This window comes from Diplotaxodon limnothrissa, linkage group LG3 (assembly GCF_057381915.1).
Source record: "Diplotaxodon limnothrissa isolate DT_005_m linkage group LG3, D_limnothrissa_male_GT1.1, whole genome shotgun sequence".
Classification (NCBI taxonomy): Eukaryota; Metazoa; Chordata; class Actinopteri; order Cichliformes; family Cichlidae; genus Diplotaxodon; species Diplotaxodon limnothrissa.
Window position 1 is genome coordinate 53,637,217 of NC_140598.1, and position 71,508 is coordinate 53,708,724.

The 71,508-nt window shown below is 40.4% G+C and overlaps 5 protein-coding genes across 6 annotated transcripts; all 5 read left to right on the top strand.

The window, feature by feature from the left end:
- The first annotated feature begins 6,692 nt into the window (after positions 1 to 6,692).
- Positions 6,693 to 7,469, top strand: LOC146636562 (cornifelin homolog B-like). Its single transcript, XM_085350350.1, has 3 exons — positions 6,693 to 6,804; positions 6,963 to 7,108; positions 7,329 to 7,469. Exons 1-3 carry the CDS (start codon positions 6,693 to 6,695, stop codon positions 7,467 to 7,469), a joined length of 399 nt encoding a protein of 132 aa, XP_085206476.1.
- A 7,246-nt stretch (positions 7,470 to 14,715) lies between these two features.
- Positions 14,716 to 23,589, top strand: LOC146636563 (cornifelin homolog B-like). Its single transcript, XM_085350895.1, has 4 exons — positions 14,716 to 14,764; positions 20,432 to 20,539; positions 21,045 to 21,190; positions 22,736 to 23,589. Exons 2-4 carry the CDS (start codon positions 20,434 to 20,436, stop codon positions 22,871 to 22,873), a joined length of 390 nt encoding a protein of 129 aa, XP_085207021.1. The 5' UTR covers positions 14,716 to 14,764; positions 20,432 to 20,433; the 3' UTR covers positions 22,874 to 23,589.
- A 3,694-nt stretch (positions 23,590 to 27,283) lies between these two features.
- On the top strand, positions 27,284 to 30,486 carry LOC146636564 (placenta-specific gene 8 protein-like). Its single transcript, XM_085350896.1, has 3 exons — positions 27,284 to 27,395; positions 27,588 to 27,733; positions 30,346 to 30,486. Exons 1-3 carry the CDS (start codon positions 27,284 to 27,286, stop codon positions 30,484 to 30,486), a joined length of 399 nt encoding a protein of 132 aa, XP_085207022.1.
- Positions 30,487 to 49,357: 18,871 nt separating this feature from the next.
- Positions 49,358 to 50,428, top strand: LOC146636565 (placenta-specific gene 8 protein-like). The gene is made up of 3 exons (XM_085350898.1): positions 49,358 to 49,472; positions 49,665 to 49,810; positions 50,288 to 50,428. Exons 1-3 carry the CDS (start codon positions 49,358 to 49,360, stop codon positions 50,426 to 50,428), a joined length of 402 nt encoding a protein of 133 aa, XP_085207024.1.
- Positions 50,429 to 54,651: 4,223 nt separating this feature from the next.
- LOC146636566 (placenta-specific gene 8 protein-like) lies at positions 54,652 to 57,369 on the top strand. Of its 2 annotated transcripts, XM_085350899.1 has the most exons (5): positions 54,652 to 54,734; positions 54,846 to 54,880; positions 56,193 to 56,300; positions 56,382 to 56,527; positions 56,856 to 57,369. In XM_085350899.1, the coding sequence occupies exons 3-5, from the start codon at positions 56,195 to 56,197 to the stop codon at positions 56,994 to 56,996; spliced, it is 393 nt and encodes a 130-aa protein (XP_085207025.1). In that variant the 5' UTR covers positions 54,652 to 54,734; positions 54,846 to 54,880; positions 56,193 to 56,194; the 3' UTR covers positions 56,997 to 57,369. The 2 variants fall into 2 exon arrangements, with proteins under 2 accessions (XP_085207025.1, XP_085207026.1); XM_085350900.1 differs by lacking the exon at positions 54,846 to 54,880.
- The last annotated feature ends 14,139 nt before the right edge of the window (positions 57,370 to 71,508 follow it).

Sequence of the window (71,508 nt, forward strand, 5' to 3'; positions counted from 1 at the left end):
CAGGTTTTTCTCGACACTTCCGGTTACAGATAAGCCTCCCAACCTCCTGAACCATGGTCGCCCCGATAATAAGTCACTTTTCACCACTGCTTCTATCCGGAGATGTATGAGAAAATATTTTAATAACATTAAACTTTTCGTGGTAGTCCTCACAAAAACATGCTGAGACTTGAGGAAAGAAAAACATACTAAGTCTTGGGGAAAACAAACATGCTAAGACTTGGGGAAAATGTGTACCAAAGTTGGCTAAGCAACAATGGTACTTGTTGACCTTAAAAAAAGAATTGATGCCATTTCGGGGCGACTGTGGCTCAGGTTGTTGGGAAGCGTATCTGTAACCGGAAGGTTGCCGGTTCAATCCCTGGGCTCTCTGTCCTGGTCATTGTGTCCTTGGGCAAGACACTTTACCCTACCTCCTGCTGGTGTTGGCCAGAAGGACCGATGGCAGCCTCGCTTCTGTCAGTCTGTCCCAGGGCAGCTGTGGCTACAACCGTAGCTTGCCTCCACCAGTGCGTGTGAATAAATAGTGGCATTGTAAAGCGCTTTGGGTGCCTTGAAAAGCGCTGTATAAATCCAATCCATTATTATTATTATTATTATTTCCTAAACACAACTCAGAACTGTTCACACTTAATGAAACTGATGTAAGCCAGTTCAGAGTGCACAGCAAGCGAGGGCGAGTAGACAACAGTCACCTCTGACAATTTTCTCATACGACAGGTTCGCTTGTTGCCTGCTGTGTTTGGGTGGGCAGCTAAAAATATTAAGTGGGTCTTGGGTGAGATAGTGATCTCTGACAAAATTAAGCATAATAAAAAAAAAAATGGTCTAGACTAAAATGAAGACCAGTCATTTGTTACAGCTTCATGATGACTTCTGGAAGGATGAAGACAGCAAACACTGCAGGATTTAAAATCTGCAGCTGTTTTTGTACTTTTGCTTTTTTCGACAGGTCAGTTTTTCGACAGGTCAGTTACAGAGTGCATCTGATTAATAACACCTGGCTGCTGCTCACCCTCATGGTTCCTGTTGAAGCAGCAAGGGTGCACTTAGGTTTTCACAGGAATGTACACCTCGTCTTAGCACACCGCTCAGAGCACCAGTCAGATTTTCATAAGAGAAAGAGTAATGTAATAATGTGCATGTAATAATAATAATAATGTGCATGTAATAATAATAATAATGTGCATGTAATGTGCATGAAACTTGATGAGGTCCATTTTAAGCCTTGCCCTTCAGGAAGTTGACTTCTTTCCTGTTACGGCGAGTGGGATGAGCTGTGTGGAGAAAAATCACGGAAGATCCAATTGCAGGCACTCATGGAGGTGCGAAGGAGGTTTATTGTAAAAATAAAATACAAGTAGAAAACAGCAAACGGGACTGAAGATAATCTAAACTGAGAACAACTAAACATGAACAAGAACACGAATATGAGGGCGGGTGAGCAGAGGCAGATGACGGACAGCAGGGAGAACACACGGATGAAGCACGGTGGATACACAGACGGACCAGCGACTACAACATAAGAAGACACAACTTAAACACACACAGAAGAACACGGGGAGATTACAAACAGGTGGGGAACACAGCTGGAAGTAATAGGGCTAACGAGACAGGGGGAGAAGTAAAACTGAACACGCTGACATCACACATGAACATGAACCTTCAAAGTAAAACAGGAAACAAGACACACTTTACTAAGACACAGACTAGAAAGGGAGAGACAGACTAGACACTGAACTAAACCTGCAATAATAACAAAATACAACCAGAACATCAATCATAATACATATACCAGAATAACTGAAACATAGATTTATCATAATAATCAATAAAGCACCAGAGAAACAGAAAACAATCCATCATTCAAAAATAAACCAAAACATAAGAAACTCAAAATGCTGGGTCAAAATGACCCAGAACCGTGACATTTCTCCTTGTTTATTCTGTGACTTTGTATCTTCTCTGTCGTTAAATTAAAAAGTGTGTGACCCTTTGCAGGACTGAAAGAGTGCAGAGCCTTGTTCCCTCACAACACCCCTCCCCTCACAAGTTTTCGTTTTAAGTAGCACTTCCTCTGATTTTTATCAAAGCTCAAAGAACCAGAGAACAGGTAAGAAAAACATCTTGAAGCAGTCAGCATTCTTTCTGAATTTGTGATGCTGTTTGGTGTCATTTTTCTCAGCTGGTGACATGTAGAACTTCTGTTAATGAAACTCAAAACATAAAGATGCTGTGAGCTTACATGTGCAACAACAGCATTTTATTCCCTCAGCGAAACAGGAACAAAGTAGACATTAAAAGAAACAATCTTTACTGTGACCACAGGAAGGTTATAAGCATTTAGGATATAACTAATGTATTTTAATGACTTCAATTTTATGCAAATCCCTAAATTTTGTATTAGGATATTTAAAAGCAGAAGTATGTAATGAAAGACATGCAAACAAAAAAGCTTTAAAATTCAAAAAGCTTCTTGACCAAAGAGCAATAACACTGAAATTACCTTTACATGCCAGCATCTTAGTTATTCCACGAGCTAGTGAAAGTTTGTGTTTTTTGTGGTTAATTAAGTAATTTAAATTAGGAAGTCAGAAAATAATAACATGTCAAATTTAAGGCTCGATACAAATACAAAGCTACTCCTGTTCTTGCTGATGTTTGGGCCGATGCTAATATTAACTCAAAGTTAGCTAAACTCTCAAACTGTGAACAATGTGCTGTATAACAAAGGAACTGGACCGAAGGCCACCTTCACCTTTCAAACACGATCACACGGAGCTTTGTCTGCTTTGCAAGCACACCTGCAGGTGTGCTATTGGCTGTATACCGTCAATTTAAAATCAACAGTGAACCTCAAATCTGTGTCTTTGGACTCTGAGAGGAAAGCTGAGCAGGCACAGTGAGCCCATTAAGACTAAAAAGGCCAAGTTCTGCATCACATAGTGTTTTGGAGTTACTACATAGACAAAGGATGTTTTATTATGGAGGAAATATGAGTAAAGTCCTCTTTGTCTGCTTTTCCACTCATCTTTAGTCCAGAGGCGGAGCCAGACATTTGAAACACCCGGGGCTTAGCCCAAAAGGGTAGTGTGCATGTGGGATTTTTTTTTTTTTTTTTTTGGGGGGGGGGGGGGGGGGGGGGGGGGTAGAAATGACTGAAAGATTAATAGGCTCTGTTTTGAGTTTTGTTCAAAAAAGAATGACTTCATATAGGAAATAAAATATATCACATATGCAGGACACCTTAAACTAGTTTTTTAATTAAGCAGCAAGGCAGAACAAAGTCGGGGCTGTATCAAGACACGAGGACTAAACCCCAATTCAACCAGACCCAGAACTGATCTAGAATTAAAACAGGACTACAACAGTTCAAAATCAGGACTACTGAGGACTTAACCAAAACAGAACCACAATCAAAACTAGATGATAGTAGCACTAAAATCACCATAGACCTGCACTACACTTGTTTTTTTAATTCTACCAAAGTACAATATTTCGATTGAGAAAAGTTTATATAATTATTTAGCCTTGTTGTGCAAACAAGCCTGCAAAACTTAATAAATATAGAATTTGAAAAATAACAAACCTAAAAAGAAACACTAGGTACGAGATACATGAGTACCTATGATACGGTGAAACCAGATATTTACATACTCTTCAGATAAAAACACTTTTTTAAATTGTAACATCAAATCAGACTAAATGTTAATTATTTTTAGATTGATAAATATAAAAAACATTTGTTTTTTTTATAATTCAAGTATTTATTAGATTTTGCATTTTATAACAGCAAATACGGAGATGCAACAACCAAAAGCAAGAAGCAAACAAACAAAAACAAACAAAATAAATAACTGTAGCGCGCGGCGGATACACTAAAGCGGTCGCGCCAGAATGCCACGCTAAAAAGAAAGATTCTTTAAAATACAAGGGGGAGCAAGCGAGTCAGATACCACGGGCACAGAGAGGAAGCAGGTCTGATCAGAAACAGTTTATTACTAGGCCAGGGAGCACAAATAAAAACACCCTTAAAATGTATGTAATAAAATGTTTGCCCTCTACTAAAAACAATTCTAAAACCCGTAAAACTACCATTTTCTACATTCACTAAAAACCCCCCTGCTATAATTAGGCCACATGTTCATTATGGGTCCATCAGCAGGCCAGGAATTCCTCCTTTAGAGCAGAGTCCACGCCAGCCCCGTCTTCAGCAGACAAGAAAGAGCCACCCATCTTCTTGTCCTTCCGCTGGCCCATCGCTTCCCAGCCCGGCTTGCGTTCTGCACCCGAATCCATGATGTGACCACCGCCACAGCTCCCCTTGCGTCGGTGTCCTGCAACATAACAAATAGGGGCCAGAACAATGGTCCCAGAAGCGGCCCTGGCTCATGGCCATGGTGACCCTCTCCCAATCCAGCTGCACCCAGTAAACAACAGTAGAGACCCTACTCACAAATGCAGGCAGAGGTAAACCTCTGCCCTGCTGCCAATCACACGCGTTGTCTCTTACTGTTGCCGTTCCATGAGGTCAGGACTTGGTCGCCGCATCACACTTGCCATCTCGCATTAACCTTCCAGTCTGGGGCCTCTCTCTTTCAGTGCCCAGCTAGCCTGTTTTTAAAAGGTCTTTACACAGCTGATAGGCCACCTCTGGACACACCCCTGCCTCAGCAGGTGGTCCCTATCAGCTAATTTGTCCCATGTGCAGCCAGTCCACAGTGGATAAAAACCATGTCACATAAAACACTAAAAACCATGCAATAGAAACAGAATAAAACCATGCAAATAAAACACTCATAAATAAACACTAAAAATCAGAATAAAAACAATATACAAGATAAATACAAATTTCCACTGTGTGACATAACTAAAAAAAAAAAAACCCCACAACAAAACAAAACAAGTGAAGTTTTAACATATGTTGTATTAAGCTCAAATGTCCAAAAACATATTTGTTAACTTTAAGAGTAAAGAGAGAAACTATCTGTATTTCTTAATTGTAAATGGCACCAAATTGTATTCAAACTTGAGCCACACTTATGGAGCTCCACGATTCTTTTCCTAGTGTTTTGGTTGACATCTCTTGGTTTTCCCATGTCACAGAAACAGGCTCTGTGTTTTGCCTTATATGCATCCACAGGTGTGCCACCAATTTACTCACATGGACTCTACTAACCTATCAGAAGCTTCTTCAGCTCAGAATGGAATCGTCTGGAGTTTCTTATTAATTAACAATAAACTTAGTGTACATGTACTCCTTAATATGATGAAAGTGATAATAAATAGACAGCTCTGTCTCTCTTTATTCTGACATTTAACTAATTCAAAAGATATTTCAATATTTATTTATCCAAAACAAAACAAGTTTACTCTAAATTGATGTTGTACAGTAAAAAAATGTTCTTGTGTTTTCCATAAAGTGTATGTAAATATCTGGTTTAAACTGTGAATATACTGCTGTGTATTGAAATTCCTCTTGTTTTGCATAGAAATATACTGAACAACATACAAAGCATAATATATAAAATATTACCAGAGTTTTTTCTTTGAAAGAAGCTCCTTATGTCCATTCTTGTATATCAGTGCATTACTGAAACCGATTTATTTAGCCGTGGAGGGTAACAACTGAAAATATGAAATAAACACACATGTAAGCTAAGACTCTCTAAAGAAACATTATTGTTGTTGTTCGGCTTTTCATTTCGCCGTTTGCTGATTCACTGTTTGATATCAATCTTTCGTGATGCACCGTCATATTTACATTATTTTTACAGTAAGAATGATTTGCTTTGGTACCTGGTCGAACTTCAGTTCTCCTCTGTCTGCCTGGCTGCGTTTCTCTAACAGCGCAGCAGCTGCCCCGCTTAGTGTCTGAGCTCGGATCATACCAATATTAGGGGGGATTTACGCACAGTCGTAAATTCCCACAGTGTGCACTATGTGCTTCGAATATTGTGTGTAGTTTTTGTTTTATACAGTGTCAGCCAGACATCTAACTATGAAAAAATTACACTCCAAAAGACCCCGGGCTTCTGACAAAACAACCCGGGCTTAAGCCCAGTAAGCCACCCCCCGGCTCCGCCACTGCTTTAGTCTATCTCTTGTACCTGACCATTTTCAAAGGAATGCTTTTTGTTTGTAAGCCACTTCACACTGACCTATGAATCATTTAAGCATAAAAAATACACCTAACCCAAAGGATGAACCAGTGTTATGTCTACACAGCCTAATAAAACATGTCAGATCCAAACCCAAGTATGCAGAGATACCTCTGGCCCTTCAGTTGATCCATCTACGGTTCACTGAAGCCTCATCAGAAATGGTCTGAGTGGAAGTGAGGCTGTTAAGAAGCTGTTCTTAAGGAAACAAAACAGACAGAAAAGACTGAGATCTTTCAAGTTACACAAGAATTGCACTGAAAATCAGTGGAAACAGGTGTGATGGAGAAATTACTCCAAAATAGTGGATCTTATGTTGAGGTCTGGACTCTGAACAGTATTTGGTGATATCCATAGGTTCTAGACTTTAGAAATGGCCGTCTAAAGCGTGCAAAGATCCTTGTAGAGGGTTGCTTGCACCAGGAAACACTGTGCTGTGCACGTTACAGAAACAGCGCTGTAGACAGTAATGTTTTACACCAGTCTATTGACTTTTTCAGATTCTAGCTTTGGCATTTCTATCTTCCAGCCATGGCTGCTGTCTACCAGCAACCCATCCAGGTAGTGACGGTCGCTACCACTAATAAAAACTCCGGACGATGGAGCACCAACCTCTGTAATTGCTGCTCTGATATGCACACCTGTAAGTGAAGCCAGCAAATTTTACAAACAGCAGTGATTTCTGCATCAACTCTGTGCTATTTTGAAAACACAAGATGCAGGTCATGAAAGGAGACGTTAATGAAAACTGTTACAAACTCAAGGATATCTTACATCTCTGTGAGTTTTTCTTCCCTCAAGGTTGCTATGGTCTTTGGTGTTTCCCCTGCATGCAGTGTGAGACAGTCAGTAGACATGGATGGTGCTGCGTCTTGCCTCTCCTGGACGGTTGCTGTGTGGTGTCCTACTTATTCCGCAAGTCCATCAGGGAGCGCTACAACATCCCTGTAAGGCTGGATGACCAGTAAAATTGAAAGTGAAACCTATTTTTATTGGAAATAAGAATTAAAGTTAAACTTAAGAAGCCCAAAGTGAGATAATATCGCAGCCCTGTTTTTAATGTTGTATACAACAACATTTTAAACCGTTGCAACCACGACAGCTTCAGAGAGACTACATTAACTCCTGCTGCGTGATCCTCTCTCCTTCTTCTCTCCTCATTTGCAGGGTTCATCCTGTGCCGACTGCTGTCAAATATTTTGGTGTTACGAGTGTGCTTGGTGCCAGATGCATCGTGAGCTGAAAATCAGGGCCAGGCAGGCACCTGCCATCTTGACGGTGGTCACCACGCAGGTCATCCATGGATAGAATATCAACCTCGTGTGTCAAGTGCATGTCACTTTTTCTTAATTAAACTTATTTGTCATAATATTGCAATTAAAAAACATTTAGTTGTTTGTACAGCTTGAAATGAAAGCAAAGAAATGTAGCCCCTTTGTATCTGCTTTTTCATAGCATTGCAGAGGTCATTGCGAGTGCTAGCATGGTGTAGGTGATACGTGACAGCCACATTAGTTGCTTTACTTTTAGAACATTTTTATTACGAAGATGTTTGAACTTTTCATAAATGCTTTGTTAGTGCATTAAAATTGAGGATATATCATGACATAGCGTATAATATCATCACTTTCTTCCAATCGTTCCCCAACTGGGTTTAAGCTATGCTAAAATAAAGCATTCATAGACACCTGTCTAATGCATTCTTTCACCTTTTTTACACAAATGTATGAAAACATGTCTTCAAACCTTTCACCCTTTTCTCAAACCCTAAATACAAAAGCCAAAATGACCTGCATCAAAACTGTTTGTCTGTGGCCAAAACCACACAGTAGTTTTAGATCATGGTCGCCTTAGCAACGTTTAGCTCATTTATAATTAAACAGACTCTGTCTGTGCTGCAATAATTTTTACAGTCACCCACGTATTGCCTTCCTTCTCTTTCTTATGGTTCTTGGTGTGTTCTTGTTCAGCATATTGTCTGCTGTTACTGTAGTTTCTTGATGTATGTGTGGATGTTTGTATCCAGCATCTGTTTCTGGATCGCCTGTTTAAATATGCTGCATCAGATATGTTTGTCTCAACCCTTTTCATTTAGAAGTATAACAACATAAAAACATATATACTAGTGGCATTAAAAGATAAACAAATAACTGAAGACCTTCTTTGGGCAGCCCAACAGTGCCCTCTACAGTAACGTTGATGTTAGCACAGCCTCACCTTCTTTCTTTCGCCATTATTTTGTTTCTAACATTCAGTAGCTTGGGGTAAAATGAATGGTTAATATATCTCCCCATGAGGTGATAGATAGATAAATATTTCCTGCAGTATTTTATGGGTTAAAGTGTTTATAGTCATATCAACAGGCTGACAATCTTTGTACGAGCTGTTTCATTAAACCAGTTTTTATTTGTGTTTCTCCATCAAATCAAAGGCTTTGTAGAACTAGCCAGCTGCAATTCTTCATTTTTAATAGATTTATGTTGAGCATTTCACAACAGCTTTCTGAGTATGGAGGCCTACAAGTGTCAAAATGAATAAACCACATCAATCAAATTAATTAATTAAAATGGGAACTAAATAAATTAATAACGTATCAGATGTTTTCAATGAAATGAACTGATATTTAATTAATTACTTAATAGTGTGTTTATTTTATTCATTTTAGTATTCGTGCCTTGGTTAACACATTCATTCTTAAGTTTTTCAGTTTCATGTAGTCCAAGCTGAAGTTTCAGCAGAAACCGATCCTTCATTTAATTGAAGAGATTTTATATGAACACAGGTCAAACTCAAGAAAAATTACACCAAGAGCAATCAAGTTTTATTAAGCACAGAGATTTTATTAGTCAGATTAAAACCTTCCCTGAGATAACAACCACCACCTGATATGTCAATGAAACCTTTAAAAAAAATCTAATTTTAAAGCTCAAGTGTTTAAAACTGTATGAAAGAAAACTAACATGGAACATGGAACCACACTTGATGGTCGGAGCTAATGACTACACTGTAGTAATGAGCTGTGCAGGGCTCTGAAAATGAAAGCAGATAGGACGCTATGCTACTTGATTCTCTTTGGCAAACTGAACTAATCCCTTCTTACGTGCAAAAAACTAAACAAACCCCAAAACCACAACAGGTCCTGAACATCAAAAGTGGTTGTATCTTATCCACGGACCACCTGAGTGGTGACCACTGATGAGTTAGCAGGCTGCTGGTTTTCCCTGATGTTCAGCTCACGATACATCTGGCACCAGGCGCATGGGTGACAGAAAATCACATTGCTGGCATCATCAACGAACGAGCCCTGCAGGATGGAGAAAAAGGAAGAAGAGAGTGAGGGAGAGGATGAAGCAATGAAGCAGAAGGAGTTACTGTAATTTAATTTAATGAAGCTGTCATGCAGGCATGTGCGGTGTGGAGTCCTGCCTGGGCCCCTCAACAATAATATTTAACTATTAATCACAATTTTGCTAAATAAAAGGATCTGGCTTGCATCAGTCACATCACTACCATTTAACCAATGATTGCCCTTGAAGGTAGAACGCGCTGGTTATGAGCCGGGAATCAACTCACAAAGAAAACGTGGATTGCTTTTGCCTCCTGAGCGTTGTGGAGTTGTAGGAGAAACACAACTTAATTGGGAGATGCAGACGCAGATTGATGCAAAGGAAACTAGGTGTACAGCTCACACTATAGTCTATAGCATATTAGCTTATTATGTAGTGGTCAGTTGTTCTTCTGTGGCAACTGATGAATTGAAATAAATGAGCATTTCTACAGGGCTTATATTTCAATAAAAACTAACTAATATACATATCCACATAATTATGGATTATTATAATTACAATATTATGAAACCCCCCACTGTATTTTCAAAAATACATTAAGAAACAGATGATATTAGATTTATATTTCAAATATGACAAAATGCTGAATTTACAGCAGCAAAATTATTGTATCTCTACAGTTTAAACATTTAATAAGCTTTCTGCCTGCACAGAGTGGACAGTTAAACAATCACTGAATCATCATAAATACATTATTTTATTTTTATTACTTTAATATCAGAGCACTAGGAATAAATAATAGGAGAAGGATTCTGGAAGAAAACTTGTGGCCATATTGGACTGGAGAAGGTATAAAATGTCACTGTATGTGTGTGTGTCTACGTGTGCATGTTTTATGTGTATAGATTTTTTAAAATTATTATTCATGTTATAACATTGTCCAGACATGCCCTGTAAGGATATGAGGAGAAAACAGTGTCAAAAGGAGCTGTGTGAGGCTGCTAAAGGCAGTGGATCCTTCACCAGCTGGATTAAAAAGAGTAGGTAACAATAACACACGTACCAGTTGTTGCATTGCTGGTACAAACACAGCTGCAATGATTTGGTTCAATAACATTTTTCTATTATTACTTTATTACGGATTAGGTGCAAAAGTTATTCAGTTTGGATAATTAAATAATAGTTTAAAGCAATAGCAAATTGTGCCTTGTTCTCAGATGGACAGCGAGTGGAGCTCGATAGCTCAGATGAGGAGATGGAAGGAGGGAGAGAGGCAAAGAGTGATTCACAGACAAAGCCTAGTTTATTTTCATCTGTTGTCTTATGATTCCATTGCTGTCACCAATCTTTGCATTTTATTTTTATCTGATAACACTTGTTATCAGCAGCAGAAGCAGCAGCCACCCCTCAACAGCAACAGTGTACACCATCAAGTAAAAGGTAGGCCATGTTTGCTTTGCATTGTCCCCACCTGGATAACCAAATATCTGAGAGTTTTTTAAAACAAGCAGCCACAGGTGCAGATTTCTTCCGTATGCAGACAAATAAGAGAGTTCAAATTTGGATAACTTTCCATTTCCTCTTTTTCTAATTTGGATGCAAGCTAGTCCCTAAAAAATGTCATCCCACTCAGTTTACTGATGCCACTGAATGATAAGGTGACTTAACCTAACTTATCTTCAGCTCGGCCTTCTGTTTTTCTGTCAGTAGTTTTGCAACCCATCCACCACAGCAGGCCTAACCATCATCTTGTAAATCTTCATTTTCACTCTTGCAGAAATCCTTCTGTCAACACTCATCTCCACCCACCCCACCCTGGCTGCACTCTTGTTTTCACCTGTGTCTGTTGCTTTGGATGGTTGAGTACTTAAAGAGGACATGAAAGAATACAAATATAAAGTATAATACCCTACTACCCTACATTCATCATCCTTCATCGTCTCTTGATTCAGTAACTTGAATATGCAAATGTGCACATTTTACTAATTAAACCCTACAGAAATCCCTATAAATTAAGGCAGCGGTCTCCAACCTTTGTTGCGCAATGGACCAGTTTATGTCCGACAATATTTTTACGGCCTTTAAGGTGTCACAGATAAATACAACAAAATAAAACCAGCACCGGTACCAAAAAAGAACATTTATTTATAACACACGGGAAAAGACTCAGGGAAACAGAGTTAACGATAAAAATGATAAAAACCATGAAAACCATAAATTTCACACCTGAGCATCAACTCTCGCGGCTCGGTACCAAACGACTCACGGACCGGTACTGGTCCATGGTCCGAGGGTTGGGGACGGCTGCATTAAGGGATGCAGTTTTGCTAATGTGAAGTTTTAACATCGAACTGTTTCTCCACCCCAAAAACAGGCATTTCTGGATCCACAAAGCAAAACAAACAATAGTGAAAACTTTAAAATGGTTCACAAACTAAGGCTAGACGTCCCAGTGGGGTCATCAATCTGTTACACACTGTTTAACATACGCCCCTCCATCCCTAACCCAGACTTACAACAATGTTGTAGCGCTTTCTGATGGACTGACGGAGTAAGCAGGACACCACACAGCAAATGTCCAGGAGTGGCATTGCGCAACACCATCCATTTTTACTGGCTGTCTGACACTGCATGCAGGGGAAACACCAAAGGCTGTAGCAACCTAGAAAAATACACAGAGACATTTGTGTTTCATTACTAGTTATTACATTGCACTCTGCTACCTTATTGCAAAAACAGTCAGAGAAACTGCTGTTTGTAGGATTTGAATGATTAACTTACAGGAGCTCATATCAGAGCAACAGTCACAGATGCCGGTGCTCCAATTCATTGCACTCATCCCTGGAAGAAACAAGGCAGAAACAGACACAGAGTGAAGGGTTAATGCCGTCATAAAGATTATCACTTCTAGAATATGAGAAAGGTACAGACTGGTTAAAACTATTGCTCTCAACATGCTGCTTGTGTTACAGCTGGAACTGGTCCACGTAAATCACTACAAAAACCTGGAAGCAGATGTAGAAATGATCTGCGTGCAATACAGACAAAAAAGTTTGCCAACAAGTGGCAAGGAATTTACACACAGATGTACGTACACACATGTACATGGCAAACATTATTGTTCATATATATCTTTTAATGTAATTGTCTGGTAATAGTCTGTGTGCTTTAATGGATGTTGTGTGGCTGTGTCTTCAAACCCTTTTTGAATAACTTAAAAAAAAACAAGCAAATGAAATGATTAAAAACAAAGTTTTGCAATAACCTGAAAAATGTGTTGTTGTACTATAACTGCAGGTGCAGTATCTGCTGTTCAGCTGCACTCTTATATCTAACAGGCAGGTTAATGCACGTTGCTAGACCGAACCATGTGCTGCAGCCCTGCTTTCAGTGACATCGTGGAGATACATGTTCAGTAATAAGAAAATATTCCACAGCCTGCTCACACCTTTTCTTGTCATTCCTGTGACGTGTCCATGGTGCAGCTGTATAGTTGAAGTTTTCAGTACTAGTTTCAGTACTTCAGCGTCTGGCTAGACAGCTACACAATAGGACGCAGCATGAACCTTCTTAAACTGGAAACTCACTCTACTTTAATATCACCCGACTCCCAAAAGGTCTCTGTGTAGTGTGTCACAAAATGTGTCTGTGAGCTAAATGAACAGCTGCTGTATAAATAAAACCCACTAATGTGGCACACAGAAAAATAAAGGTGTAACAAAGAGAGGACAGGAGAAGAAGATAAATCATTATTTTCAAAGAGAAACTTTATAGACTGAAGAGGTCAGTTTTACATCTTCATTTTAGGGTTTCTTTATCAGATATTGGATTGGAGTGACTTCAGAAGCTATTTGAACTTGTTTGCATATCTTTCAGTACAACCTGTCATCAGTCTCATTCTTTTAAATATCTTGCGATAAAATTGAAGGATGGTTATAACAACATTTGTTACTTAATGTTCATCCTCTCTTTTACTGACCCATGAGTAATTATGATAAGTAGACTCCAGAATTTTCTTTCTAATTCTGTGAAGATATGAAAACCTTTAAAAATCCCCCTTGTTTTACTCAGCATCACTTGAGTACACTGGTTCATCAGCTCACTTGAAAATGACTGAGAAAAACGATACAACAGTGCAGTAAGCTTCAGAAACATTGTTGAATGTTTCAAGCTGTTCATTTTTATAGAAAGTCTTTCTTACCTGGTTTCTGGTTTGGTGAACTTTGAAGAAAAATGAGATGAAGGGTAGAAAACCCAACATTTAACTAATACACACACACATAGACACACCCCACCTGTTCACACAGGGAAACACAGAATTCACGATACACAGTCATTCAGCTAGTGTAAATGTAAAATAACTAGTTTGCATGTGGTAACACAGAAACATTGTAGCAAAAGTATTTGAAATATGGATGAAAAAGATAAATTTGTCCCCAGGTAAATGTCCCCAGGCAAAAAACACCACAGTGACTAGATACTTGGTCAGACCGTCTCTTACAGAGGAAGGAAAAACCCAGTGACTGTTGTTGTTGTTTTAAAAAAACAAACAAAATATTTGACTGACACTATTTTGGTCATTAAATGGTCGTGAACAGCCACTGAACCATCTATCAGCACATTAGCAAACTAAAGCTTTAAAAGAAATAGCATGGTGCAGTAGTACAGTAATTGCATCCAGAATACAGCGCAGTAAAAGTAGAAAGCAACATAACATGGACAAACTTAAATAGTACATTACAACAAAGTAAAGTGCTTGAGGAAATGTACTCAGATCCATGCTGCTCCTGTCTATGCGCTCATCTAATGGCGTTAGGGACCGTGAGACTAATAGTACTCATGCACAGTGCTGTGTGGTTAGTACCATTAACTCAAAGCAAGAAGGTCATGGTTTCAATTACTCTGGCCCTTTGGGGCCTTTCTGAGTGCAGTTTACATCTTTCCTCATGACTGTGGAGGGGGTTCTCTGTGTACTGTATCACAGTCTATCACAGGGCTCTCTGTGTTAGCCTGTCCATGGGCTGTACCCTGCCTCTGGTGCTATAGCAGCTGAGATACACTCCAGTCATGGCTGCAAAATAGATAAGTGGAAGAAAATGAATGGACAGTCCAATGGCTTCAGTCAGGGGACAATAGGAGGATAATCATATTTCATGGCAGGAGCTAGTACCCTCACCCCCCCATCTCCACGTCCTGCTTCTGGCCCCACCCCTAGAAGCTAGTGTATCCACACCCCCCTCTCTCATTTCCAGTTTAATGCTGGGATTTCTCAACTTCATCTAATTTTTTTTCAACGCTCAGAGAATCAGAGAAACGGTAAGACTAACTTTTCATATTGATGAACAGCTTAGTATTTCTGTGTAGTGATTAACATGTAAAGCTTGTGGGGGGACAAGACATTCAATGTTTTTTTTTCCAGCCTGGTTTAACCATAGTTTGCCATATAGTCTATCTATTCTGTCAAATCTAGTAATTTGTCTTGCTTGACACTAATTATTGATGTTTGGTTTTTGGGGATTCCTGTCCAAGCTGGGTCAGAAGCTAGTGTACACATAATGCTAGTTCCAAGTCTGGGTTGAGGGAAGGGTCATCTGATGTAAACTCTGTTCTTGTAGGAAATAAGGGAGCGACCAGAAATGCCTTTCTTATCTTAATCAAGGACACCAAACAGAATTCTGCCCCCGCCTTTATTTGTTAATGCGTATCTCTCACGCATGTTTTGATTGTTTGAATAAATCATCAATGTACGAAACAGTCCTTAGTGGTCATAAGCTTGGCCACTAATGAACTGTTCACATTTAACCTTTGGTAGAACCTCAAAATCCCATCCTTTCGTGAACCTCGGGACCAAAAAATGGTCCCGCCCCAAAAGTGCTCTAAAAATGTTATATATCAATATTTTTTTCTACTTTAAATTAGTCAATCTTTTAAAACTACTTCTGCTTAAAATATCCATGTCAAGTTTTAATTATATTTTCATTGTTTTAACCCTTTAAATCCCAGTTTTATTACATGAGCGCCCTGTTTTTTTAGCCCCAAAAAACAAAAAAACTAAATATTTTCCAAAAAAAACATTTGAAGTAATATTTGTTTGTTATTATAATTAGGCCTTTAGATGGACTAAAGATTGGCACCAAGAGTCATTTCGATCGCCTTTTATTTTTTTTCCAGGAGCGCATTTCATAAAATGCACACTATCGACCACGCCCAAAAAGTGCTATAAAAAATTTATATATTAATATTTTATTCCACTTTAAATTAGCCAATCTTTTAGACCTACTTCTCCTTGAAATATTCATGTCAAGTTTTAATTACATTTCGCGGATTTTAACCCTTTATATCCCGGTTTCGTCACATGAGCGCACTGCTTTTTTTGCCCCAAAAACATAAAACATAAAATATTTTCCAAAAAAAACATTTGAAGTAATATTTTATTGTTATTATAATTAGGCCTTTAGATGGACAAAAGATTGGCACGAACATTAATTTCGATCCGGTTTTAATTTTTTTTGCAGAAGCCAAAAATGTCCCCAGGCGGCGCTGTTGCTCCTGCTCCCCCGGGGAGGAGTGCCTCTTCCGCGGGTGTGTTTCGCGCAGCGCCGGAGCATATGGTGTCTGCAGCACACACTTCCGCTACCACGTGAAAACAAATACGTCATTTCCTGTTGATTAAAAAAAATTAATGCACCCTCAAACGAACCTAAGGTCAGAAAATGGTCCGGAACGAGCAGCGGGCCAAGCTGCTGCTGTACGCGGGAAATTAGTGTGCCTTTTCCGGGTATCTGTCTCGAGCAGGCCGCTGGAGAACATGTGTATGTTCCAGCAGGCGTCACATGTGGAGCAAGGGCGCCACCCGGTGGACAAATAAAAAAATTACAACTCTAAGGCCTGTAGTCCAAAACGAAACCTAAGCTGGAAACCTGACGATCCCTTTGACCGTAATTTTTCTGGCGTGAAAAATAGCGTTTATAATGGGTTTCAATGGGGCACAAATCGGCCACGAGGTTCGATAGTGGATGTATGCCTTTTATTCAGCCATTTAAGCTCATTTAAAAAACTCAGACTGAAATTTTAAAATAAAATGGGAAAAAAATACATGTTTGAAAATTTGGCTATACTCCATTAAACACAGTGGAAATGGCGTGGAATTAAAAAACGGAAAGGCCACGAAATGGTCCCAGGTTCTACTTAATATGCAAATAAATGTGAAATGCACATAAATCTGGACAGTCTGAAATCTCCTCTCATTTCAACCCTCATTTCTGGTCACACTGTGATTTTTAGTTCACATATTCTTGCCATTTACCTCACAGACAGGCCTCCACAAGAGTGGAGGACATACTGTAGGACTGATAGTAGCCTGTTAGCCTACCTCCTGCCCCATACTGCTTTTAACCTGTCAGGTGTTGAAGCTCAATTTGCCATTGTAATATAGAGATGAGCAGGTATGACATCACTGCCTACCGACCAATGAATTCTCCAGAAAATGGTGTCACCTTTCCTGAAAAATCCCATGGACCTCTGTTGGGAGCCTGGGATGGTGTAAAGTTTCTCACTTGCGTCAGTTGGATAGCAAGTTGATAACCAGCTTTGTGCGACAAAGCTCACCTGATCCTAATCGCCTGTTTCAGGGTAAAGGAATGCAGATCAGAGGCGGAGCCAGACATTTGAAACACCCGGGGCTTAGCCCAAAAGGGTAGTGTGCATGTGGGATTTTTTTTTTTTTTTTGGGGGGGGGGGGTAGAAATGACTGAAAGATTAATAGGCTCTGTTTTGAGTTTTGTTCAAAAAAGAATGACTTCATATAGGAAATAAAATATATCACATATGCAGGACACCTTAAACTAGTTTTTTAATTAAGCAGCGAGGCAGAACAAAGTCGGGGCTGTATCAAGACACGAGGACTAAACCCCAATTCAACCAGACCCAGAACTGATCTAGAATTAAAACAGGACTACAACAGTTCAAAATCAGGACTACTGAGGACTTAACCAAAACAGAACCACAATCAAAACTAGATGATAGTAGCACTAAAATCACCATAGACCTGCACTACACTTGTTTTTTTAATTCTACCAAAGTACAATATTTCGATTGAGAAAAGTTTATATAATTATTTAGCCTTGTTGTGCAAACAAGCCTGCAAAACTTAATAAATATAGAATTTGAAAAATAACAAACCTAAAAAGAAACACTAGGTATGAGATACATGAGTACCTATGATACGGTGAAACCAGATATTTACATACTCTTCAGATAAAAACACTTTTTTAATTGTAACATCAAATCAGACTAAATGTTAATTATTTTTAGATTGATAAATATAAAAAACATATTTGTTTTTTTTATAATTCAAGTATTTATTAGATTTTGCATTTTATAACAGCAAATACGGAGATGCAACAACCAAAAGCAAGAAGCAAACAAACAAAAACAAACAAAATAAATAACTGTAGCGCGCGGCGGACACTAAAGCGGTCGCGCCAGAATGCCACGCTAAAAAGAAAGATTCTTTAAAATACAAGGGGGAGCAAGCGAGTCAGATACCACGGGCACAGAGAGGAAGCAGGTCTGATCAGAAACAGTTTATTACTAGGCCAGGGAGCACAAATAAAAACACCCTTAAAATGTATGTAATAAAATGTTTGCCCTCTACTAAAAACAATTCTAAAACCCGTAAAACTACCATTTTCTACATTCACTAAAAACCCCCCTGCTATAATTAGGCCACATGTTCATTATGGGTCCATCAGCAGGCCAGGAATTCCTCCTTTAGAGCAGAGTCCACGCCAGCCCCGTCTTCAGCAGACAAGAAAGAGCCACCCATCTTCTTGTCCTTCCGCTGGCCCATCGCTTCCCAGCCCGGCTTGCGTTCTGCACCCGAATCCATGATGTGACCACCGCCACAGCTCCCCTTGCGTCGGTGTCCTGCAACATAACAAATAGGGGCCAGAACAATGGTCCCAGAAGCGGCCCTGGCTCATGGCCATGGTGACCCTCTCCCAATCCAGCTGCACCCAGTAAACAACAGTAGAGACCCTACTCACAAATGCAGGCAGAGGTAAACCTCTGCCCTGCTGCCAATCACACGCGTTGTCTCTTACTGTTGCCGTTCCATGAGGTCAGGACTTGGTCGCCGCATCACACTTGCCATCTCGCATTAACCTTCCAGTCTGGGGCCTCTCTCTTTCAGTGCCCAGCTAGCCTGTTTTTAAAAGGTCTTTACACAGCTGATAGGCCACCTCTGGACACACCCCTGCCTCAGCAGGTGGTCCCTATCAGCTAATTTGTCCCATGTGCAGCCAGTCCACAGTGGATAAAAACCATGTCACATAAAACACTAAAAACCATGCAATAGAAACAGAATAAAACCATGCAAATAAAACACTCATAAATAAACACTAAAAATCAGAATAAAAACAATATACAAGATAAATACAAATTTCCACTGTGTGACATAACTAAAAAAAAAAAACCCACAACAAAACAAAACAAGTGAAGTTTTAACATATGTTGTATTAAGCTCAAATGTCCAAAAACATATTTGTTAACTTTAAGAGTAAAGAGAGAAACTATCTGTATTTCTTAATTGTAAATGGCACCAAATTGTATTCAAACTTGAGCCACACTTATGGAGCTCCACAATTCTTTTCCTAGTGTTTTGGTTGACATCTCTTGGTTTTCCCATGTCACAGAAACAGGCTCTGTGTTTTGCCTTATATGCATTCACAGGTGTGCCACCAATTTACTCACATGGACTCTACTAACCTATCAGAAGCTTCTTCAGCTCAGAATGGAATCGTCTGGAGTTTCTTATTAATTAACAATAAACTTAGTGTATATGTACTCCTCTCTGTCTCTCTTTATTCTGACATTTAACTAATTCAAAAGATATTTCAATATTTATTTATCCAAAACAAAACAAGTTTACTCTAAATTGATGTTGTACAGTAAAAAAATGTTCTTGTGTTTTCCATAAAGTGTATGTAAATATCTGGTTTAAACTGTGAATATACTGCTGTGTATTGAAATTCCTCTTGTTTTGCATAGAAATATACTGAACAACATACAAAGCATAATATATAAAATATTACCAGAGTTTTTTCTTTGAAAGAAGCCCCTTATGTCCATTCTTGTATATCAGTGCATTACTGAAACCGATTTATTTAGCCGTGGAGGGTAACAACTGAAAATATGAAATAAACACACATGTAAGCTAAGACTCTCTAAAGAAACATTATTGTTGTTGTTCGGCTTTTCATTTCGCCGTTTGCTGATTCACTGTTTGATATCAATCTTTCGTGATGCACCGTCATATTTACATTATTTTTACAGTAAGAATGATTTGCTTTGGTACCTGGTCGAACTTCAGTTCTCCTCTGTCTGCCTGGCTGCGTTTCTCTAACAGCGCAGCAGCTGCCCCGCTTAGTGTCTGAGCTCGGATCATACCAATATTAGGGGGGATTTACGCACAGTCGTAAATTCCTACAGTGTGCACTATGTGCTTCGAATATTGTGTGTAGTTTTTGTTTTATACAGTGTCAGCCAGACATCTAACTATGAAAAAATTACACTCCAAAAGACCCCGGGCTTCTGACAAAACAACCCGGGCTTAAGCCCAGTAAGCCACCCCCCGGCTCCGCCACTGATGCAGATAACAGAAAGATACTCTGGATATGCCGAACTGTACTTCATAGTACAGGGCTCCGCTGGTTTCAGATGATGTCCACCATGATGGTACACAAAGTGCACAGGCATGATTTGAGGATGGTTGGTGGCATGGGGTCCAGAGGACAGAAGAGTGCACTGCACGCAAATTCTTTGCACATCTCACTCCAGCTATTTGTAGCGATTTAAATGAATCAGGAAACATCCTGTTATATATGTAACAAACCAGCCTGTTACCTTTCTCAAATTCTACCCTTGGATTTCTCCATGCGTAGCAGCAATAACTTCTGTCACACTTCACGCTGTCTCCTCCAGGCATGGCTGGCCACCAGCAGACCAACCAGGTGGTGACAATCACCACCAATCAGAACCCTGGGCAGTGGAGCACCGACCTCTGTGAATGCTGTGTTGATATGAACAGCTGTAAGTGAACACTCAGCAGTCATTTCTGCATCAACCATCTCCTCAGATTGTCCAATCAGTTGCATTATGGAGCTTTTGATTATATTATGCTCTTCTCCAGAAATCTGAGATTCTCTAATTGGCACAGGAACTTAAATGCAGCACTCTGTTGGAGTGCTTAGCACTGTTGCATGTTCTCCTGCCTGGTTTCCTGTTGTTACTCTGGCTTCCTCCCAGAAATCCACTGGCAAGTTATTATTTGAACCAACGGCAGCTGAATATTCCAGGGTAACGAATGACCCTTGCAATGAAATGACCAAACCAAACATCACCAGATCATAAGAAGAAGAACAGAGGCACATGCTCAGGAAACAAGAAGACAGAAGTGACAATGAGCAGAAGGGGAAGTGTTTAAAAACCCAGAAAACTACCTGAAACCTAGTGAAATGAGGATTACATACTGGCAAGATTATTCCCTATTCCCTTCTTTTTTTCCCCATTTTCTCTTTTTCTGTTTTGTTTCAAGGTTGCTGCAGCTTCTGGTGTTTCCCCTGCATGCAGTGTCAGACAGCCAGTAAACATGGATGGTGCTGGGCAATGCCACTCCTGGATGTTTGCGGGGAGGTTTCCTGCTTACTCCGTCAGTCCATCAGAGAGCGCCACAACATCCCTGTAAGGCTGGGTTAGAGATGAAGGGCAGCGGGCGTGTTGCTAGGATTTTGAAACATTTGAGGGCATATGTTTTATAGTGAAATTAATATAAAATGTCAAACATTGTGCAGTACCTAATGGCTGAATTCTCATAACTTTTTCTTTTATTGTGCCATATCACCTCTTCCTCACCTTTCATCGTCTTTTGGTGTCTCATCTGTCGGCTGCCCTCCATCCAGCTCTCTCATTTTTGATGTGATTATTAGATCTTTAATACGTGTTATTTCTCAACTTACTCAACCGACTATTCAACAAACATCACACTGGATAAAAAGCAAATGATTAACTATAGACTGGCTTCACAGTCACATGACTTCCTGTTGATTTATGTTTTCTGTTTCTGGAACCAGGGTTAATGACTCACCCTGTGGCTGTGGCCACTGTGACATCACTATGATGTCACTCATTGGTTTGAGGAAAGCTTTAACTTTAGGTTCCTCACCATGTTGGCTATTTGGAGTCCGAAATGACAGTATGTTGATGATAGGGTAGAGTAGAGATAAAAGCTAACATTAACAAACTATAGTTGTGGGCAGTGTTGGTCAAGTTACTTGAAAAAAAAAAATCCCATTACTTTACTGATTACTTATTTTCAAAAGTAATTAATTACTTAGTTACTTAGTTACTTTTTAAAAACACGATTTACAACCTGAATAGGTGATAAAGCGATAGATCTTTCAGCCCAATTCTACTTTTTCTGCATAATCCATCATACAAAATGTAATCAAATGGAAAAGTCTCTTTTTTTAAACTTGTTTTATCAGTTTTAATCTTTACAAGTAACGCGTAACGCGTTACTGCCCATCTCTGGTTGTGGGTAACACATTCAGCTAACAAGCACTAGCTCAATCCTGGAAGGAGACAAAAGTCCCATTAGAGTTGCATCAGGAAGGGCATCTGGCATAAACTAATTTTTATTCATAAACACAGAGAGAGAGAGAGAAGCATAGAGAAGTGCCTGCTGACCAAATTAGAGGAAGAGGAAATGGAAAGCTATTCTAATCTCTAACTCTCATAGATGTTTTGCCACTCAGTATTTTTTACTGTTCATGTTACTCTCACTGCTTTTATTAGCCCTGTTTGCCAATATTTAACAGTTGACAGTAAGTGAATATAGAGGATCTTTGAGCAGGTAGAAAAAGACCAATGCAGAGCTCATTGAAATTACTGCAAATCAGACTCCATCTGTTATTTTCCTCTGTCTCACTGAAGGAAAGGAAACCTCTCTAAATCCTGCTTGTGTGTGGTCCTTCACTGACATCCTGACAGTTAACAGCAAGGAAACTGGCTACAGACAGATAAAGTTTTGAGGAAATAGAGAGGTTGTTTTGAGTTGCATAAAGATTTGAAAAAAATCGCTCCTCCCTGTTTCTCTTTCTAGTCGTGTTAGTTTCAGTTCAGTTCAGTACAAAGCAGCGTGAACAGGGACATTTAAACAGGTACAATCACGACAGCTACAAATTCAATCCCGATAACTCTTGCTGCTTCCTCTCCTCCATCCTGTAGGGCTCGTTCATCGATGACTGCTGCAAGGTATGTTGGTGTTACTCGTGCGTCTGGTGCCAGATGCATCGCGAGCTGAAGATCAGAGAAAGCCAGCAGCCCGCCACCTCGACTGTGATCACCACACAAGCCATGCTGTAAACAGTTTTGCTCTGGATCAAAGGCATGTGTCCCATTCAAAGCCACATGTTTCAATCCACTTCTGTTTTATCTGCATGTAACAGTCATCTCAAAGCATTTTGACCTCAGTTGAATTTTGAGAGCTGTAAACTAACCTTTAATGTAAATTAACCTGTAGTGTGTTATTAGCCTAGCTCACTGTCATTCATTGTTTGCAGAGCTAATTTCATGTAACAAGTAATAAGAATGGTTATGCAGGGATCCAAATAACAGTGCTAGCTCACTGTATTTTTGTGAGAAGCTTATTTTGAAGTGACGAGTTTGACCTAATCTCACCAGACATCACCACATTTATCACTTTACATCTCATCCTGGGAATCTCCGAAACACACCCAGGGACCTGTATAACCTCACCTCGATGACCTGAAAACCACTACTGTGACCAAAACAAGGGGAACCTTTTCCTGTGTTTAATAGTTTAATAGATGTGAGTTATATCCTTCATTTATAATGGTTCACATTTAAAAAACATACAGCCCAACACTGCCCTCTGCATCAGTACAGATGTTAGCACAGCCTCCACATTTATGCAACTCTTGTTATGTTCACTGTCCAGGCTGCATTAAACCTGTTATTTTACTTTTAATTATGGAGACAGTGGAAACAATCTATAAATCCTTGTAGTATGTAAACCTTTATGCGCATATGTTGAACTGAGAGTTAGTGTTTAAACTGACCCTTTTTCTTATACTAAGACAGGATTTGGTGTATAAGAAAAAGAAACATCTTATTTAAACACCCAGCACCCAAATATTAGTATTCATTTAATGGCTCTCTTGTACTCTTTAAAATAAATAAAAAGTCTTTTGGCAAACGTGAGTCTGTCCCTTTACACTTTTACAAGAACAGATTTTTCACCCTCTGTAAACATGATGACACAAATGCAACTGAAAAATGCCAAATTAAAGGTTTATTCATTCACATGCTTAAACTTATGGAAACTGTGCTTAGTTATAGCTGAATGTATAGCAATCAAATAAATTTCATTTGACCAGATACTAAATTCAACTTTTTACACCAGCCAATAATTTTGAAGGAACTTCATTGGCAGTGAAATGAGGGAAGAGTTTATAAGCAACGTGAGACACCCACTTACACAAACTCCTTACTCCTCTCACCTCTGTGTTGGAAACCGCTCATCAATTAACAATGCTAGTACACACCATGACCACCTTTCATAGCTAATCGTATTATGCTTTTCGATCTACTGAGCCGACAGGCCGTTGTACAGACATTACACAGACCCTTCATTAATATTTTAAGCATAACAATAACTCCTAAACGCTCCTAAAAGGGCTCAAATGTCTTTTATATTCTGGTTCTGATGAATCCATTGTCTTCAGGATCAAGACCAAAGAAGAAATATTTGGCACCCACTTAGATGATCTAAATCAAACTATATCCAGCTGTTGTATTCAGACCTGGTTTCATTGAGACATCCCTAAATTCTGCTCTACTGCAGTCATTCATTTACATTTAACGTGTTAGTAAAATAAATTTGAATGAGGGGATTTTACTTCAGCACTTGACACCACACAGCTTACTCAGCTTGGTTTGCAGTGTTTACCGACCAAACAAGCCATGGGCCCGAAGAGACCAATGACGACTGAGGGATTTGAGTAAATCAAAATGTTGCTGAACTTTCTGGCTGAGCTGTTTTAAAACATTTTAATTCTTTAATCTACAGCAAAGCTTCATGTCGAAAGGACATTTTGCTTGTGGTTTGTTTACATGGAACTTTGCAACTTTTATCTCTTGTGTTTCTCTGAGCATTGCACAGTCTGTCCTTGGGGTGAATTGTTTTGTTAACAGACATCTGAATGCTCCGCTACTGCTTTTATAGAGGTGCATGACCATAAACCCTCTGTTACAGTCCATAGCACTTTTGCCTGATCTTTTCTTTGTAGTGTGATGTTATGAAGTCAGAAATACAGACAGGCACCACTAGAGCACAAGTCAAAAAGTTCACAGCAAGGTGATTTTCATAAAGTAATAATAAATGATGCACTATAAACTGCATAAAACTCGACACGGTCAGTAACTCTCACGCTTAACTCTCGTTTTATTGGAACTGAACTTTTTTGGCCTTGAGTGTTTCATCTATTCTTATCTATCCTGGAATGAAAGCGTGTGTAACTGTTCGTCTTTCTCTGTCAGAGAGGTGGTTTCTTTGAAAATTGAAAGTGAGCAGAGCCTTCAACCCACACTTGACCACTCCCGTCACAATTTACAGTCATAGGTTGGACTTGCTCTCATTTTACTCATAACTCAGAGAAGCAGAGAAAAGGTAAGGACAACTTTCTATACTGGCAAACATCTTAAAGCAGTTAGCAGTCTTTGCGACCTAATAGTACAGTTTGCTATCATTTTCCCAGTGTGGTGTTGTGAGCCAGTCAGAGGAATACTTGCAGCACACGGGTTTACACGCACTTCATACTGCCTCAAGAAAAATAGCACAAAAAACTGGACATCTAATTATTATAAGCACAGTTTTGCAGTTTATACTCATAAATTAATGAATCTTATAGGACTGTTAGACTAGTTGGCAATAGACTATAAGTAGATTAATGTTAGCTAGGAATTTTTTAGTATATTAATTAAGATATTATTTCTAAGATATCTGAAGTAAGTTTATAATATGCCCCATGACCAAGGGTGTAATCGGCCTGGTATCAGGTACATGGAATTTCCATGTATTGTCTTGTGTTCACACAAGTTCAACATTTCTTTATTCTATTTTTGGTGTGTTATGTTTCAGTATAGGGGTGAAGGTGGAGCTCAGGGAGGTGGTTGACTGATATCCTGATTGGGACAAGTGTGTTGGGTTTGACCTCAACCAGTTAATTTAAAAGAGTCACTTCACTGTGTGTGTATTACAGCAAATTGTAGTTTATGGATCTCTGTACAGTGTAGTGTGCATCTTACATTGCAGAACTGGTGTAGATAAATTTGTTATCCCCCAGGCACCTCCATTAATCTCTAAAGTCCCTGTTTTAAGTTATTATGATACAACTACAGTGCAACTTTTGGTAAAACACGTGGAAATGGAAATTATTACCTCCACGGTAACTTATCTTATCTTGCGAAGGCTGTGTGCCATGAAGCAAGGGCAACTGAAATATCTTTCATGTACAGCTTCACTTCTCACAACATCTCCAGTCAGGCTATGTGAGCACACAAAGCTGGTTATCAACTTGATAAATTCATATGCAGTTTATCAGTCTTGTAGCAAAGGGTGCTAACGTGAACAAGATGGTATTGGAAACATGTGACAGTTGAGCTGTCCCAAACATGGACAGCTCAACAGGATCTATCAGTGGATTTTACAAACACAAGGAAACTATGACATTTGAAAAGCACAAAAAGGTTCAATATAAAATACAGGCAGAAAACTACACACCTGTCATATATAAAGCAACTGCCTGAGCATCTATTGCAACAAAGCTCTGCATAATAGCCCTAGAGAGTTGAATCTGCTCATCTAGACGTAGTATTTTCTGGACAGTACCATTAAAATCACTGTGTGTGCAGTTGAAGACCTTTGATCAGTAAGATTGGAAAAGGCTTGTAAACATAATGCAGGTTAGGGAAAAATAATCTCATGAAAAGGAATCTTACTGGAGAGCAGAGAAAGAAGAAAACACAGCACGAGGGAGAACATAACAAAGAGCAAGGGAAGACTGAGATAATATATACAAACACAGGCTAACAAGGGAATGGGAAACAGAGTGACGACTGCTGTCCTTTCTCCTGCACTTCTCCACAGCTGGTGCTAGCAGTCTCAGCATCTGGACTGTGAGGACTTAATACTAGTTGTTGTTGCTGCAGTGCAGCTGCAGCAGCAGTCCCGACAGCTAAAATGTCGATTAATTTCTTTTTGCTCTTTTTGGTCCATCTATATCAACCACACTAAACTCTGTTCTGCAAGGTGCCCGAGTGCACAGGGAAGGTATGGGAGGGGTCGGATACATTACGAGATTTGACTCCAGTGTTGGTAGTGAAACACGGGCTGCTTTCAGTGCTTTTAGTGTGTGGCTGTGTGGCAGCCCTACAAGCCAGCCATAGCCTGTATAATTATATTGATCCATTGGCAGACAAGTGCCAAAGATCCTGTTAGGGGTTTACATGCACTAGAAAACACCCTGCTGTGCATGTTACATGTTTATAACCACTATAGCCCGTTAACGTCGGTTTCATCTCTACATCTCATTTAAAAGCAACAGCTGACCAAAACTCTTAAGTTAGTGAATGAACAAGAGAAAACCATAGAAGAATAAATACAATGAAATAAGGCATAAGAAAAAGCAACAACAATGACAACAAAAACTCTCTTCAATCTGTGTCTAATTTTCTACTTCGTTTGCTCCAGGAATGGCCTTCCAGCATTCAACCACCCAGGTGGTAGTCACCACCACTGCAATGAGTCAGCAGTCTGGGCAATGGAGCACTGGCATCTGTGACTGCTGCTCTGATATGAACTCCTGTAAGTGAACCCAGCAAACCCTACAAACAGCAGGGATTTCTGCATCAACCACCTCCTCAGACTTTGTTTGCAGTCATTTTGCAGAGTATCTGAAGTCAGGATAATGCAGAGGTTACGCAAGAGTTTGTAGAATTGATTAAAAACTGGGGTAAATTCATACAGATATGGCATCTCTGCACATTTTTCTTCAAGGTTGCTTCGGATATTGGTGTTTCCCCTGCATGCAGTGTGACACAGCCAGTAAACATGGATGGTGCTGCGCAATGCCACTCCTGGACTTTTGCTGTGTGGTGTCCTGCTTACTTCGCAATTCTGTCAGAGAGCGCTACAACATCCCTGTAAGTGTGAGAGTGGAGGATAAGGTTATTGTATTTAGCTTAAATTATGCTACCGTTGTATTGTATTAAGCTTAGTAGTAATTAGCAGTTAGCTTAGTAGTTAGCTTACATTAAGCTAACTAAACTGCCCCCTGAACAATGAACAATGCCCCCATCCCTAAACTTTAAGAGAGAGAAAAATGCAAACTTCAAGCAATACTATGTATGTACAAAGCTTAAAAAAATACAGAAGAAATGTCTTCAGTATTAGTCAACACTTGCTGATGAGGTTTGATGAATATTTTATTGATACTCAGGATGACTGTAGTTGCATTAACGTCAAAATCAATAAAAATAAAGTTAACATAAGTGGATGAAACATCAAACCACAAGTAACCACATAAATGAAAATAGGGAGTGCTGAGTGCAGCTTTTAATTGGCGCAAAGCACACATGGTTATATTTGTAAATTAGTGCAACTGAAGTAACACATGAACAAAATACTACACCTTCACTCACCCTAACTACTGCACAGACTTATTGGGTGGGCTGTTAGAAAGTATAACAAGCCTCATCGTTTGTCATATTATTGTACTGTTTATTGAATTCTCCAGAAAGTACAAATGGTGCAAAATGGCAGAACGAGCCCGGCACACCCCTGACATTAACAAGTCATAAAATGAGACAGCAAACAAAAAACCCACTCCTATTGCAAAAGGGGAGATGAGCCAAAGGCACTAAACCTGCTGTAAAGTGGTTGGGTTTTTTTTAACACGAAGGTCTGCAGTGACTGATTCACTTTTAGAGTCATTCTCGAGTGGTGATTTGAGGAATAGCATTTTTTTTTTTTTTTTGCCAAAGACATACTGACATCCACCACTTTTTGGTGGATGTCTGCCAGGTTTGAACTACATTGTCTTAAAGATGGAGTGCAATGCAATATTGCTTCAGTGCAGCTCAACAATGAGAACAACCAATGAAAAAAATCACCTCATTAAAAAGCTGCCATTAAAACAACAACATCAAACAAGCTCTCCTCTGGATAATTCCTGCACTCCACCTAAGTCTCAGTCCTCAGGACCTCAAACAGTCCCTGCAATTTCTATCAGAGGAGCTATCCTTGATATCAAAAAACCCTTTGCTTACATTGTATTATTTTGATTATGACAGTATTCACTCCTCCATCAGATCTTTAATTTAATTCACTTATAAGATGAATTAAATCCTATTTTATAAGATTTTCCTACTAAGTCTAATACGTTTCCTCCTCATAGTTTAGGATTTCTATTCGATGTAAAATGTCCTCCTTCCTTCTTCCTTCACTTATTCCCTGATCTTACTCTTAGTATTTAAGTATGAACACAAAGCCGACAACACAAATCAAAAATGAAAATCAGCACAAAGAGACTTTAAAGCGATCACCATGGTGATTCCACATTAGAAACACGAACAGGATTGTATTGTTGTAGGGTCTTTACATTACAAGTGCCTTGAGGCAACTGTTGTTGTGATATAGCAAAAAACAACAAAGAACCCCCCCCCCCCCAGATAGAATTCAATTTCAATTCAATTTATTTATCTAGCACTCTTCACAGGATAAAAACCACAAAGTGCTTCACAGTAATATAAAGACAGAAATACATAAAATACATCAAAAATCAAACATACAGCATGAATCTAATTAAAAGCCAATCTAAATAGAAACTTGGGGTGCAGCCCGACCGCTCATCTGTTTGTTACCTGATGAAGTTCAGCAGCAGCTTGCTTCACCACAGCTCACAAAAGACAACTCACTTGACCACGGTGCTGGACTGGGCTCAGCATTCATTCAGCTTCAGCATCACTCTGGGTTCTTGGCTAGCTTAGCGTTAGCATGCTGTCTGTGCAGGTGCTTGCAAAGAGCTGAAGTTGTATTAGCAGCATAATACAGTTATTTCTGTCCTGGATGCCACTTTACCATCATGCTCTCGTCTTTTTATGCAATAAAAATAAAAGTAATGTCCAAATTCATGCTGTAAACCTGCCTGTTATTTTCGAGCTGTGGGTAGTGAGCAAAAGAATTTTCTTTGGAGGGTGACTGGCCTCTCCTTTTGAGATAGGTTGAGGAGTTCGGTCATCTGGGAAGAGCTCAAAGTAGAATTGCTGCTCCTCCACACTGAAAGGAGCATTTGAGGTGGTTCAGGCATCGCACAAGGGTGCCTCCTGGGCGTCTCCTGGGTGAGGTGTTCCGGGTACATCCCACAGGGAGGAGGACCGAGGGCAGACTCAGGACATGCTGGGGAGATAATATCTTTCGGCTGGCTTGGGAACGCCTTGGCGTTCCCCCAGACAAGCTTGAAGAAGTGGCTGGGGGGAGGGAGGTCTGGGCTTCTCTTGTTAGGCTGCTCCCCCACAACTTAGCCCTGGATAAGAAAATGGAGAGATGGAAAATAAACATCATTTAATTTCATCTGTATACTGAACTATATGCTGTATGTTACTCTGATTTGTATGCTGAAATGACTGAACACCATTTCTCAATTCTCATTCCTAAGCATGACATTCAGACGTCAGCTGACTAAACAGGATATTGTTAGAAATTCAAAATATATCACAAAGTTCTCGTCTTCCTCTTCAATTTTCCTGTCCTGCAGGGCTCGTGCTGTGATGACTGCTGCAAAATATTTTGGTGTTATCACTGTGTCTGGTGCCAGATGCATCGTGAGCTGAAGATCAGGGAAAACCAATACCCTGCTGCCTCGACGGTGGTCACAACCCAGGTCATCCGTGGATAAGATGCAACCATTTTTGATGTGGGTTGAGTGAAACTGACAAAGATAATTTAAAAAAATGTATATGTTTTACAGCGATGAAACACATATGAAAATATTACTTCTGTTTCTGCAGCATGAAGTGAAATCTGAAAATGTAGCCTGGCATGTGATCTGCATTCTTTTTTATAGCATTTCATAGCTCAGTGCTGATGCTCGTTTGGTTCACTGCTCTGCAATAGATAGTTGTTTCATATAATCTAAGCAAGTTTTTATAGCTTTAGATTATATGTTTAAATCAGATGTTTTGAGTTTTGTCAGCATACTGCATATATCATCAGGAAAGATTTTACCCAGGTCGATAAAATCTGTATCATTTAACATACTCACACTTATAATAACTTTGTCCAAGTTGAGTTTCACCTGTGCTAAAATAAAAAGTATTCACATTCACCTACTACACAAGGCACTGTTGTACTTTTTTCAACTGTGGAGACGTGATAAGTTTGTAGCATAAACCTATTCGCTGGAACGTTCAAGACAATTTACTACACAGCAGAAAGCAAGACACAAGTAGGCGAAGTTCTTTGTGTTACTCCTGCATGAGGGAGACCTGCCTGGAGCCAAGTGTCGTTCCACCCACTTGACCTCCGTCAGACTCTCAGCCAGGTTCCCCATAGCACTCCTTTTATTGTGGTTATATGAATATGCATAGGTTCATTAACATATGATGTTTCATATAGGTATAGAGATTGAAAATGTGACGTCACTCAGGGGTAAAACCGCAAAGGATTCTGGGAACTCGTGGCAAGAGGTACTAGCGCACGCAGGCTTTCAATTGAAATCAGTCACACAGCGATAAAAAGAAACACAAAAAATGGCAAGAAGCTGTTGTATTATTAACTGCAATAGCCGGTCGCATGACAGCCACGGGAAGCCGACGGGTAAAGAGATCGGTTGTTATCGGATTACGTTGTTGAAAAGAAATTGTTCAAGCCATGTTTCCGAAGTAACAAAGAGGCAACGGATGGCCTGGATTGCAGCCATTCAAAGACCAAATATAACGTCCCAGAACACTCCAGCTCACAGGTTAGTCTGCTCCAAGCATTTACACAAAGGCAAGTCTTCTGTTGTAGTTAATACGTCATTTTCATAACATAATTGGTGATATAGGTTACAAGCAAGTCTGGCGCTGAACAGAAATTGTCGTGCTATGCTCCTTTGTTTATTGTGCATAAATAGTGAATTGTCCTGACAGAATATTGTGTTTCGCTTCTGTTATTATGGTACATTGACAAAAACATATACTTTTGTTCACAGGATAAAACAGGTTTTTTGTATCACTAATTGCCCAGTACGATTACAGCGTACAATATTGTTGTCACTGCTACATTTCTGTGATGCTACCAGAAATTATTTCCACTACTAATTAATTACCGTTGAGCTCAAAGATCCTATTAATAAACGGTTAACGAATGTGTATTTATGACGACGATTTGTGAGACTGGTAAACTTACCTTTGTTCACGGTGCATTTCAAGGTCCTGTACCCATCCGTCGGTAAACTGTACCTGGGCTTGTTGCAGTGACCTGAAGTTACTAAACTTCATGAGTGTATGCACTCACTCCAAGAACCGTATAATTATAAATATGAGCGTGGTGAAAGTTGGGCAATACGCTAACGTCTTTTGTCCACTCTGTGTGCTCGTAAGGGTCTGACCCTTTCACTCCTTTGATTTTTTCCTCGTATCCTTTCTTTGACTTTTCATCAAGTCTGTCTTTGTACGGACCGGCATTGTTCTCCTTCGTTTTGTACATACCTTTTTGGGGGGGCAAAGAAAAAGCAAGAAGGTATTGGAACCGGAGAATGAATGCTTGCATTTGATGCAGGTACTTGGATTGTTTTGCCACGAGTTCCCGGCATGCAATGCGCAAAAGTCACGTGGTCTGTCAATCTCTATACATGTGGACAAAGAATACCTTGTCTGTGTGTGTGTGTGGGGTCAGAGTGTGACCCCATAAATGACTTCCCTAAACCTGCTGGTCTGGAAGTCCAGCAGTTCATCTAAACAAAAGGCACTTAGACTAAAACTGACATAGCTACGTTTATCCTACCATAAAACAATAAAATAAGGTACGACCTCTCCCATGCTCCCAGGGTGTGGGTGTGAATGCCAGAGCACTCTGGAATGCACACACAGTCTTTGCAGACTACTAAAGATCACACATCCTATCACTACACACTCGATTATACACCTCTAAGCATATATGGTTAAATATTTCCCAATACAAATGACAATAATAAAATCTAAACCCATCAACATGTCTCTTAAACCTTCGCCCTTTTCTCAAAAGTCTAAACACAAAAACCTACTGGGCTACAGTCACAGATCCTTAAACCATGCAGTCGTCTCAGATCACGCGCACAAGCAGCACCGGTGACTTTGATAATGTTTGACCCAAACAGGCCCCACTCCCTACAAAGGACACATGAGTGACGTGCTACGAGTGAATAATTAACAGGCTCGTCATCTTTCTTCCTTCTTTTATGATTTTTATGCAGTCAGTAAATACTGTTTTACTTTCCGGAAAAAGCTACATGACAAATGATGCTTACCACGTCATCAGCTTTATTTTAACAACACAATTACCTGCAATAAAATGGATTCTTTGCTTTCTGCTGAAACCTGGCTTAATGAGAGCAGTAACACAGCAGTAACATGTTTCACTGAAACACGGTGTATCTGATGTCCAGCAGCAGTATAACTGTGCTGTTCTAGGGTCAAAATTGCAACTGATCAATCATGTTGTTGTGCTGTCATGGCTTTGGAATGTGGAGAAATAAGAAAGAAAAAAAAAAACCTTTGTTATTATAAAACTCAGCTCTGGGACAAATAGTAATCATTTCAAGTGCTTTCTTTGTTAATTTAATCAATATAATAGATATATTATTCAAGTTACTTTTGCACATGGACAAATTGAGTTAGTCATGTTGGTTTATTCTTTTTAACATGTCTTTTCACGAGCCTTTGTCTCCTGTTCACCGGACAATTATCTCGCGCATCATAATTTCCTCCACAGCGGAGAATTTCTCGGATGCTTTTAATTTAACTCTATCCCCGCAAAACGGCGTTGATTTTTTAACAGATCTATTTAATAACCATTGTTTTTTGGCTAAATGACAATATCCGCTCCATAAAACGTGATTGTCGTAAAGCTGAGCGCTTGTGGAGGAAAACTCATTTAAATGTGTACATCTCCTTTACTTAAAGGATCTTTTAGCCTCTTTTAGCAATGCAATTAGAGATGCGAGGGCTGCTTATTTTTCTCATCTGGTTTCAAAGAGCAGAGGTAATCCTAAGGTGTTATTTGACACTATTACTGATATTATTACTCCTGCTCCACCTGCTGCCATTATTTCTTCTAATGAAGACTGTGAAACATTTCTTTCTTTCTTTCTAGAAAAAATTAGTAATGTAAGTCCCTGGTCCCTGTGTGCTCACCATAGTTAACACCTTACTGGGGTCTGGTAAAGTCCCTGCTTATTTTAAAACTGCTGCTATACACCCCCTGTTAAAAAACCCCACACTGGACCAATCTCTCACTAGCAATTAGAGACCAATCTCAAAAATACCGTTAATTGCTAAGATATTAGAGAAGGTTGTGGCCAAGCAGCTTACAGCAGTTTTAGACAAACATAATATATTTGACAAATTTCAGTCTGGCTTTCGTAGAGCTCATTCTACTGAGACAGCCCTTCTTAGAGTTTCCAGTGACATTCTGATGCAAAACTATGCAGGAAAATGTTCTGTACTCCTAATGTTGGACCTCACGTCAGCCTTTGACACCATTGACCATTACATTTTTCTTGAAAGGCTGAAATACTGGGTTGGTGTATCTGGGTCTGCCTTAGAGTGGTTTTCCTCGTATCTCTATGAACGATACTTTTCTGTGGCGGTCTCTAAGTACAGGTCATCTTCCACGTCCCTGTCCTATGGTGTGCCACGAGGTTCTGTGCTGGGGCCCTTATTGTTTTTAATATATCTACTTCCTCTCCAGCATATTTTGAGCCCCTTTGAGGACATTTGCTACCACTGCTATGCAGACGACATCCAGCTATATATTTCTTTTAAACCTGAAGATGTTTCTAAGCTGCAGATTCTAAACGAGTGCTTAGAATCCATCAAAGGTTGGATGGCTGACAACTTCCTCCAACTTAATGAAGAAAAGACTGAAGTCCTTGTATGTGCTCCAGACAGACATGTACCTAACATAATGAATGCTCTTGGTCCTCTTTCAACATTTGTGAAATCGTCTATCAGGAACCTCGGGGTAACCTTTGATTCTGCTCTTACCCTGGATGTCCACATCAAATCTCTGGTTCGATCCTGCTTCTATCATTTAAGAAACATTTATAAATTGAGCCCTTTAGTATCTCATACTGAACTGGAGATTGTTATTCATGCGATTGGACCACTGTAATTCACTGTTTACATGTCTAAACAAAAACTCCCTGGAGCGTCTGCAGATTGTCCAAAATGCTGCAGCAAGGCTTCTGACAAAAACACCTAAGTACTCTCATGTAACACTGTTGCTTATACAGCTGCACTGGCTCCCCGTTGAATTCAGAGTCCATTTTAAGCTACTGGTTCTTACATTTAAAGCTCTTCAAGGACAAGCACCAGCCTACATCATTGAACTTTTACAGCCCTATGTCCCTAATAGGTCCCTGAGGTCATGTGATCAGGGCCTTCTTGTTATTCAGCATACGGCTCAAAACCAAGGGAGACAGAGCTTTTGCCACTGCCAGACTGTGGAACTCTCTTCCTCAGAACTTAAGATCTGTGGACTCAGTGATCACTTTTAAAAAACAACTAAAAACACATCTTTTTAGAATTGCATTTTGTTAACCTTTGTCTGTTTTTGTTTTATACCTTGTGAAGCACTTTGTGATCTTTTATCTAGAAATGTGCTATATAAATAAAAATTTACTTAGTTACTTAATGCTAAGTGAATGCTTAGACAACGAGATTGGTCAGCTGCAATGTTGATCTTGGACCAACACTGTTATGATGATGTAGAAACTACACCAACACGGAGATAACAGATCTACATCCACCCATCTTTATCAGGGTTGTGGGTGAGCTGGAGCATATCCCAGCTACCAAAGGGCGAGAGGCGGGGATCGCCAGTCTTTCGCAGGGCTAAGGATATCAGATCTTGAAGTGCTTGAAACATTTTACGCAAATTAAAGTTTTGAATGCTGCAGTACTCGTTCAAGCAGGATGGGTGGTAAGGTCAATGTGACATATAATGTGTTGTTTGACAGTTATCTGAGTTTTGAACGTCTACATTTGGGAATTATATCTATATTTTCTGCTGTATTAATTTACTCCACAGATCATCCCCCTAAACTGGGACTTCTTTCCACCTTCCATTCCAAATAACAACAAAATTTATTTCAGGTAATTTCAGTGTTACACTGACAACAGCAACAACTGCGACACAACAGTTTTGACTGCACTCAACCATACAAAACACCACAGGTTTGAGCTACATTTTTCCAGAAGTCTTGATGTCACAGTCACAGATGTTTTATGTTGCCATCTCTGACCGTTACTACACATTTTCTGAATTTGTTCATTTGCGTGGAAACAGATACCAACTAGTTTATTAGGTGTTACGTCAATGCCAGAGCAGCTGATACAGCTTTGATTACACATTCCCTTTGCTGTCATCATGTGATGAAATGATGGAAAATTTCCCTGACGCGTTTTTTTTTTTTTCCACATTTTATTGATATATTGCTCCTGTCAGAACTGGAAATGTATGTGGAACACCTACAGCAGCACCCTCCCCTTCGTCAACTTGGTGTTTTCCAGGTTAATGAAGGTAGATGAATAAAATTACACTGGAATATTGGGAAAATTATATAATGTATATTTTTCCAATTAAAGAGAAAACATGTATATGGCATATAAATCTTTGAAGGACTCTATTTTACAGACCAAAACTGCCCTCTGCAGCAAAGCAGATGTTATTACAGCCCCATGTTCTTTTTCTTGATGATTTTAGGTGTGTAACCTGTAGTAGTTAATGCAGTTCATAGTTAATGTTAAATCTTGTCATGTTCTCTGAGCAGGATGAGATGGTGACCATTTATTATAATGTAATTACTAATAAGATTTCACCTTTTTCTTTCTTTTTGCCCCTCACAAGCGCTACAGATATCGCAGCGAATAACAATTATTTTGGTTGTGACAACTGACTAAGTTGTAATGAAAATCTGACAGCGTGACTGTTGTACACAACAGCTAGGATCACCTGTTTTTGAGTTTATTCACAATCCCCTGAACTTTAATAATGCAATCATGCTTCTGCTCATATACACAAAAACTAAAAGCATCATCATCCATTATAATTACACATTACATTTGCTGTTCAATTGTACAAAACTGAGATGAGGGCTGTTTTCTTTTTTTAATGAGACACTAGACAATAAAATATGCATGACCATTTTATTAGGATTCATAGGCAGTATGGCATACAGTGAAAGTGGCAAGATCTGTTTACTGAGTTTACTGAATTCTCATTCATTAATCATGGTATATCAAGGATATGCTGTATGTCTTATGAGACTAACATCTCATATAAAATACCAATGCCAGACTGATAAGTACCTTTCCTTTAGAAATCCTATGATGAACACATATTGTGCTACAGAAGCTGTATTAAATAGTTGTCATTTGTTTCCTGGCAGTGGAGGATCACCAGTCTGACAAAGTTACTGCTGCGTTCAAGTTTTCTCTGAGTTTATTGGATCTTGAATCATGTTTTCAGGCCTGGGAGTTATCTCTCTGTTCTTTGACTAAAAATTAAAGACACAAGACATGCAGCTCACAATGACATATATTTGAATAACAAAATACCCAATAAGATGTCCTATAGTGAGGACATTTTCAGAATGATCAGAAATGTAACTGCTTTTTTTATTTTAAATTTCATTTCATTTCATTTTACATACACTGTACTTATAAGTCTCATGCAAGATGCAAGCATCAATTAAAGGATTAAAAGAGACATGTCAATAAAGAAAAATACAGATGCTAATTTCCATTTTCTTTTTTTCTTTTTTGTCAAAGAGACAGGAGATGGAGAAAAAACCCCAGCATGCAACTCTTGAGCAGCAGCCGATATTCACCCCCCAGCCTGCTCAGAGAACATAAGAAGATTTGATATTAACCACCTATTTTCTGAACAGCTCCTGGAGGTTAAAAACAAGTTACCAATAATCAAGAAATAATTGATTAGAACACATTACATACTTTTCTTAGGGACTAATAAAGTATTCTGATTGTAAAATAAAGAATGTGAGGCTGTGCTGACATGTGTTTAACTGTAGAGGGCAGTGTTTGGCTGCACAAAGGAGTCTTTCAATCAAAGAAGACTGGATGAAGCAACTATGCCCATTAATGACGGTTTCATGCTTCTAAATGTATAAAAATTTTAAGTCATTTGAGGAGAGTTATTGCACGGCATCAAACGTCAAACCGATTTGAGCCTAAACTGTAACACATGGAAGACAGTCCTAATTGTGTATACAAAATGATGAAAAAGGCAAAACCATATAATTTATTATTGGTGAGCTGGTGTTGTTATGGTGAAAAAAAAGGAAAGAGAGCTAACTTCACTCAGAGACAGAGAAAGATAAGAAAGACAGGAGAGGAAGGTAAGGATATTGGCTCTGTATATGTAAAACGTCCTGCAAAACAAACTTGGTAAGCAAACATTGTGTTATGTAAAGGTTGCATGAACGCACTTTCCAGTACTGTAAAGGATATAAAGTAAACAGTAACAGTAAACACTGCTGAGTAAACAGTGCGTAACTCATGCACAGTGGCTGTGATGCTCATGGTCAGAGTTATGTTACTTAAAGCGTAGCAGAGATTAATCGTTTAGTTGATGATGCTTAGATTCATTCACTGAAATCCAACTTCATATCAACTTTATAGCACAAATAGCATATACTGTATACTGTCAAGACAGTATTACAAGACAGCTGTAAAATGATCACGAAGTAAAGATGTGAGATTGCTCTAACAGCTGTTTTACTATAGTGAGCAGTATTGGACTGTTCAAATGAGCCCTTCAGTCATTATTTGTTGTTTTAAGTATGTTTGTTTTTATTTTTAAAACTTTACTTTCTTAAAGCTCCATTTTAGTCCTGCCCCCTCTGGGGCAAGAGTGGCCAATGCCCACTTAAACAAACATCCTGCCCCATTAAGTCAAACTTTTAGAAGTTGTGAAAGAAAATAATACATTACCCACAAACGGAATATGGACAAGATTTAACAACAGCACTTGGCAGAGAAACCCCCCCCCCAGCTAAACATCCAATCACAGTTAGTATGCAAATAACTTGGCGTCAGGTTTCTCGGTAGATAGGGCAGAGGAAAATGAAGCAGCAAATCTCTGTCGTCAAAATCATGAAATGATCAACAACTAAAAAATACATCTATATTTGTACAGTCACTGGAGGACTAGTCCATCAATCTTCTCACCCTTTCAGTCTGGTAGAGACACGTTTACTTCTGTGAGCAGATGATACCACCGTGGTGGGGCTTATCTCTGGGGGAGACGAGACGTTGCTTTTTTGAAAGTGTGCTGAGTGCATCTGTGTATAGTTCTAATAATAATGTGCAATATAAACATACACTAATTCTTTTTATTTATTAAGATAAATTACTGTGTTGTGTTGTGCATAGTGCTGACGCAGGACAGTTTCCAATTTCGTTGTACTATTGTACTAGGTGTGACTGTGCAATGAAAATAAAGAGTTATCTCTTATTTCTCATTATCTTTTGCAAAAGAAAGTTATCTTGGCCCATGAGAAGGAGAACATATAATGTGAATTAATCTGTTATGGACTTCTTGGAAAGGGAAAAAGGAGTGGATTGAGGAGAAACGGGAGTGGAGGTAGTTCAGAGAGTTCAGTTCCTAACAAAACAAACAAGCTTAAAACAAGACAAAAAAAGAAGAAAAAAGTTACAATGTTCCATTCTAAATAGAGATGGCACGATACCACTTTTTTATGTCCGATACCGATACCGATATCATAAATTTGGATATCTGCCGATACCGATATGAATCCGATATAGTGTTTTTTAATCAACAAAACTGTTTTTTTTAAATATCTTGCGGCATTTTGTATAAGTTCATACTCAAGTTTAAAACAACAACTACACTAAAGCTATTCTGTTATACCTGTATGCAAAAAAAAAATATTTCATAGTTCAGCAATACTGATCAATCTAATAAACTTAAACCTACACCATCCTCCCTATTCTGGTATTTTAAAGAGTACTTAGCATAAATATTAAGCAGCCTAACTAATAGGGTTCCAACTCCCAGCAACAACAAAAATAAATAAATAAAAAATAGGGAACCACCCCTCACGCTCCACCTCATGATGCTTAATCAACGTAATCAACCTTAATTTGATGCAGTGTGGAAAAAAATGCACAGAAATCAATTATTTTTCAATATATTAAAATATTAAATAGATTCAACATCTTTCTTCAAAAAAATTGCAGACTGCACAGATGGTACCTTCCCAAAGGAAAAAGTATTATAGCTTACTGTGTTGATAGGAGTTATGTGGGTAGTTCAGCTTCACCACTAGGGGGCTGTCTAACCAAATTGTGATATATACTGTGTCGTAGAAGCAGCGGCAGGTTATGTTTACGTACATGGATGTGAGCCACGTTAAAATAAAGAAGCTTGCTAACTACTACGGATGTTTTATTGAAAACACGACATGGTACCAGGAGTGGGGTAGTAAAGCAGGTCATCATGGACAGTGTTAAGCCACCAGATGCCGTCAACTGGAACGGAAATGTGGACTGTGAGTGGCGAACTTTTAAACAGCGGTTTATGCTATACCTGCAAGCTGTCGGCCTAGATAGTAAGCCTGATACACGGAAGATTGCACTGCTTCTTACCGTAGCAGGTCCACAAGCGGTGGAAGTATATAACACGTTTGTGTTCGCAACTGCAGAAGACAAAGAAAAGTTTGACGAAGTAGTGAGAAAGTTTGATGAACACTGTTCGCCCAAAAAGAATGAAACATTTGAGAGGTACGTCTTTCGGTCACGTATACAACAACCTTCAGAGAGTTTTTATACGTTTCTGACTGACCTCAAGTTAAAGGCAAGAACATGCAATTTTGGACAGCTGCAAGAATCTATGATAAGAGATCAGATCGTATTTGGAATAAAAGATATAAAGATAAGAGAGAGGCTTCTGAGAGAGGCGGATCTGACTTTAGCAAGTGCTGTGAAAGTATGTCATGCCAGCGAGCTCGCCATACAACATGCAAAAACCTTCAGCAGGTCGCCGAGGGAAACAGACACGGAAAGCACAGCTGTAGCTGCAGTTAATACACGGCAGGCAGGGCGCACGTACAAAAAAGAACAGAAAGAATCAAAAGACACTTTCTTGTGCAAAAGATGTGGCACAAAACATGGAAGGAAACAATGCCCAGCTTATGGTAAAATATGCAAAAAATGCAATGGACAAAACCATTTTGCCAAGCAATGTTTTTCAAAGAATAAACAAAAAGAAAGAGTACACACAGTAGAAGAAACTGCTCTCAGTGACACGTTTTTTGTGGGAATGGTAATGCAGCAAGATACACCCATGGACCAACCTGCAGTCAGTACAGTGAAGCAGGACAAATGGACAGAGATGTTACCAGTGAACGGAGCCCTGGTAACTTTCAAACTGGACACAGGAGCCAAGGCTAATCTGGTGAATGAGCTGGATGTGAAAGCGATGAAAACGAAACCACACATATTCCAAAATAACAGTTTACTCCAAGCATATAATGGAGAACCAATCAAAACCAAAGGTAAATGCAGGCTCCGGGTACAAGTAAAAGGAAAATATCACAGTCTGATGTTTATCATTGTGCCAGAGGGACATGAATCTCTGTTGGGAGATAAAGCATGTGAGAGACTCGGCCTAGTCAGACGGGTATACAGTATAAACAGCTCTGAGCCCAAAAGTGTGAAAGAAATCGTGGATCTGTACCCAGACATATTCAAGGGGTTTGGAGTCTTACCCTTCACCTACAAGATAAAGCTGAAAGAAGGAGCTCAGCCTGTGGTTCATGCACCTCGACGTGTTCCAGCTGCTCTTAAAGACAAGCTTAAAGAGGAACTAGAGTGGATGGAGGCACTGGAAGTCATAAGAAAAGTTGAAGAACCTACTGAATGGGTTAACTCCATGGTGTGCATTAAAAAACCAACCGGCGCTCTTAGAGTCTGCATGGATCCGAAAGACTTAAATGCTAACATACAAAGAGAGCATTACCAGATACCTACAAGAGAAGAAATAACAAGTGAAATGGCTGGTGCAAAATTTTTTAGCAAACTAGATGCGTCCCAAGGATTTTGGCAACTCAAGCTTCATGAGGACAGTACAAAATACTGCACGTTCAACACGCCATTTGGGCGTTACTGCTTCTTGAGAATGCCTTTTGGAATTTCTTCAGCTCCTGAGATATTCCACAGGACCATGGAGCATATGATCGAGGGAATCGAGGGAGTCAGAGTTTATATGGACGACATCATTTTGTGGGGATCCACACTACAGCAGCACAATGAGAGACTAGTAAAGGTTTTGGAAAGGGTGAAACGTTATGGACTTAAACTGAACAGAGTAAAATGTCAGTTTGGCGTGGGTGACATTACCTTTCTCGGTGACAAGCTGACAGCCGAAGGCATCGAGCCGGACAAGGAAAAGCTACGAGCTATACTGGAAATGCCACGTCCTGAAGATAAAAAAGGTGTGTTGAGAATCCTGGGAATGGTTAACTTTATTGGAAAATTCATCCCAAGCCTGGCGGCCAAAACAGTGCACCTGAGACAGCTTCTACACAATAGCTGCGAGTTCAGATGGAATGAAGAACTGGAAAACGAGTGGCAACAACTGAAAAAGACACTTACAACAGAGCCAGTTTTGGCGTATTTTGATCCAAAAAGAAAAACAAAAGTGTCAACAGATGCATCGAAGGCCGGGATCGGCGCAGTGTTGTTGCAGGCTTATGGAGACCACTGGAGGCCAGTGGCATATGCCTCAAGAGCAATGACAGAGACAGAATCTCGCTACGCCCAAATAGAAAAAGAGACATTGGGGCTTGTTTTTGGATTTGAAAAGTTCCACACCTATGTCTATGGTTTGCCAACATTTGTGGCAGAGACTGACCACAAGCCATTGATAGCCATAATCAAGAAAAACTTAAGTGAAATGTCTCCACGCATTCAAAGATTGATGATGAAACTACAGCGCTATGATTTCAACTTGATCTACACACCAGGTAAACACATTGTGTTAGCAGATGCACTCTCTAGGGCCACAACCCCAAACAAAGAGCAAAGCTCCACAGAGATGGATGTAAATATACATGTAAACCTGGTAGCAGAGTCACTTCCTGTGTCAGACAGAAAATCACATCAGATCAAGGCTGAAACACAAAAGGACTCTAGTCTGCAAAGAGTTATAACACTGTTGAATGGGAAATGGCCAAGAGGTGAATGCAAAACATACTACAACATAAGAGCAGAACTAAGTGTTGTGAATGGACTTCTGCTAAGACAAAACAGAGTAGTAATTCCACACTCACTGAGAGGAGACATCCTGAAAAGACTGCATGAGGGACATCTAGGCATAGAGAAATGCAAACGGAGAGCCAGAACAGCAGTCTATTGGCCAGGTATAAATGCAGACATTGAGCAAATGGTTTCCACTTGTGATACGTGTATCAAACACCAGGCAAAACAACCAAAAGAGCCTCTGACCATAACAGACATACCGGAGGAACCATGGCAGAAAGTCGGAACAGACATTTTCCACCTAGGAGGAAAAAACTACCTGCTGGTTATTGATTACTTGTCAAACTATCCAGAGATGGCATTATTGTCCAACATGTCAGCTACTTGTGTCATAACGCACATGAAATCAATATTTGCTAGACATGGGATACCACAGATTGTTCATAGTGACAATGGACCTTGCTATAGTTGTAGAGAATTCCAACTATTTGCTCAGGAATATGACTTTAAACATGTGACCTCAAGCCCCCTGCATCCACAGTCCAATGGGAAAGCAGAGAAAGGTGTGCACATTGTGAAACAGTTACTAAAGAAAGCACAAGATGGTAAGGCAGATCCTTATTTGGCACTACTGAGCTACAGAGCATCACCACTGGAGCATGGCAAGTCACCAGCAGAAATATTAATGGGAAGAAAACTACGGACCACTCTTCCTTACACAACAACCAGGAAACATAAACAAGTGAGAGACAAAATGAAACAGTTGCAGAAGAGACAAAAGGTCAACTTTGACAAGTCCTCAAAAAGTCTAAAACTACTCGCACCCAATGAAGCAGTCAGAGTGGAAGATGCAAACATCTGGGAAAAGAGAGCAACTGTACTGGAGGAGGTAAACCCAAGATCGTACAATGTGAAAACTGAAGATGGACTGATATTAAGGAGAAATCGGAGGAGTTTACTGTACACTCAAAAGACAATGGGACCATCGGAAGAACAGTGTGATGACAACAACACACCACCTGAACCAACAACACCCGTGAAGGACAGTGTGGAGCAAAGAGACCAGTCACCCATTGTCAGAAGATCAGCACGCTCTATCAAGCCACCTGATAGACTAAACCTTTAAGCATATATATATATGTATATGTTGGTGTATACATATATAGCTAGATATATATGCATATATCAAAAAGGAACTTTCTGCATTATTGTGTGTTCCGTAGTTTACACTGTCACAAGTGTTTGTGATGTTATTCAAGCTATGCAATGTTAGGTATGTTTCCATAGTGTTGTTCAGCAGATAACATCTAAAGAAAAGGGGATGTGTTGATAGGAGTTATGTGGGTAGTTCAGCTTCACCACTAGGGGGCTGTCTAACCAAATTGTGATATATACTGTGTCGTAGAAGCAGCGGCAGGTTATGTTTACGTACATGGATGTGAGCCACGTTAAAATAAAGAAGCTTGCTAACTACTACGGATGTTTTATTGAAAACACGACACTTACTAGGGTATATATATTAGACTTAATAGTTACTATATACAGTAATTGACTTCTATTCATTTTACATCAGATTAAAACTTTGGGTGTCAGATAATTATTTATTAAAAGCTAGACATTTTAAATGAGAATAAGAAAGAAAAGTATGTCTTTGTGCCCCCTTTTCCCTGTTAATGCCCTATCGGCCCCCCTGGCTAAACTTTGCTAGATCCGCCCCTGCACAGTTACCAGCGTCAGCTACGTAGAAAAAGATCCTGGAGTAGAAAGTAAGATTAAATAAATTCTAACAACAGCTTATCAAGCTTAAACGTGCTGCTGTTGTTCAGCCGCTGGTTTCCTCTTTCTGGTGCAAAGTGGGCCAAAAACAAACAAGAGAGACGGACTCGCGACAGAAAAGCCGATCAGCTGATCATTAAGCAGTTTCATGATTGAAGTAGCAGCAAGAAGAGGCAGTCGCTCCATATATCGTTTGTTAAGCTTAACGCAGGAATGCTTTACAAACATTCAGAGATGGACTTACACACTTGCTTTACTTCTCTCGGGGATAACTTTGTCGGAGATGAAATGCCGGGTTGCTAGCGAAGCTCCACATGCTATCCAGACCACCTACAGATCCCGCATGCCACAGCCGCTCTATCACGTGATGCATACTGCTCCAACGTGCTAACGTTCTGAGGCGAGTTACGGCGTGTTGCAAGTTTTGTGAGGTGCTTTCGTGATATTTAATGGATCGGATTACATTTTTTATTTTTCTCCGATATCCGATCCAGTAATTTAGGTCAGTATCGGACCGATACCGATACGTAATATCGGATCGGTCCATCTCTAGTTCTAAATCTGTTGTAGAACACAACAGATTTAGAATGGAACATTGTAACAATTCTCAGATTAATTTGTAGAACACAAATTTGTAGAACACAAATTAATCTGAGAATTGTTGGAAAAGATGAAAGGTCTTCAAGGAAACTTGGAGACCTTTCATCTGTAATCTGTGAAGCTTCTTCAGTTCTAAAAACAATAGAGTTTGAAAATGTGACGTCATTTCCGGGGTAAAACCGCAAACGATTGTATGTATAAGTGGCAAGTGGTACTAGCCCACATGGGCTATTAAAAGACAACAGTCACACAGAGATAAACAGAGACATAAAGAATGGCAATGGCAAGGCTGTTGTATTATTAACTGCCATAGCGAGTAGCATGACAGCCACGGGAAGCCGACGGGTAAAGAAATAGTTTTTTTTTATCAGATTCCTTCGTGGAAGAAAAATTGTTCAAGTCATGTTTCTGAAGTTGCAAAGAGGTGACGGTGGCCTGGATTGCAGCTATTCGAAGACTAAATATAATGTTCCAGAACACTCCAGCTCACATATTAGTCTGCTCCAAGCATTTCCACAAAGGTAGATTTTTTGTTGTAGTTAATAAGTAATTTATCATATCATAATTGTTGATGTAGGTTACAAATAAGTCCTATATTGATTTGAATTGAAATCGTTGCACTATGCTGCTTTGTTTAGTGTGGCTTTGTGGGCTAATATTTGCAATGCGATAGAGACTGGGCTCCATTTATATACCAGGGTTTTGTACATAACTGTTTTTGGGGCAAATAAAATGCAAGTAGGGATTAAAATTGCAGAATTGATGGTTACAGGTGCTGGAAATGCTAGCGCTTCATGCAGTGTTTTGATTTTGCTGCCATTCGTGCCCACAATGCAACGCGCGCAAGTCACGTGGTCTGTCAATCTCCATTGAAGAGTTCCAGATATTAAGCCCAGATATTAAGTGTCTCCAAGACCCCCTATTGACCCTAATCACAAAGTGTGAAAATGGGTGTGGGTCACAATCAGCCAGGGTTTTGGGTGAACCCATTGTGAAGCCTAGCCCCAAATTATCATGTGATTCACTGAGGTGAAATGGCCCAGGGCAGCGGTTCCCAAACTTTTTTTGCTGGGCCCCCCCTTTGTTTTACAAGAATAATGTTCAACCTAACTGACACATGCAAGCGAGATCAAATATCTGCCATATTTGCATCATTACATTGGCTGCCAGTCAGTTTTCGAATTGATTTTAAGATTTTAATACTTGTTTTTAAGACGCAGCATGGACCAGCTCCTGCACATCTTTCTGATCTCCTAACCTGGTATACTCCTGCAAGATCTTTGAGGTCTGCGGACAAAATGCTCCTAGTTGTCCCAAGGTCCAGATTAAAACACAGAGAAGACCGGGCATTTGCGGTGACTGCTCCTAAATTGTGGAACACTTTGCCTCTCCATATCAGGGCCTCCCCAACACTGGATACTTTTAAAACCTGTCTAAAGACCCATTTTTATTCTTTGGCTTTTATATCACTATGAGTCTGTTACTATAGTTTTTACTATCTTATCATTCTATGATTCTATTCCCTTCTAACTTTATCCTATTTTTTATGTCTTCTGCCTTGACTATTTTTATTGTACAGTACTTTGGTCAACAGTTGTTGTTTTAAAAGTATTATATATAAATAAACTTGAACTTGAACTAGAAGACCACAAACTATTTGGCGTACAAGTCAAATAATTTAAAACAAGAAGATTTTCATAAAGTAATAATAAGCATACACTATGAACTGCATTAAACTTGGCATGGCTCATATCTCTAACTTCTAACTCTCGTTTTATTGGAAGTGAACGTCTTTGGCCATGAGTGTTTTATTAGTGTACATTTACACTGGACTGGAAGCATGTGGGCAGTAAACATGTGTCACCCTCTGCAGGAATGGTTTTCATTCCTTGAAAACCGGAACTGCAGAACTGTGAAGAGCATTCAACCCACACTTGACCACTCCCATTGCAATGTACATTAATAGGTCGGACTTGCTCCTACTTTATTCAGAGCTCACAGAAACAGAGAAAAGGTAAGGAAAACTTTCGATACTAATGAACATCTTAAAGCATTTAAGCAGTCTTTGTGACATGTAAGCTAGTCAAAGGAATATTTGCAGCACATGGGGTCTACGTGTACTTCATACTGCCTTAAGAAAAATAGCACAAAAATCTGGATATCTAATTATTATAATCACTGTCAGCACAGGGAGGTTATAAGACGGGAGTTTAGCAGGTTATTCTTTGAAATTAATGAATTTTAAGGACTGTTAGACTCGATTAGACTTGCATTAGACTGCAAGTAGATTAATGTTAGCTAGGGAAGTTTAGGTTTAATATGTTATGGAATTATTATTGCTAATATATTTAAAACAGAAGTCTTTTATAATTTTATAATATGGCCCACAATTAAGAGTGTAATATCTTTAGAAATAGATGAAATTTCCATACATTTTATCTGAAATAAAAGTATATGTACTGCTAAGTATGTGTAGCTAAATATTATAGTGTAATTCGGGTAAAATATAGGTAAAATTGATTGTGTGTTTGAGTGTATGTAATGTGTTTTTGTTTGCTTTTTTTTACATTTTATTTTATTGCAAGAGCTCCCGTAATGTCGCTGTACTGCATTATATAGGTGCAATAAAGCCATCTTGCCAAGACTGTTTACTATGGACAAAGGTCGACCGGAATATCCTTTATTTACAGCTTCAGTTCTCGCAACATGTGCAATTAGGCTAAGATAGACAGACAAAGTAGGTTATCAACTCAATAAATTAATTTACGGTTTATCCATCCAGGAACAAGCACGTTCACATGAAAGAATTGGCATTGGAAGCATATGGCTGACCCCAAACATGGATGGATCTACTTGCGATCTATTTACAGACAAAAAAGGAAACTATGACTTTAGAAAATATGAAAATACAGGCTGAAAGCAAAACACAGATTATAGATGAAGCAGTGGTCTGAGTATCGGTACAAACACAACTCTGCACAATAGTCCCAGAAAGATATAGTGTTTTCAGGACTGTAGCATTAAAAGCACTGTATACGTGGTCGAAGCACTTTGGTCAGTCACACATAGAAAATTCAGGAAGGAAAAGAAAAGGTGGGGGAAAATAGCTTTGACCCAGATGAGCCTGTGTTATGAGAAATGCTTTATCTGTTTATAAAACTGCTTTAAGAGTGCTGACAGTGATGTTCCTGACGTGAGAACTGGATCAAAAGTGAAAGATAAAACCTGTAACACACACGTGCACACCCAGATACTCCAGACCAACAAACTAAGAACCTTTGCTTTTATAGAGGTGCTTATAAATGTTCTAGATTACAGGCTGTCTGGTTTGGCTGTGTGACAGGCAGGAGTCTGACTCAAATGTAGTACTCAAGCCTCCAGCCAGTGGACAGTGTTTATGCTGTGTTTCTGTTCTGCATTTTTCAAAAAGAAAAATGGAAAATGTGTCACGAGTTTTCATGAGTAAAGATAAAATACTTAATCTATGATACATATATTTGTCATTTATGTATAATTGCAAGATGGGCACGGACTAAACATAATTTCTTTGACCTTCATGCTGTAAATGTTGTTTTTCATTTTTTATGTATACACATTAATATAATAAATACATATTGAATCATCAATACTCAGTAATTTTATATTTACAGGCTGTGTGTGCGATCTGAAAACATGCTATGATAAAACTGTTTTATGTATGGAAACAGTTTCATTACATAAAACATTTTTAAGAAATGTCTTCTTAAAAAATATAAAATATATAACTTTCGAAAAGTGTACACACAAGTGTTGTGTCAAAGATCCTAACACTTAAACCCATTATCATTTAATCTAACCCAGTGCTGTCAATTTTTTTCATGTTGTGTCTTTGGCTTATGTGTCCTTTTTTCACTTGTTTCTTCAGGCATGAATTTCTACAACCAGTCCAACCCCCAGGTGGTGGTCACCACCACTGCAATGAGTCAAAAGGCTGGGGAGTGGAGCACGGGCATCTGTGACTGCTGCTCTGATATGAACACCTGTAAGTGAACCCAGCAAACAGCTACAAACAGCAGGGATTTCTGCATCAACCACCTCCTCAGACTTTGGTTGCAGTTAGGTATCAGAGTGTCTGAAGCCAGGATATAAAACAGAGGTTATGCAAGAGATTGTTAAAGTAGAATTTATTAAAAACTGGGGTAAATTCATACAGATATGGCACATTTTCTTCAAGGTTGCTTTGGATATTGGTGTTTCCCCTGCATGCAGTGTCAGACAGCCAGTAAACATGGATGGTGCTGCGGTATGCCACTCCTGGACTGTTGCTGTGTGGTGTCCTGCTTACTTCGCAAGTCTGTCAGAGAGCGCTACAACATCCCTGTAAGTATGCGAGTGGAGGATAAGGTTATTGTATTTAGCTTAAATTAAGCTGACTACCTGTATGTACAAAGCCAACAAAAACAAAAGGTGCAAACATGACAGAGAGGGACAGGTCAGTTGGTTGTATTGTCATACAATCTATGGAGTGCAATTCATTATTACTTCACCCCAACATGTTTTTAAACTTCTGTTTTATGCATTTTTTAGCCACATAACATGAATTAAATCCTATATTCTTATATTGTCCTGCTGAGTGCAACTCCTTTCCTCCTCCTCATTTAGGATCTCTATGGTCGATGTAAAATTTCCATTACGGCTCTGATCTTGATTTAGAGACAAGGTGACAACTGAATAGGAAGCAGACTTTATCAAGCTGCTTGACCTTCACCATTCAGCTGTGCGTCTAGAAGACTGCTGTTAAAAATTCTAAATACATGAGAACCTCTCTTCCTCCCCTTCAATTTTCCTGTCCTGCAGGGCTCGTGCTGTGATGACTGCTGCAAAATATTTTGGTGTTATCACTGTGTCTGGTGCCAGATGAATCGTGAGCTGAAGATCAGGGAAAACCAGCACCCTGCTGCCTCGACGGTGGTCACCACGCAGGTCGTCCGTGGATAAGATGCAACCGTTTTTGTTGTGTGTTGAGTGAATATGACAGTTACCTTTTCAAACAGTATTAATTTTTCAGCACCACACAGTTTTGTCCTCAGCAATTTGTCTTTTATTTTAATTTAAGCTTGGATTTTATAGTTCTAGATTATATTTCAAAATGAGAAAATCTGAGTTCCTTTAGCATACTGGTTATTTATCATCTGGAAAACCTTTTAACTCTGTCCAATAAAATCTGTGTCATTTAACATGCTTGTTGTTATTCTAAACTTTTCAAGTTCAATTTAACCTGTATGAAAATAAATTATATAAAGACTTGGTGCATATGCAAAAACCAACTGATTCACATTCACAGATCCTTAAAACACAGAGTCGTGTCAGATCATGCACAGAAGCAGCACTTGGGCAATGTTTGGCCCCAGCAGGCTCCACTCCCTACAAATGATACATAAGTGACGTGCTACAAATTAATAATTAACCTGCTCGTCAGTGAGTACTGTTTTACTTTCCGGCTACATGTCAAGGCTACATGACAAATGATGGTTATCACACTATCAGTTTTATTATTAACAGCATCTTTATTTGCAATGAACTGGATTATTTGTTTTCTGCTCGAACCTGACTTGTAACACAGAGCAGAGCTGATTGAATCATACTTACAGTTTTTCACAGAAACAGGATGGGTGTTGGGATCGCTGTGACATATATGTGCTGCTTGACAACCGTCCGAGTAACTGTACTCCTCGCTACAAATCATCCCCCGAAACTAAGACTCCATTGATATAATAGTTTTCGAACTGAATTGAATTGACAGTTTTTGTTTGCTATCATGTGACAGCTTCTGTCTGAGTTTTGAACATGTATTTTTTTTTCGGGGGTTGAAGAAATTATGTTATGTCTGATTAATATTTAAACCTGCACCATGGCGTGTTCTCAGTTTGCTTGTTACTTGATGTTTTTTTTATTAATAACTAAAAAAAATAAAAAAAAACACTCTAAATAATAATGTACAATACAATCTTATAATGCGCTGGGAGCAGTGTTGGTCAAGTTACTTGAAAAAAGTAATCAGTAACTAATTACTGATTACTTCCCCAAAAAAGTAATCCCATTACTTTACTGATTACTTATTTTCAAAAGTAATTAATTACTTAGTTACTTAGTTACTTTTAAAAAACACGATTTACAACCTGAAGAGGTGATAAAGCGATAGATCTTTCAGCCCAATTCGACTTTTTCTGCATAATCCATCATACAAAATGTAATCAAATGGAAAAGTCTCTTTTTTTAAACTTGTTTTATCAGTTTTAATCTTTTAACTTTATGCATCAAGCAAAAATTTAATTATATGCAACATTCTCTGACTTGAATAAATTAGTTTAACATTTAAACCTATTTTCTGCACATTCCAGCACATAAAATAAAATATTTTTTGTGTTTACACTCACTCTTTCAAATAGATGCCAGTAAAACACAGCAGAAAATAAATAAAGTCAAAGACTAGAGGTCCTGTTGCTCTATTTTCACCTGTAAAGCAGGACTGCGGTAGGCGGAGGTTTACCCTGGTGCAGGTGTGCCGCGGTCAGTTGAAGAATCCGCGAGTTTCTCTGTGAGTTTCCCGTTACGTCATTGTGCACTCGGTGCTTGCTTGGAAGTTTAGGGGTTTTTTTCGCTGTAAAAAGAAGTTTTCTTCCCACACACAATGGACGCTAATGTTTTTGTCACTTTTTATGGAATCAAACTCAAAGTAAGGTCAGTACTTCCACGCTTTAAATGCTGCACGCTCATACTCTCTCCCACAATCGATATGTGATCCATTGTTGATCTGCACACAGCTGTTGTCACCAACGGCGCACTCGCTTACGTCACTGTCATGAGACATTCTTGCAAAAAAATCACGGTTTTAGTAACGCAGTAACGCAGGGTTACTACGGGAAAGTAATGGCAATCTAATTACCGATTTTGCAATAGTAATCCCTTACTTTACTCGTTACTTGAAAAAAATAATCAGAATATAGTAACGCGTTACAAGTAACGGGTTACAAGTAACGGGTTACAAGTAACGGGTTACAAGTAACGCGTTGCTGCCCATGTCTGGCTGGGAGTATGCTTGTGCTGAGAGGTCCCTGCCTCCTAGTAATTGTGTATTTAACCAGTGGACAGGTACGTTTATATATAATACACTGCAACTTACACAATTACAACTGTAACTATACGAACAGTGTATTTCTTATGCACATTTTAGACCCGGAGGAAGAATCGCTGATGACCTGGTGTTTATTTAGGAACATTAGCACGTCCTCTCTTCCTCTTTGGCTCCATGCCTCTCATTAAGTCGCAAATACTGAGCATAATTCTCCCAACCCTAGAGCACAAGTTGTCCCGACCTAGAACACAATTCTCCCAACCTAGGAGACCTTCGTGCGCTCACACATAGCCACAAAGTATCAGCGCCAGCAGTGGCTTTAACACTCGCTCCGCCACCTTCTAGCCTTGTGTCCCTTTAGTCCGCATCTGGATTACACAGTTGTGCACTAAAGGGAACACACATGTTCGTGTTCCTGGCTACTCGCTCGTTTGTATTTTCACACGCGGGTTTTGAAGCCGGCCGTGCACGCTGTTCTCTGATGTGCTGGCGCCCACTCTCTCAGTGCTCTCGTAGCTCCATAGTTTCCCAATGAATTCGGCAAAAGTCATTGCAAATTCACTTTGTGTGACATGATCCTGGCACTTCTTGCGAACCAGTGCTACACATTGCCCCTCGCTCAATGGCTCACCAGCATTTCTCAGGGCAGCAAAACACTTCACTTTCTCTAGGCAGTCTTAGCTACTCTGCGCCCATAACCTGTTAGCAGAGGTGAAAATACGCAGGAATTCTGGCGCGAATATCTAGACTGCTCCGAGGACAACTGTGGAGGAAATAAACACACAATAGCCACAATCCATTTTCTCACTTGAACTCATTCGCAAGAGAGAGAAGCTTTATTGACGATCACCAGCATATACATGAGCATCACATGTCAATCACAATGCATCTTATCCGCTATTTCCACCTCGCGTTATATACTCTCTGCAATAACGCACACGTTTTCTGCGTGTGTGCTATAATAAATAAAGATGTCCTTCTTACAGTTGAGAGTATATTTTTATCTGTGTCATCACTTTATGAAAACTCTGAAACTTAACAGACAAATTCTCGTGGGTAACTCTTCTTTTAAACCGAGCACACGGATAATGCTTGGACGTCCAACTCCATGCGTCTTTGCGTTCATCCTTCACACAGGGGGCAGGTCGACGGTGATCCTTCGAACTTGGCCATCTCTCTGTAACGTGAAAGTGATCCCAGGCAGCTGAATGGTCAGAGTCAGAGGTGGAAGCCTGGTCGTGACCGAATACAGAATTTGCCCGCAGGTGCAGAAAACTCTGCTGCTCAGCCAGTGGAGGAAATTCTTCATGTCAATGAGAGCGCGCAGCGCGCTGTCACTGAATCGATTCAGCCACGCGTTTGGGTATGACATCGTGGTTTCACACCAGTGAGGCTGTGCTGCCAGCAGTTTGTCCGAGGGTGTAATGCTTGCAGGAGCTGAGTGGATTTGTTTTCAAGCCGGCTCTGACACTTCTTCCTCACAGGACTTCTGTCTAGTGAATAATGAAGGATGTTACAGTTTTTTCTGAATGCTTAAACCCTAACTGTGATTCCTGTAGCACAATCTCTAAAACTATTCAGACTTATAGCAAAACCATTCACTGAGGAGACAAATCCCCCGACCTGGAGCATAATTCTCCCAACCCAGAGCACAAGTTGTCCCGACCTAGAACACAATTCTCCCAACCTAGGAGACAATTCTCCCGACCTGGAGCATAATTCTCCCAACCCAGAGCACAATTGGCCCAACCTAAAACACAAGTTCCCCTGACCTAGAGCACAATTCTCCCAACCTAGGAGACAATTCCCCCGACCTGGAGCATAATTCTCCCAACCTAGAGCACAATTCTCCCAACCTATAAGCACAATTTTTCCAACCTAGAACACAATTCTCTCGAATTGGAGCACAACTCTCCATGCCTCTCATTAAGTCGCAAATACTGAGACTCATCTCTCGCACAAAATCCCCACCAAAAGCACAAATCCCATCAAAACTCAATCCCTTAGAAACCCTTGAATCAGGCATGGAGCAGTAACGTGTTGAATCAAGCGTCATTGATCACGTGTTTCAAGCCGGCCCTCACCACCCAACAGTTCAACGTCTGCGGAATTACGAACACGGATCAGCGCAGACACCTGGATCGTTCCTCTGCGTCGTACAGTCACAAGGTAAACTCCAGGTCTTTTTTTTTTTTTTGTCTAAAACAAAGTGTCAGCAGACACATAAAACGCAAAAGAAATACATCTCTAAAGACCAAATATTCACTCGTTTATTTCCAGTTTGTCTGTGGCGGCTCCTGAATAGCAAGTTGTCGGTGAGTTAATCTGTAACACGAGTTAATCTGTAACTCTGCTCTTTGAAGTGCTTTTGTGTGCTTTTTAACCGTGCTTCGTATTTCTGTCTGGCGGTATTTACTTAGTACACCTTGTGTAACTTGGCCCAGTTGAGTGTTGTGTTGTGGACTGTTTTAATCGTGATACTGGTGTCCGAGGTACCAGTGAGGGATCAAAACAGGAACTGCCTCATGAGGTTATGAGGATTCTGTGGATTATGATGTCCTCCTGCCACTTTTTCCTTCTGCATTAACCAGCGCATACTTTCTGTCCTTGTGATCAGTCTACCCCCATCTTCATTCTCTGTTTAAAAAAACAAAACAAAACCTTTTACTTGGGGTTCTTTATCAGCTGAGCTTTCAGCGATGACTGCTCTCATATGTTGGACACTCTTTTCAGTCATTTGCTCGAACACAAGAAAACCTGCAGGTTTTTTTTGTATAAGCATGAAAATGGTGTGGGGGGGAATCCCAACTTCAGTGCGACAAATGTTTTGGGAAAACCAAATTAAGTAAAAAAAAAAAAAATCAGCTTCTCTGGAACTCTCGTTTCAGCTGGGATAGGTAGGTTCATGTTAAAGCTTGATTTTTTTTGCCCTGGTAAACGTAGACTGAACTTGGTTTTTTTTTAGACCAGTGTTAATGATGAAACAAACAATTACAGCTCCTTTATACCTGCTGCATGAATACAATCTTTGCTTGGTAGTTTTCTTCTGCTGGTTTTCTTCCCACAGCTACGTAGGCACCAGGCTGACAGTAGGGACTCAAAAGTGGCTGTTTTCCCATCTATGCCCACTGAGTCTTTCTATAGGAAAGAAACAACTACATACCAATAGTACACAGAGGTTAAATGAGTGGAAACACAAATTTTCCACTACAAAAGCAAACTGTGTGTTTTTTCAAGAAAGGAAAAAACGTTTAAGATGTTTTGGAAATGCAGTTTGAAAAAACAGTTCTGTGGTTTTTAAACGGTCACGTGCAATTTCTGTGCCAAAAAGACCGCTGTAGGGCCTTAAACGCAGGAGTAATACTCCGCTGAACATGTTACAGAAGCAACACTGCAGATAGTTATGTTCAAACCAGTCTTTCTCTGAAGCAGGTCGAAAAGGTGAGATGCAGGATGGGGGGAGTCTCTTGTGATCGGGATGTATAGATGTCTGCAACAGAAGGGTGTTTGCAGCTGATTATCTTCAAATTAGTTCATAGTCTGGATTGGGTTTCTCCTTACAGATGAGCTATGACCCCTTTAACCTTTCTCTACGTGGCTCTTGTTTTTTCTGTCTATTTTCTTCAGGAATGGCCTACCAGCAGCCCACACAGGTGATGACAGTCATGGGCGGTAATCAACACCTGGGGAACTGGAGCACCGGCCTCTGTGATTGCTGTGCTGATGTGGGCACCTGTAAGTTAACCCAGCAAACTCTATGAACAGCAGTGATGTATATGAACACAGATATTTCACTTGTATATATTTTTCTTCGAGGTTGCTGTGCATATTGGTGTTTCCCCTGCATGCAGTGTCAGACAGCCAGTAAACATGGATGGTGCTGTGGCATGCCACTGCTGGACGTTTTCTGCGTGGTGTCCTGCTTACTTCGCAAGTCCGTCAGAGCGCGCTACAACATTCCTGTAAGTGTGAGAGTGGAGGATGGATAAAGTTATTGTAGCTAGCTAAAATTAAACTAAAAACTAAAATGAAGAGTGAAAACTATTTTATTTGACTTCAGTAAATTACTTAGTATCATATTTTTTTGTATTCCTGTAAAAACCCAACTTGTTACCCTCTTCTTTCTCTAGTGCACCTATACTTTAAGTATTTGTATGTAAATATAATTACAGTGTCATATAAATAAAAACAATCTAAATTCCATTTAATTACACGAGTTACAACATTAACTCTGCTGATCGATCCCGTTACTCTCTCCTCTTCTTCCTCTTCCTGTTCTCTGTCCTGCAGGGCTCGTGCTGTGATGACTGCTGCAAGATACTTTGGTGTTACCCGTGTGTTTGGTGCCAGATGAATCGTGAGCTGAAGATCAGGGAAAACCAGCACCCTGCCACCTCGACGGTGGTCACCACGCAGGTGTTCCGTGAATAAGATGCAGCCATTTGAGCTGTGAATATGACAAAGTTATTAATTACAATTTTACAATGATGAAACGCATAGGAAAATATTACTTCTGTTTCTGCAGCACGAGGTGAAAATAGAAAATTTTGTCTTGTGCGGTTCATGCTCTGCAATATGTAATTGATTTATAGAATAAAGTCTGTTTTTTTTTTTAAACTTTAGATTACATTTTTAACATCAGATGTTTTGAGTTTTGTTAGCATACTGATGTATATCATCAGGAAATATATATGTATTTTTTTTAACCTTGTCCAATACAAACGATATCATTTAACATGCTTACTCTTATACCAATTGTGTCTAAGTTGAGTTTAACTTGTGCTAAAATAAAGACTATTCATATCCACCCACTATATGAAGGATTGTTGTACTACATTCCTTGAAATCTTCCACCATTTCTGAAAACTTCAAAGACAAAACTCATTTAACAAATTTCAAATAAAATAGCCCACACTCCTGGAAACTGTCGTCGAAATTCTTGAAATTTGTTATATTGGTAATCATACGCGACACTGCTCCCAAGTCCACCATCATCAGGCATTTCTTTTTTACACCTGATTGGATCTCTGTGTCCTTGTGGCTCATCCGGAATGCGTACTCCTTGACACTTGACTAGTAAATGTTTCACGCATTGTCCCGTTGTTGTTTCAGTCTGCAGTTAACGTTTCGATGTTTGGGGATTTAACACTCACTCCACCACTGCTTGAACGGACACGTTCTGGCTTTGTGTCCCTTTTGTCCACATCTGCAGTGCACACATGTGGACTAAGGGGAATACACATGTCTGTGTTCCCTGCTCCTGAATCAATTGTATTTTCTCACTTGGGTTTTTAGCCCAAAGATTGTTCTTGAACACATACGTTTAAAATACATTCATATTTCTGTACTGTCTTCTTTGACAGTGCATTTTGACTAGTGACCGGCCCACCATGGTATTATAGGAAAAGTCATAAAGCCTTATTAGAAATTTAAACCTACACCATCTTCGATATTCTAGTATTATAAACAGTACTTAGCAAAAATATAAATCAACATAATTTATAATTACATATAACTAACTAATAGGGTTACCAACTACCAGCAAAAAAAGACAAGAAAAAAAATACAGCTGATGTGACACCCAACCACAGCGGACTCATCAAAGATCTTGTGCGAAATATTGTCGTGCAAGGCGAAGGTGTTATGGGGTTCGGCGGTTGTGGTTACCACTCTAGACTGCACTCTGGGTCTGACTAGGATCACACTAAAAGCTAGCGCGCTTTTAGGAATTCCAAGTGTGGATGAGCTAAAGTGACATGTGTTCAAGCCCCTCGACCAACTACGCCTGTACACAACGGTAGGGCTGCTCGATTATGGCAAAAATGATAATCACGATTATTTTCACTGAAATTGAGATCACGATTATTTGACGATATTTATTTAACCCTTTAAGACCTACTATAGAACCAAGTCCACCAGAGCTTATATTATTTTATTTTTTTTACATGCTGTAGTGCCATTTGTGGGAGCATTTCAAGTTGCTATACATCAATACAACTGTTATAGCCCATATTTTAATAATATGTATGCATTAAGTCCATAGTAATTACATAAATTGCAAAAAAGTGCAATAAACTACAAAAAAAATTGAAAATCGCTTTTGTTTTGTTTACATATATTTCTACTTGGAGAAATTTAAGAGGTTTATCCCTCAAAACTTTAAATACAATAAAGTTGCAAAAAATAGTTTACAACAACAGGAAATTTATTTTGAGTGTCTTCATAGTTTTATTTTGGAGATACACCAATTTTTATATACTGCAGGAAAAACAAAAAACAATCCTATGATGCAAATTTGCAAAGAAAACAGCATGTGCATCATTTCACTGTGGGAAGTGTTACGAACAGCTGATAGGAACGGCAAAGCGTGTTTCTGGAATATTATGTTTTTGTTCCTGCAAGCGCTTTTTATGCAATTTTTGCAAAGCTATATGTGGAAGGAAACCGTGACCGAGGACAAGCTGATGGCATAAGATGTAAGTACAACTCCTCCGGTTTCATATGCAAAACAAATTATTGCGCTAGCTTACACGGTTCAGGTTCTACAGGTATTTAAAAATAGTTACGCAAAACGGAGCTTGCTGCTCTGACCGGCTTTAAAGGGTTAACAATGACTTTAAAAAAATAATATAAAATGGTGTGCAACACCACTGAAGTTTTTTTTTTAAACTCTCTTTTCAACCAACGGCAGTCACTCTCCAAATAATTTCTGCTTAGCTTTCCGAGCTTCCCTCGGGTCCTCTTAATCAGCGGTCTCCAACCTTTTTTGCGCCACGGACCGGTTTATGCCCGACAATATTTTCACGGACCGGCCTTTAAGGTGTCGCGGATAAATGAGGGAGGGGCTAATAATCGGCTCAGTCATTTTTAATGATCGTTGAAAGCCCAGATCGTAATCGTGATTAAAATTCGATTAATTGAGCAGCCCTACACAACGGACTACTGAACAGTTTTAGCCACATACACAGTATCACAGGATAACAGCATGAGAGGACTGATCAACGTTGTTGGGACTCACTGTGGTGTAAACAGTGTATTGCAGTGTCTGTACGTCACCGACGAATTTAAGATTACGCTGATAGGCGGTGGCTGTGGATCTCATTGTGATGGTGATGACGGCCATAGGGCCGGCAATGGCACTGTGTTGAGTGAACTGAAGAGCGTCTTACGGGAGATGGACCCGTGATCCATCTAGCGACCAACGTCATCATATATGTTGAGGAAAACAAGTCAAACAAGCTACCGGACTACCTGGATGAATACTTTGAATCCTTTAGAGCACAGGTGTCGAACTCCAGGCCTCAAGGGCCGGTGTCCTGGAGGCTTTAGATGTGTTTTTGATCCAACACAGCTGATTTAAATGGCTAAATTACCTCCTCAACATGTCTTGATGTTCTCCAGAGGACTGGACCTTAATCTTGTAAATGGCTATAAATTGATTTGTAAAGTAGCAATTGTGTATTTTGTTCACCTTGTGTATATATTGTTCACTGCAGCAGCCTAGTAGGCGTGAGAAGCCATTTTTGTTGATCCAGTTTTCTCCTGTTTTTCGTTTAGAAAGTTAGGTAAGTGAATTTTCTTTTGGTTGGTTTTTATTTGTGTAGGAAAGCATAGGGACCATTAGGGAGTTTTGTTTGTTATTTTTGGCACTGCTCACTGCTGAAGCAAATAAATGGATGCTTAGCACTTTAAAAGAAACAACTGTTCGTGTTCTTTCTTGGGTAGTGTGTGAATGGGGGCAATTTCTTGTTGCGTTCAATGCACGCCTACACTAAGAACGTAACATGACATTTTCATTTGTTTCCTTGCCATTTTTGGTTCGTCGTAAGGACTATGGCGCGGCGAACAGCTGTGGCATTGGTATTCGGGTACCTCATCTCGAGGTTGTTCTGCGGGCTGATCACCTGTGTCCTTTATAGTAATGGCACACATCTTTCTCATGTAGTGTATGTTCACAGACACATTAGGCCAGGGCTCAGAGTTAAAAGGTAGCTGTGAGCTCGCTTCGTTCGTTTCGTTTGGGTCGAGAATTTCCGCTTCCCTAGGCTTTGCGGTGGAAAGCAGATGTGAGCACGCTTCGGTGGTTTCGTTTGGGTCGAGGGGCTCGGCTTCCCTAGGCTTGGCGGTGGAAAGCAGATGTGAGCATGTTTCCCTCGTTTCGTTTAGGGCTGTTTTGGTGGGCTTTGGGTTAGGGCAGGGGTCAGCAACCTTTAACACCCAAAGAGCCATTTGGACCCGGTTTCCACGCAAAAGAAAACACTGGGAGCTGCAAATACTTTTTCCATCCATCCATCTTCATCCGCTTTATCTGGGGCCGGGTCGCGGGGGCAGCAGCCTAAGCAGAGAAGCCCAGACCTCCCTCTCCCCAGCCACCTCCTCCAAGGTGTTCCCAGGCCAGCCGAGAGATATAATCTCTCCAGCGTGTCCTGGGTCCGCCCCAGGGCCTCCTCCCGGTGGGACATGCCCGGAACACCTCACCCAGGAGGCGCCCAGGAGGCATCCTTGACAGATGCCCGAACCACCTCAGATGGCTCCTTTCGATGTGGAGGAGCAGCGGCTCTACTATGAGTGCTCCGACCTGGAGCAAAATTCTCCCAACCAAGAACCATAATTCTCCCAACCTAGAAGCATAATTCTCCCAACCCTAGAGCACAAGTTATCCCGACCTAGAACACAATTCTCCCAACCTAGGAGACAAATCCCCCGACCTGGAGCAAAATTCTCCCAACCAAGAACCATAATTCTCCCAACCTAGAAGCATAATTCTCCCAGCCCAGAGCACAAGTTGTCCCGACCTAGAACACAATTCTCCCAACCTAGGAGACAATTCCCCCGACCTGGAGCATAATTCTCCCAACCCAGAGCACAAGTTGTCCCGACCTAGAACACAATTCTCCCAACCTAGGAGACAATTCCCCCGACCTGGAGCATAATTCTCCCAACCCAGAGCACAAGTTGTCCCGACCTAGAACACAATTCTCCCAACCTAGGAGACAATTCCCCCCACCTGGAGCATAATTCTCCCAACCCAGAGCACAATTGGCCCAACCTAAAACACAAGTTCCCCCGACCTGGAGCACAATTTTCCATACCTAGAACACAATTCTCCCAACCTAGGAGACAATTCCCCCGACCTGGAGCATAATTCTCCCAGCCCAGAGCACAAGTTGTCCCGACCTAGAACACAATTCTCCCAACCTAGGAGACAATTCCCCCGACCTGGAGCATAATTCTCCCAGCCCAGAGCACAAGTTGTCCCGACCTAGAACACAATTCTCCCAACCTAGGAGACAATTCCCCCGACCTGGAGCATAATTCTCCCAACCCTAGAGCACAAGTTGTCCCGACCTAGAACACAATTCTCCCAACCTAGGAGACAATTCCCCCGACCTGGAGCATAATTCTCCCAACCCAGAGCACAAGTTGTCCCGACCTAGAACACAAGTTCCCCCGACCTGGAGCACAATTTTCCATACCTAGAGCACAATTCTCCCAACCTATAAGCACAATTTTTCCAACCTAGAACACAATTCTCTTGAATTGGAGCACAACTCTCAGTACAGTACAGAGACAGATTGCGTCCGGATGCAAAGAGACGTTACTTGCAGCAAATAGCATGCATTGGAAATGTGGACTGTATGAAATACGGCCGTGGAGTAGAAACCCTGAAGACCTACCGATATTGACGTAGCCTGATATATTTTCATACCTTGTCAGTGGAGTCAGTGCGTAGAAGGTGAACCAGTTTTACAATTATACATTTCTGGAGGGACACATCCAATTCACTAAATATTGGGTACATAATTTGTGAGTCAGCTAAGTGTGAGGTAATGAGGTAAGTCAGCTTGAGTACTGCGAGAAAAATGCGTTTGATTTTCCCCCCGAACATTCAAATTAGTGCAAGCATATATTCATTCATGAGGGGGAAATTACAGTGAGAACACGTGGAGGCTCTGTTAGAGGGATAACATAGTGAGTTCAGTGCATTGATGTTATATTGTCCTTTAGGATTTAGTTATTCTATATGGTTAAAGAAATTGCAATGATTTATTGTTTATTATAAATAATCCTAATTATATATCTTGTTTCCGTGTTTGTGTCCTGTGTCACTAAAAATACATTTTATTTTATTTTTATACATTGATTACAGTTTTTTCTGATTGCTTAAGCACATTTTTTGTAACTATTGGCTAATTTTGTAAAACTCTTCACACAAATAAGAAAACCTGTCACCCAATAATCAAAACATTGTAGTTCTCTTGCAAAAGCAAACACAGCTAGATTAACTCTTCACACCTTCGTAAAAATGGTGTTTCCGTATCAAACAGTACACACAAGCCATCATCTACTAAGCACACAATGCGCCAACTGCACACTGATGGTATGAATACAAAACACATCTGGCTTTTGCTTTCTCTGTGCACAAGGTAGGCTATGTCAGTTTGAGCTCATACTTCTGTCATAGATCCATAAGCATAGAGGGATCCAAACTTCAAGTACATCAAAACAAACACAAGTGTTTATTTCCAAGTATAGGATTATTTGCAACCGCCATAATGACTATATGGGTTACTTGGTCTGCAGTGAACATGCTTCCTCTGCCCCCAGCATCTGGTCATCTAGCAATTCTGTAAAGTAACAATTTCAGTATTTTTACATCAATGGTATTGGTGTGTTTCTCATTGGCATATGGCAGTGCTACAAATCTTTGTGCGGAGTGACTGTACTAACCGATTCTCATTTCAAGATGTCCCTATGGTACTTGCTACAGTGTAGCGGCTCGAGTTAGGCTGGACCCGTTGGCCAGCTACCCTCAGGGTCATTCCACGGTTGATTACATGGTCCACTATTGTAGCTCTGATGTCATCAGCAATTCTATTTCTTACTCTTCCTACCCTTCCTCTCCCCCCTCCTCATCTTCCTCTCCCTCCTCCTCGTCTTCCTCTTGCTCCTCCTTGTCCTTGTCGTCCTCTTCATCCTACTTCTTCACCTCCACGTCCTCTTCCTCGGCCTCCTCTACTTCTCACTCTTTCTGCTCCCTCCATTGTACTCCGCACACACAGCTTACCTGTATTATAGTGCTTAGGCTGATTGCAAAGTGAACTAATTATCTAAAAAAGTTTTCACATGTGAAAGTGTGCCAGACAGTTGGCAAGTTAGTGTTAATGATAGCCATACATGTGTATACTTTTGCTAGGAGTGTGTTGGAAATTTGGTAATTGAGTGTTGTGCAGTGAATTGTGCCTACAGTTTTGCAAAGTGTGTGTTACAAAATTGCAAACTGAGTGCAAAGCAGTTTTTGTGCTTTTAGTTTTGCAAACTCAGTGAGTGGTTTTGCTATAAGTCTGAATAGTTTTAGAGATTGTGCTACAGGAATCACAGTTAGGGTTTAAGCATTCAGAAAAAACTGTAAAGTCAAACTTTATGCTTTCTCCATCTTGAAAGTGATGGCATCCTTGCATTACATACTTTAGGTTCATTCTCTGCAGGCAGGTTTCTGAAAGAGAACAGGCAGATTTGGAATATAACATGCAGCGTTCGATAGTTGGATACATAAAAAAAATGAAAAATTACATGTATGTGCTAACTTTCTAAACACTTTGTTACATTTATGATAAATGGATTAAAAAGTAGATAAAACACATTTATGTCGGCCTTGGCTCATTAAAAACCTTGTCTTTAAATTAACTTTGTCTGGTAATAAACCAGTCCTCATAAAGGAACAGTGCTCTTTAATGAATTCAGCACAGACTTTACATCGTAGAAGTAACAGGGAGACACAACAAGTTATCAGTTAGCCATCTAACCATACTCTAACTCTAAAACTTTACCAACTCCACTTTACTCTCATTTCACGACACCACCCTCTAGTGGTGCAATATGGTACGATCATTACAGGACACAACACACTCTCAAAGACAGAATGAACCAGCATTGCAGCCATGTGTCTTGTGAGCGTCACAGGGAAGGTTGAAGCCGCCCACTGCACCTGTAATGCCGGAGTCGTGGAGACCTGCACCCATGTCACTGCTCTTTTCTTTACAGTTTTTTCTGAATGCTTAAACCCTAACTGTGATTCCTGTAGCACAATCTCTAAAACTATTCAGACTTATAGCAAAACCACTCACTGAGTTTGCAAAACTAAAAGCACAAAAACTGCTTTGCACTCAGTTTGCAATTTTGTAACACACACTTTGCAAAACTGTAGGCACAATTCACTGCACAACACTCAATTACCAAATTTCCAACACACTCCTAGCAAAAGTATACACATGTATGGCTATCATTAACACTAATTTGCCAACTGTCTGGCACACTTTCACATGTGAAAACTTTTTTAGATAATTAGTTCACTTTGCAATCAGCCTAAGCACTACAATACAGGTAAGCTGTGTGTGCGGAGTACAATGGAGGGAGCAGAAAGAGTGAGAAGTAGAGGAGGCCGAGGAAGAGGACGTGGAGGTGAAGAAGTAGGATGAAGAGGACGACAAGGACAAGGAGGAGCAAGAGGAAGACGAGGAGGGGGGAGAGGAAGATGAGGAGGGGGGAGAGGAAGGGTAGGAAGAGTAAGAAATAGAATTGCTGATGACATCAGAGCTACAATAGTGGACCATGTAATCAACCGTGGAATGACCCTGAGGGTAGCTGGCCAACGGGTCCAGCCTAACTCGAGCCGCTACACTGTAGCAAGTACCATAGGGACATCTTGAAATGAGAATCGGTTAGTACAGTCACTTCGCACAAAGATTTGTAGCACTGCCATATGCCAATGAGAAACACACCAATACCATTGATGTAAAAATACTGAAATTGTTACTTTACAGAATTGCTAGATGACCAGATGCTGGGGGCAGAGGAAGCATGTTCACTGCAGACCAAGTAACCCATATAGTCATTATGGCGATTGCAAATAATCCTATACTTGGAAATAAACACTTGTGTTTGTTTTGATGTGTTTGAATAAACACCAGTACTTGAAGTTTGGATCCCTCTATGCTTATGGATCTATGACAGAAGTATGAGCTCAGACTGACATAGCCTACCTTGTGCACAGAGAAAGCAAAAGCCAGATGTGTTTTGTATTCATACCATCAGTGTGCAGTTGGCGCATTGTGTGCTTAGTAGATGATGGCTTGTGTGTACTGTTTGATACGGAAACACCATTTTTACGAAGGTGTGAAGAGTTAATCTAGCTGTGTTTGCTTTTGCAAGAGAACTACAATGTTTTGATTATTGGGTGACAGGTTTTCTTATTTGTGTGAAGAGTTTTGCAAAATTAGCCAATAGTTACAATAAATGTGCTTAAGCAATCAGAAAAAACTGTAAACCCCCCAAAATATGACTATCCAGAGTTGGGACCAAGAAGCAGAGTTGCAGTCTTACACGCCTCTCTGCAGCTTCTCTCCTCCTCCTACCCCCGCCCAAAACCCCGTCTCCATAGAGACTGTGTCATCTCCCAAACAGACAAAGAACAAACTAAAAACCAGCAACAAAAAACTTAACCCTTGTATGGTGTTCGGGTCTGTGAGACCCGTGTTCAGTTTTTTTCAAAAGAAAAATTAAACAATTAATTATTTTTTCACGTGTAAATGTGTTGTGTCTTTCCACTCACTCCACTTGATTATAACTGATTTATTTATAACATTTTATATAAAAGAAAAACGAGAAGCACATTAATTCATAAATGTGATCTAACAAAGGTAAAGGGAAAAAATTAACCATGTTTGCTGTTCATATGTCTTGTAATTGGGATGAAGTAAACATCTGTTGAGTAATTTAACATAAAATTGTTTGATAGTGTTAATTTGGAAAGCCAAAACTCTAGCGGGTCCACCAGACCCATGAACACTGGCTGAGTGACAAAAATACGAACACCACACAAGGGTTAAACATAAAAAATCACAAAGAAAGAACAATACAGTATCCACATCTGAACCAAAGAGTAAAACAGTGAAATGTGGATCATTAAATATTAGGTCTCTCTCCTCCAAGTCTCTGTTAGTACATGACTTAATAATTGATCAACAAATCGATTTACTCTGCCTTACAGAAACCTGGTTGAATCCGCATGATTATGTTACTTTAAATGAATCAACACCCCCGAGTCATTCTAACTACCAGAAATCTCAAAGCACAGGCGGAGGGGGGCGGTGTGCTCAGCTCAGATAAAATAATTATTGTGGGTGATTTTAGCATCCATGTAGATGCTAAAAATGACAGTTTTAACAAGGCATTTAATCTGTTATTAGACTCAATTGGCTTCTCTCAAAATGTAAAAGAACCCACCCACCACTTTAATCACACTCCGCGTAGATCTTGTTTTAACATATGGCATAGAAACTGAATATTTAACGGTGTTTCCTGAAAACCCTCTCCTGTCTGATCATTTCCTGATAACATTTACATTTGGCGCGAGCAGTGGCGGAGCGAGTGTTAAAGCCACTGCTGGCGCTGATACTTTGTGGCTATGTGTGAGCGCAGGAAGACAGGAAAGAAATGTGAATGTATTTTTAAGGTGTGTGTTGAGGAAGAATGTTTTAAAAGTGTCCGTGCGCATCCGTGTGTATAGAGGAATCAAAGTATACGCCAAATCACGCTCCGCTCAGAGGTTCTTAAACACACACAGCGAGCTACACTCACCTCTGCCAGTTTAGCTCACTGCGATAGTACGCTGGCAAGTAGTGCATCGAGGTGAACGTCGCGAGTTCGAGGCCTCGCCTTCCCACAACAAAGTTTTGACTGCTTGACTTGTTGCTGCGTGTGGAGCAAATGGACAAATCCTCGTGTATTTGACTTGCATTTCAGCAAGTCGGAGGAAATACAGCAAAAAGCGACCCTGCTCGCCGAACATACAACGAAGACACAGCCGCAACAGCCTCTCAACTCGGTCGTGCTTAGCAGCGGGGAACTTCACTTCACTTCATGAAAAGACAGTATTAACATACCCGTAAAGAGTGAGGCTCAAAGCACAAAACGACACATAACGCACAGGAATAGCAGTGTGGAGCCATAGAACGAGGTGGAAACAGGCCAGCCTGGACGGCGCTCGACAAAAGCCCAATATTAACATACTTCAAACTTCACCAGATAGAAGACGTGCAAGGAGGAAGTCTCAGACCTACTCGGCTGCTACAAGCATTACACCCTCGGACAAACTCCACGAGATAGAAGACCTGCGAGGAGAAAGTCTTAAAGCTCACAGCAACCCAGTACTGTACTTCAACTAAAGAGCGTATTAACATCCTTCATTATTCACTAGACAGAAGTCCTGTGAGGAAGAAGTGTCAGAGCCGGCTTGAAAACAAATCCACTCAGCTCCTGCAAGCATTACACCATCGGACAAACTGCTGGCAGCACAGCCTCACTGGTGTGAAACCACGATGTCATACCCAAACGCGTGGCTGAATCGATTCAGTGACAGCGCGCTGCGCGCTCTCATTGACATGAAGAATTTCCTCCACTGGCTGAGCAGCAGAGTTTTCTGCACCTGCGGGCAAATTCTGTATTCGGTCACGACCAGGCTTCCACCTCTGACTCTGACCATTCAGCTGCCTGGGATCACTTTCACGTTACAGAGAGATGGCCAAGTTCGAAGGATCACCGTCGACCTGCCCCCTGTGTGAAGGCTGAACGCAAAGACGCATGGAGTTGGACGTCCAAGCATTATCCGTGTGCTCGGTTTAAAAGAAGAGTTACCCACGAGAATTTGTCTGTTAAGTTTCAGAGTTTTCATAAAGTGATGACACAGATTAAAAATATACTCTCAACTGTAAGAAGGACATCTTTATTTATTATAGCACACACGCAGAAAACGTGTGCGTTATTGCAGAGAGTATATAACGCGAGGTGGAAATAGCGGATAAGATGCATTGTGATTGACATGTGATGCTCATGTATATGCTGGTGATCGTCAATAAAGCTTCTCTCTCTTGCGAATAAGTTCAAGTGAGAAAATGGATTGTGGCTATTGTGTGTTTATTTCCTCCACAGTTGTCCTCGGAGCAGTCTAGATATTCGCGCCAGAATTCCTGCGTATTTTCACCTCTGCTAACAGGTTATGGGCGCAGAGTAGCTAAGACTGCCTAGAGAAAGTGAAGTGTTTTGCCACCTAGGGCGCCACCGCTGCCCTGAGAAATGCTGGTGAGCCATTGAGCGAGGGGCAATGTGTAGCACTGGTTCGCAAGAAGTGCCAGGATCATGTCACACAAAGTGAATTTGCAATGACTTTTGCCGAATTCATTGGGAAACTATGGAGCTACGAGAGCACTGAGAGAGTGGGCGCCAGCACATCAGAGAACAGCGTGCACGGCCGGCTTCAAAACCCGCGTGTGAAAATACAAACGAGCGAGTAGCCAGGAACACGAACATGTGTGTTCCCTTTAGTGCACAACTGTGTAGTCCAGATGCGGACTAAAGGGACACAAGGCTAGAAGGTGGCGGAGCGAGTGTTAAAGCCACTGCTGGCGCTGATACTTTGTGGCTATGTGCGAGCGCAGGAAGACAGGAAAGAAATGTGAATGTATTTTTAAGGTGTGTGTTGAGGAAGAATGTTTTAAAAGTGTCCGTGCGCATCCGTGTGTATAGAGGAATCAAAGTATACGCCAAATCACGCTCCGCTCAGAGGTTCTTAAACACACACAGCGAGCTACACTCACCTCTGCCAGTTTAGCTCACTGCGATAGTACGCTGGCAAGTAGTGCATCGAGGTGAATGTCGCGAGTTCGAGGCCTCACCTTCCCACAACAAATTTTTGACTGCTTGACTTGTTGCTGCGTGTGGAGCAAATGGACAAATCCTCGTGTATTTGACTTGCATTTCAGCAAGTCGGAGGAAATACAGCAAAAAGCGACCCTGCTCGCCGAACATACAACGAAGACACAGCCGCAACAGCCTCTCAACTCCATCGTACTGGAGCGCTCAGCAGCGGGGAACTTCACTTCATGAAAAGACAAATGGACAAATCATGATGTATTTGACTTGCATTACAGCAAGTCGGAGGAAATGCAGCAAAAAGCGACCCTGCTCGCCGAACATACAACGAAGACACGGCCGTAACAGCCTCTCAACTCCATCGTACTGGAGCGCTCAGCAGCGGGGCACTTCACTTCACTTCATGAAAGGACAAATCCTCGTGTATTTGACTTGCATTACAGCAAGTCGGAGGAAATGCAGCAAAAAGCGACCCTGCTCGCCGAACATACAACGAAGACACGGCCGTAACAGCCTCTCAACTCGGTCGTGCTTAGCAGCGGGGAACTTCACTTCACTTCATGAAAAGACAGTATTAACATACCCGTAAAGAGTGAGGCTCAAAGCACAAAACGACACATAACGCACAGGAATAGCAGTGTGGAGCCATAGAACGAGGTGGAAACAGGCCAGCCTGGACGGCGCTCGACAAAAGCCCAATATTAACATACTTCAAACTTCACCAGATAGAAGACGTGCAAGGAGGAAGTCTCAGACCTACTCGGCTGCTACAAGCATTACACCCTCGGACAAACTCCACGAGATAGAAGACCTGCGAGGAGAAAGTCTTAAAGCTCACAGCAACCCAGTACTGTACTTCAACTAAAGAGCGTATTAACATCCTTCATTATTCACTAGACAGAAGTCCTGTGAGGAAGAAGTGTCAGAGCCGGCTTGAAAACAAATCCACTCAGCTCCTGCAAGCATTACACCCTCGGACAAACTGCTGGCAGCACAGCCTCACTGGTGTGAAACCACGATGTCATACCCAAACGCGTGGCTGAATCGATTCAGTGACAGCGCGGTGCGCGCTCTCATTGACATGAAGAATTTCCTCCACTGGCTGAGCAGCAGAGTTTTCTGCACCTGCGGGCAAATTCTGTATTCGGTCACGACCAGGCTTCCACCTCTGACTCTGACCATTCAGCTGCCTGGGATCACTTTCACGTTACAGAGAGATGGCCAAGTTCGAAGGATCACCGTTGACCTGCCCCCTGTGTGAAGGATGAACGCAAAGACGCATGGAGTTGGACGTCCAAGCATTATCCGTGTGCTCGGTTTAAAAGAAGAGTTACCCACGAGAATTTGTCTGTTAAGTTTCAGAGTTTTCATAAAGTGATGACACAGATAAAAATATACTCTCAACTGTAAGATGGACATCTTTATTTATTATAGCACACACGCAGAAAACGTGTGCGTTATTGCAGAGAGTATATAACGCGAGGTGGAAATAGCGGATAAGATGCATTGTGATTGACATGTGATGCTCATGTATATGCTGGTGATCGTCAATAAAGCTTCTCTCTCTTGCGAATGAGTTCAAGTGAGAAAATGGATTGTGGCTATTGTGTGTTTATTTCCTCCACAGTTGTCCTCGGAGCAGTCTAGATATTCGCGCCAGAATTCCTGCGTATTTTCACCTCTGCTAACAGGTTATGGGCGCAGAGTAGCTAAGACTGCCTAGAGAAAGTGAAGTGTTTTGCCACCTAGGGCGCCACCGCTGCCCTGAGAAATGCTGGTGAGCCATTGAGCGAGGGGCAATGTGTAGCACTGGTTCGCAAGAAGTGCCAGGATCATGTCACACAAAGTGAATTTGCAATGACTTTTGCCGAATTCATTGGGAAACTATGGAGCTACGAGAGCACTGAGAGAGTGGGCGCCAGCACATCAGAGAACAGCGTGCACGACCGGCTTCAAAACCCGCGTGTGAAAATACAAACGAGCGAGTAGCCAGGAACACGAACATGTGTGTTCCCTTTAGTGCACAACTGTGTAATCCAGATGCGGACTAAAGGGACACAAGGCTAGAAGGTGGCGGAGCGAGTGTTAAAGCCACTGCTGGCGCTGATACTTTGTGGCTATGTGTGAGCGCAGGAAGACAGGAAAGAAATGTGAATGTATTTTTAAGGTGTGTGTTGAGGAAGAATGTTTTAAAAGTGTCCGTGCGCATCCGTGTGTATAGAGGAATCAAAGT

What these genes read in the sequence shown, in the direction of transcription:
- LOC146636562 (XM_085350350.1), top strand. Translation starts at nt 6,693, where the DNA reads ATGGCTGCTGTCTACCAGCAACCCATCCAGGTAGTGACGGTCGCTACC. An exon ending in CTGCTCTGATATGCACACCT is followed by an intron (nt 6,805 to 6,962) that starts GTAAGTGAAGCC and finishes TCTTCCCTCAAG; the next exon opens with GTTGCTATGGTCTTTGGTGT. An exon ending in GGGAGCGCTACAACATCCCT is followed by an intron (nt 7,109 to 7,328) that starts GTAAGGCTGGAT and finishes CCTCATTTGCAG; the next exon opens with GGTTCATCCTGTGCCGACTG.
- LOC146636563 (XM_085350895.1), top strand. Translation starts at nt 20,434, where the DNA reads ATGGCTGGCCACCAGCAGACCAACCAGGTGGTGACAATCACCACCAAT. An exon ending in CTGTGTTGATATGAACAGCT is followed by an intron (nt 20,540 to 21,044) that starts GTAAGTGAACAC and finishes TTTTGTTTCAAG; the next exon opens with GTTGCTGCAGCTTCTGGTGT. An exon ending in GAGAGCGCCACAACATCCCT is followed by an intron (nt 21,191 to 22,735) that starts GTAAGGCTGGGT and finishes TCCATCCTGTAG; the next exon opens with GGCTCGTTCATCGATGACTG.
- LOC146636564 (XM_085350896.1), top strand. Translation starts at nt 27,284, where the DNA reads ATGGCCTTCCAGCATTCAACCACCCAGGTGGTAGTCACCACCACTGCA. An exon ending in CTGCTCTGATATGAACTCCT is followed by an intron (nt 27,396 to 27,587) that starts GTAAGTGAACCC and finishes TTTTTCTTCAAG; the next exon opens with GTTGCTTCGGATATTGGTGT. An exon ending in GAGAGCGCTACAACATCCCT is followed by an intron (nt 27,734 to 30,345) that starts GTAAGTGTGAGA and finishes CCTGTCCTGCAG; the next exon opens with GGCTCGTGCTGTGATGACTG.
- LOC146636565 (XM_085350898.1), top strand. Translation starts at nt 49,358, where the DNA reads ATGAATTTCTACAACCAGTCCAACCCCCAGGTGGTGGTCACCACCACT. An exon ending in CTGCTCTGATATGAACACCT is followed by an intron (nt 49,473 to 49,664) that starts GTAAGTGAACCC and finishes ATTTTCTTCAAG; the next exon opens with GTTGCTTTGGATATTGGTGT. An exon ending in GAGAGCGCTACAACATCCCT is followed by an intron (nt 49,811 to 50,287) that starts GTAAGTATGCGA and finishes CCTGTCCTGCAG; the next exon opens with GGCTCGTGCTGTGATGACTG.
- LOC146636566 (XM_085350899.1), top strand. Translation starts at nt 56,195, where the DNA reads ATGGCCTACCAGCAGCCCACACAGGTGATGACAGTCATGGGCGGTAAT. An exon ending in CTGTGCTGATGTGGGCACCT is followed by an intron (nt 56,301 to 56,381) that starts GTAAGTTAACCC and finishes TTTTTCTTCGAG; the next exon opens with GTTGCTGTGCATATTGGTGT. An exon ending in GAGCGCGCTACAACATTCCT is followed by an intron (nt 56,528 to 56,855) that starts GTAAGTGTGAGA and finishes TCTGTCCTGCAG; the next exon opens with GGCTCGTGCTGTGATGACTG.